The 72,089-nt window shown below is 35.3% G+C and overlaps 1 protein-coding gene and 1 long non-coding RNA gene across 4 annotated transcripts; both read right to left on the reverse strand.

Moving 5' to 3' along the window:
* Positions 1–11,844: 11,844 nt before the first annotated feature.
* On the reverse strand, positions 11,845–14,289 carry LOC121984094. Its single transcript, XR_006112789.1, has 2 exons — positions 14,221–14,289; positions 11,845–12,387 (listed from the first exon to the last, which is right to left on the reverse strand). It is a non-coding gene; the product is annotated as an uncharacterized LOC121984094 (long non-coding RNA).
* A 1,906-nt stretch (positions 14,290–16,195) lies between these two features.
* LOC121984093 (acyltransferase-like protein At3g26840, chloroplastic) lies at positions 16,196–46,037 on the reverse strand. Of its 3 annotated transcripts, none has more exons than XM_042536876.1 (14): positions 45,647–46,034; positions 45,458–45,509; positions 45,291–45,346; positions 43,870–44,028; positions 43,659–43,781; positions 40,753–40,841; positions 40,270–40,391; positions 33,956–34,064; positions 33,395–33,525; positions 32,938–33,307; positions 27,894–28,007; positions 18,143–18,228; positions 16,552–16,661; positions 16,196–16,458 (listed from the first exon to the last, which is right to left on the reverse strand). In XM_042536876.1, the coding sequence occupies exons 1-14, from the start codon at positions 45,933–45,935 to the stop codon at positions 16,268–16,270; spliced, it is 2,001 nt and encodes a 666-aa protein (XP_042392810.1). In that variant the 5' UTR covers positions 45,936–46,034; the 3' UTR covers positions 16,196–16,267. The 3 variants fall into 3 exon arrangements, 2 of the variants coding, with proteins under 2 accessions (XP_042392810.1, XP_042392808.1); XM_042536874.1 differs by having other exon boundaries at positions 40,753–40,847; positions 45,647–46,033; XR_006112788.1 differs by lacking the exon at positions 18,143–18,228 and having other exon boundaries at positions 16,367–16,458; positions 40,753–40,847; positions 45,647–46,037.
* Between the last annotated feature and the right edge of the window lie 26,052 nt (positions 46,038–72,089).

A 72,089-nucleotide genomic window follows, 5' to 3' on the forward strand; every position in this document is an offset into this window, starting at 1 on the left:
AGCGAGCGGATCCGGAGCAGAAGACCTGGACCAAAGGCAAGCTGAACCGAAGCAGAGAGCCCAGACCAAAAAGTCAACCTGAGTTTACTTTCAGGTCCGGGCTCCCGGAAGTTGAAATTTGACTAGATCGCCTTTGACGCGATCTGAACATTGGAGAATAAAGCTTTATCCCTCCCATGGTGCCCGGAACCCTTCGGGGTGCCCCGACCAAGGCTATAAATATAGCCTTGGTCCAGAAGCTTTTAAATGAACTCAAGAATTGTAATTCCAACGCTTGTGTGATTTAGTTTAGAGTTGAGCTTCTGTTTTTGTGCTTAAACGTTGTAAGAGGCTTCTCCGCCTGAAGGAGATATTCTAGTGTGCTTCATCTTCCTTAGATTAACAACCTCCCCGGTTGTAACCAAGTAAATCTCTTTTGTCTCTTACTTTTAGTTTATATATTTAATTTATTTATGCAAGTATTTTGTTGAGAGTTCGAGAAGGGTTAGTTTTTGTTTTTGTGTTTGCAGGCTATCTAACCCCCCCTCTAGCCAACTGCAACGGTCCTACACCTATGTATCAACAATATCTTGTTGGACACCCATCTTCTGACATACACTTGATTCTAAGTATGATTAATCTCAACATTTAGGGGTGGGTCGAAGTATCCTCATTCAAGCAAAAACACCACTTAGGTCCAGTTAGTCGACTATTCGCCTCCTTCAACTAGACTTGAAGTAGAAACTAGTAATACGGGGTGCTAAAAGTAGTTCCCAGACTGACGTGGAAGATAGAGTCGAGGTGAGGTGGCGGTCTAAATTAAGGAGAGGTGGCAATTAAAAGGTCACTCTTAAAAGGGGCCTATCCTCTAGCTTAGTACTTAGGTACCTCAATTCAGGGGCAGTCGATCTAAAGGTCGGTCGAGCATAAGGGGCACAGGCATTATAGCATTTCATGCATCCAACCTCTCACTAATCATGCCCCGGTCAATCTAAAGGATGACCGAGGGAATACTTGGTCGGGCCCTAATCATCCAACCTTCTATTTGGGATACAATCGCGTATACGGTCATACAAATATGTCACGGGCCTTCCTGTCTATTCTCCCACCCTCCTATATATGGTCGATCGGGTTAAAGGGATGATCAATTATAGACCTTAGTAGCCTTAGTCCCACAAAGGAGGTTGGGTAACTTTTAGAAACTCGTCCGTGAGATATTACCTCAGTAATTGGGAACCAGTCTCCAGTCGTAAGGGCACTAAACCAAAAGGTCGGTCGGGCCTCTTGGAGCTCAATTCCTCATACTCCAGAAGCAAGCAACCCAATATACGATCGGACGGTCATAGAATCGTGCTGACCTAAGAGACTTGTTTCTATAGGTTCACTCAGATCTCCAGAGTCACAACATATATTCGAGAGACCCTAAAGACAGGGTAGGATTTCACACAGATCTCTAGAGTCACAATATATATTCGAGCGGCCCTATTTCACTCAGATATCCAAAGTCACAACATATATTTGAGTGACCCTAAAGACAGAGCAGGATTTCACTCAGATCTCCAGTCACAACATATATTCAAGCGACCCCTAAAGATAGGGTAGGATTTCACTCAGATCTCTAGAGTCACAACATATATTCAAGCAGCCCTAAAGACAAGGTAGAATTTCAATCAAAGCACCGGAATCAAGGTTCCATTCATCCTTCACCACAATGGACACTCGAGCAGGTCAACTCCCGGCCGAGATATATCGGGGGAACAACATAGTCAGAGAATCCTAATAGCTTGTTAGAGAATCCTAACAGTCTGTTAGAGAATAACAATCATTTGTTAGAGAATATTTCTTTATGCTTACCCTCAGTAGTCCTATTATGACAACATATTCCTTCAATCACCTCATTGATAACGTCAATAACAAAAAGGGTGCACATGTGTGATGGAAGATTCCTCGGATTAGGGTTATACTCCTTTCAGGATACATATACTCCATTACTCAACAACTTCTGATACCTGACATTTTCTGTCATCTCATGATTACGGAGGTTATAGAGGTGATATATAAATGGGGGTCCTCTCCGATGGCAAGATATGCATACTTCATTTGTTTTACTATCCGAGCATCCTACCATTGACTTACTGACTGTTCTACTTTTCACTCGGGCAACATCTTGACTTAAGCGTCGGAGGGCCTTCGCTAGGGACCTCCTCCCTGGTTTTTGACGATGACGTTCCATTGACTCATTTAAGTTTGTGTAGGGAGCTTAGCACACTAGCCTAGTCTTCAATTCAATTCGAAGGTCTTTGCTTGGTCAACACTTGCAACCACTTGCCCAGTGTGCTATCTTCCGCCTTTAGACAGGATCAAGTTGCCAAAACATATAGAAATCTATATAAATCTGAATATTTATAGAGAGATTGATGTCTTTTATGAATCAATGTGTTTAAAATCAAACAATGCAACCTCTTTATTTAAATAACTATCAAAGTTACTTATAGATGAAATCATCTAGCAAAACACATTGGTTCAAGAACAATTAAAATCAAATAATCCAATCGAGAGACACATTGGTTCAACTCAAACTCTCACATATATTACAATCTCACATAAAAAGATCAAACTAGTTTGAAGTGATAGAGGAAATGAATATCTTTCGAATGAGTTTGATGTCTTCTTTGATGAGCATAATATTATTCATCAAAAGATAACACCGTCTACTCCTCAACAAAATGGTTTGGTCAAAAGAAAAAAAAATATAATTAATTCAATGCTTCTTAATGTTAAATTGGCAAATAATTTGTGGGGAGAAGCTTTACTCATTGCATGTCATGTTCATAATAGAATTACTTCTATAAAAACACATGTTTCTCCTTAAGTATGAAATGGAAGAAAACAAAACTTGATGTATTTAAGGGTATGGAGTTGTTTAGCCTTATATAGACTACATGATCCTAAATCATCAAAGTTAGGTGCAACGAGAATTAAAAGTGTATTTGTTGATTATGCTAAAAATTCCAAGGCATATAGATCGTTGAACTTAGATTCTAAGTAATTGTGGAATCAATAGATGTTGAATTTATTAAAAATAAATTTAGTTTTGATTCTACTAATAGTTTGGAATATAGTAATAATCAATTATGTGAATCTATTCCTAGTGAGTCTATGACATCTTTTGAACCAAAGAGAAGTCAATGAAAAGGAAAATAAAGAGATTAACATCACAATTTATTTCATCTCAAGTTTTAACCTTTTTGATTGAAGGAGATAGAAATGGTGTACTTAATAAATTATCTTTATTTTTTTTAATGAAAAAAATGATAAACCTAGTTAGCCTCATTGACTAGTCCTGGGGTGATCGACCCGGTCTCATGAAAGTTTTCCACTGGCCACCAGAGTAAACCCACTTAATAAATTATCTTTATTGCTTAATATAGAGGAAGATCTAAAAATATTTATCGAAGCGAATTTATTAAAGGATGACTCATTTTGGAAAGAGGTCGTGAATGATGAAATTGATTTAATAATATCTAACCAAACTTGAATTTTAGTTGACCTCCTTTTGGGATCTAAATCAATAAGCGATTAATAAGTGTTTAGAAAAAAGTATAATTGTGATGGGTCTATACAAACTTTCAAGGCTAGATTGGTAGTGAAAGGTTTTAAACAAATGCGTGGTATATATTATTTTGATACATATTCTCTGGTAGCTAGATTAACATCCATAAGAGTGTTATTTGTTATTGCTTCAATTTATAAGTTGTATGTACATCAAATGGATGTAAATATAATCTAAATGGTGATTCAAATGAAGAAATTTATATTGAACAACCTAAAGGGTTTGTATTGCCTAGAAATGAAAAGAAGGTTTGCAAGTTGGTGTTATTTTATCTCATGATTTTAAACATAATGATGTTAATAAATGCATATATTTGAATTTCACAAATGATTTTGGAGTTATTTTATGCTCATATGTTGATGACTTGCTTATTTTTTTGAAATAAATATGTAAGGTATAAATGATACTAAGTATCTAATTTCACAATTTAAGATGAAAAATCTTGGTGAGGTAGATACTATCTTAGGTATAAAAGTAATGAAAAATAGTGGGGGCTATTCGCTGCGTCATCTCATTATATTGAGAAGATGCTTGTTGAATTCAATCACTTGAAATTTAAAGAAGTTAATACACCATATGATACTAGTATTAAATTAATAGAAAATTCTGAATAGTAGAATAACTTGAATATGCTAGTGTGATTGGTAGCTTGTGTATGCAACATACTGCACAAGGCCAGACATAGCATTTGCAGTGTGCAAAATGTCAAAATTCACAAGAGAATACTTGGTTATCTTAAAAGAACCATAATTCTGGGGTTGTCTTATAATAATTTTTCTACTATACTAGAAGGATACTCAGATGCAAGTTGGATAACCAATATCCATGAAAATAAATCCACAACTAGTTGGATTTTTATAATTATACTGGAGGTGTTGTTTCTTGTGCTTTTAAGAAACAAAATTGCATAACTCACTCAACTATGGAAAATGAATTTATAACACTTATTGTTGCAAGCAAAAAAGAATGATTGATAAATTTATTATATTATATTAAATTATGGTCATTATTGATGTTATATATGTTTTTATATTGCGCTACATTGTCTAGAGCTTACAACAAAGAATATAATAGAAAGTCTAGACATATTAGTTTGAGACATGAATATCTGAAAATAACATATGGTGTTGTTAATATGGTCTATGTTAGGATCAAAAAGAACCTAGCAAATCCCTTGACAAAGGATCTTTAGAGAGACTCAGTCAAGGAAACATCTAGTGAAATGAGGATTGAAACCTTTTGAAATAATCACCGGTGATGGTAACCCAACTATGTAGTAGTTAAATTGATATTCTATAGTTAAATAAGTAAGAACAAATCTATGTGATTGGTTTGACATCAAAATATTTTACTAGTCCTTTCTAGGATCTTCGATGTAAATAGGTACGTGGTTAAGGCTGATCACATACTCTTAATGAAGTTCAAGTCTCAAAATAGCTAGAGATATAATTTAAAACTTCACCTATTGAACATGAGAAATGTTTCCTCATGTCATTTCTAACAAAACCATAGTTTAGTCTTGTAAATATTCATGCATCCAAGATGGAGAGCTAGATCATAATAGTGCTAAATAATTTCAACATATTTTGAAATATAAAATAGTTCATATGTGGTGTATTTTTGGTATTTGCTTAGAGATGAAGTTCAATGTCAAGACACACTGTCGTCATGCAAATATTAGGGCTGTAAGGTTACAAACATAGTCCCACATTGAAAATACATAGGAAAAATCATGAGTTTATAAGAGAAAGATATCTCCATTAGTATGAAGTCTTTTAGGTAGAGCCTAAAAAAATCATGAGGGTTTAGGCCTAAAGTGGATAATATCATACTATTGTAGAGATATCTTAATTCTTTTGGTCATAACAATTAGTATAAGAATCCTCCTTGCCAGAAGGTCTAACCACCGACTGTGCATATGAGGACCTCGAACAAAAGAAACAAAGGAAATGGAGGCTCCCATATCTAGATCAAGAGGACTAGACACTAAGTAGAACAAAAGAAGTGGGGTAGGAAATGGAGGCTCTCATCTAACGATTCGATGAATTCAGATCTGGAGCATAAGCTTCATATCCTGATCAATGGTCATGATCTACTTCCCATTGACTTGGATGGAACGGATCTTCAATGGATGGCTCAGATCTACTCTGATCTTGGATGAACGATCCAAATCACTCCAAGCCTTGATCGTCTTGTTTAGCCCTAGATTTGCACCCAAATGTGGTCTGATCTGATCGGGTCCATGACCCTTTTGATGACTACAAAGAATATATCGAATATTAGCATCTAATACCATGATTATAAGCCAATTTGCAATTAAATCCAAGATTAAATGTAATTAATGAAATATGATGTAAATATAAATTCAATCTATGAGAAGATGATTGAAAACATGCATTATGAATCAAAAGTCAAGAAAAAACCTAAAAATCATCTCCACAAAAAATTCCCTAGCAATACCTAGAAAATAGTAAAAGGTAATTTAACTAAGACCATCTAAAAATCACAAGCAATCATGAATACAATCCAAACAATAGTCAGTAGGTATGATGGTTTCAATCCAATTGAAAAATTAAGTAAGATGCAATCTCACAAAGTATTTACATATTCTAACTTTCACACTCAAACATGTGTACAAGTGAAGCTCACTCAATGTCACTCACAACATTTCACTACCATAAGCTTACTTATTTTCTACTTCTCCACCACTATAAAATATATCATACATGAATCAAAAGTATTTTATCGTCAAGAATTGAGATGAAATCAAGAAGAACAATTAAAGTGAATGAAATAGGCAAAAGAAAATAATTCAATGAAGAAAATGAGAAGATGAGAATATTGGAGGAATATACTTGATGAGTTGACTAATTTGATGTGAAAAGAGATGAATACCATTTGTCATTACCAATTCAAAAGATCAAGCTAACCTCTCTTTCAATTTAATAGTCATTCACAATTCTTGATATTCTATCTTCACACTTGATACTCTTTTGATTGCCATTTTTTTATTGTTTTTACACTTCAATTCCAGCACCAACAGCAACACCAAATCAAGATTCTCTGAACACCAACAGCAACCCTCCAAGCAACTCTGATTTTTGGTCTTCTCACTTACAGAAATTTGCAGCTTAAGTATTTAGTTTCCCTTAGAATTTCATTGTTACTTCAGCTCAATTCATTAAAGCTTCAACTTAGAAGAAAGAATCATTAGGCACTGTGATAATAGGACAATGAATTCAAATTAGTACTGATAAGAAGCTAGAATCAACATCTTGGTTCAGACTTGATGAAATTGATACATCACTTGCAAATTCCATTTCTGTAGGTTTCTGGTTTTACTAGACTGGACTGGTTTCTGCATACAGAATTGATTTGGAATTCAGCCAATCTTCACCTTCACTCTTCATCTTCATACTTAGTTTCATTTCTTCAGATGTTGCAGAATTCAATACCTAGAGAATTTAGCTATAATCAGCATAACTCCAACAACTTCAAGCTATAATCAAAATTCTGTTTTCTGATTTCTGCAGATTTTTCCATTCCTCATCTTTGAATTCCAACACTAGAAACTAAAACAATCTTGAATCAACCTTATGAGGAAAAGTTCCCCATTACCAGGGACCTCTGATAACATTTTTTTTATTGAAGATTACAAAATTAACTTTTAAACTTTTATTCCATTTAAAATTCAAATTTATTTTTTATTATTCCCCTAGATACTTTATCATTCACCATCTCTCCGAAAGACGACCATTTATATTTAATTTGTTTGATATTTTCTCAAAAAACTCTATTTAGGTTTCAAAATTTTTAAAAATTATATCATATTTTCAATATGTTTTTTTTCAAATACATTTTTATTAAAAAATATTAAATGATAAATTAAAAATAAAAATCTTCCGCCGTATTGCTTCCGTAGTTGAGTGACCTAGTTGCATGGCAACTAGAGCAGGGCAACCTAGCGATGGCCTTAGCTAAGGTGGTCGTGTGATTTGATTGTTGGACTAGGGTGCTTATACAGTTTGGCCACTCGGCTATGCCCTTTAGCCTCCTTGGCCAAGCGGTCAGGGATGCCACGAGAGATGGCCCTATGGTCATCCTAAGCGGCCACACAATGCATTGAGGTCGAGCGACCAAATCATCAGACTAAGGTCACAACGCGGCCAAGGCCGCCACACGGCTAGGCTAAACGACTAGGTCACCCGATTAGGACCACCCATGGTCGGGTAGCTAGGCTAAGATTGTCGTCACGGAATGATTTTTTTAATAATTTTTTATTTTCTCAATGAAAAAAGTTAATTTAGAATAGAAATGCACTTTTTGATAAATATAAAAGTACAATATGTTGAATTATAGGATTGTAAATAAAGTCTCATATTAAAAATACATTAGAAAGGTCATAAATTTATAAGAGAAAGATATCTTCATTGGTATAATAATTAATTTTAGGTAGAGATCAAAAATAAAATCATAAGGACTTAGACTCAAAGTGTATGATAATATTTAAATTTCTTTTGTTCCTAACTATAGGCTCTTTACAAATTTTAAAAATAATGCTCAGTTTTGGAAAATTACTTATATTATAAATTTATATGTAATAAGTTATTCACGTTTATTCCATAGCAAAATAAAAAATAATAATGATTATATTCATCTTAGTATTTTTTTTCTAATCACTCCCTGATTATACGAATATAGATAAATTAAATTATGGATCAACTTATAATCAACCCCCGCCTTTATTCTATGGTAGATGTGAGGTAGCGACCAAGACTCGAGTTTCTTTTGTCCGGTGAGTTAGATCAGATTAGGCATGGGCAAGTAGACAAATCTGTAGAGGACTAGGAGTTAGAGGGGTTAGTGGAAATGGACAGAGAGCACCGCGAGCATCAACTAAGAGACTAAGCTAGCTTCTGGGTAAAAAAAAATAGACCGACTGAGAAGATGAAAGAAGTGGAGATAAATCAGGGGTTAGATTATAGCTGACGGATAAATTAACTAAGAGATGGGAAAAAAAAATTTTCCAATAACATGCTTCCACAAAAATGAATCACTTATCACATTTTAATAATCTGTCATCTTCAAATGGATATCCCTATATAAAAGATAATAATTTTCATCCAAAAATTGAGAACCGTTTGTTTAGAATAAAAAATAATAAATTTAATTAATCTTACTGACTAGTTTAAGAATAATCTTATAAAAATTTTTTATATTAATTATCGAGGATAAATTAAAAAACGGACAAGACGGACAATGCAACTGTCTGTTTAGAAGGAAGATTAATCACAGCGATTTTACCTTTCTACCCTTTTATTTATTTATTATTATTAAAAAGCGCTATCTGAATACACGTTATCAAAGCACTTTTCAGTATATGGATCTGTAATAGGACGGCCAGTATAGGCTTATTATAGTGAAGACAAGATACGTAACTGAGCGTGAGTGGATAGATCTTTTTGTTTTTTAATTTTTTAATAACTTTCCTTCCAGATTAATTAGACGAAATTTAAACATATAAATTATTATATATATATTTATTTATTTTGAGATTGTAATAATTATAAAGGATGTTTATCAAACATGAAATTAATATTATTTATTTATTTTAGTTGGTATAATATTTAACTTTTACACTGATTAATTCTAAATGTATCTGGTGTAATCTTGCAAAAAATTTTCATTATCATAGATAAATCAAAAGCTCTTCCAATGAATGTCCATTAGCTTAACATTCATAGATTAATTGTTCATTGATTTCGCAGGACGATTTAATGGTTAGTATATGAGATGTTGTCATCATGAGATCTGAGATTCGAATCTCAATAAAGTCGAAGTAAATGTCTCGTTTATATGCTAGTCACTATTTCACATAATAGTAACCGTTCGTGATTTATCTTTTTCGTGTTGACTCTGAGATAGATTAACACGAAGATGAGTATATTCGCCTTTTATCATCGTAGATTAATCGTTCATTTAAAAAAAATTATGTATTGATTCATTTAAATTAAAACTCAATCCTTATATATCCTTAGATAATTAAGAAAGTACTCTCTCCGTAGGCCACTGGTGAGTCACTAAAAATTGAAATAACTTTTCTGAAACTTAAATGTCAGTACTTTAAGTATGCTGATGACTTGCTACAGTCTTGTTTTTTTATAAATATTAGTGGTGCAAGAAATATGAATAAATTAGGTAATGACAAAAAAAAGGCAAAGTCTAAAGCCTCATAAAAGAATAGAAATAGCGTATGCAATGAAGTGGTTCTGCCTGTCAATCAACTCCTCACTAAAGACCCACTATATGTGTTACGTTAGTGGAAGAGGCCGGCTCTTTAGACTTCAGAAGGCCGCCTAAGGTCTCGGTAACCAATCCATGTTTGTGCTCGATTTGCTTTGTTTGTTCTTATCGATTCCACTATGCGTTCGGGTACTTTGTATTTCGTCAAGATCGTCGGTGATGTAATCGTGGTGTGGGGGCAATAGCCATGGGAGGTGGACTTCGAAAATGATCGTTGTGTGTGTGTGTGTGTGGTGTAATGTGGAGGTGGAGCAATAGAATGAGAAGTAGACATGGACAAAGATTGCTGTAGCATGTGGTGTAATGGTCATTTGGAGTAATAGCTATGAGAGGTAGACGTTTGAAATGAGTGTGATTTCTCACATTAAACTTAGCACAGGGAAAGAAGTGTTGAGGCTGGTCCAAACACTTGAAAAAAAAAAGAGAGGATGTTTAGGAGCTACTAGTGCTATAGAATGTTAGTGATAACTAGGAAACAAATCATAAATTTTTGGAATTTAAAATATTTAAATTGTTAAATATTGACAATCAATATATATAGCCATACAATCTTGTAACTACTTGCGTGTATTTGTGAAATGGACTCAGGAGAAAAATTATCATATATACTCGTTGATCAACGAATTCTTAGACACTTAATAAAATTTAGGTAGCGTTTGATTTAGAGATTTGAGAATGAAGGAATAGATTCATTCCCAAACCTTATATTTGGTTGATGGGAATGAAATCAAGATTTTAGAATGAAATAAAAAAATTTAAGTATTGATGAAACTTACCTCTTACCTTGGGTTTTGATAGGAATAAGAATAAAAAATAAGTTTAGGATAAAAATACCCTTAATATATTTGTTTAATTTTTTTTTTTCATTTCACTTTCTCTCTCTTTGTTCTCTCTTATCATACTTTCTTTCTCAGCACATATTTTCTCTCTGTATTCTCTCCAATCACATACATTCTCTTCTCATTTTCTCTCTCTTCATTCTCTTCCATCACATTTTTTTTCTTTCATTACACTTTCTCTCCCATTACACACTCTCTTCTCATTTTTTCATCACACTTTCTTTTTCCTAAATCTTTCTTACCATACTCTCTCTCCTCATTTTCTCTTATCACACTTTCCCTTTCTTCATTCTCTCCCATCATACTCTCTCTCCTCATTTTCTCTTATCACACTTTCTCTTTCTCTATTTTTTCATTACACACTCTCTCAGCTCACTTTCTCTCTCATCATACTTTTTTCTCTTCAATCACTTCTCATTTTTTCTTATCTCACTTTCCCTCTCTTCATACTTTTTCTTTCCTCAATCTCTCCTATCACGCTCTCTCACCACATTTTCCCTCTCTTCATTTTTTTTTCATCATACTTTTTCTCTCATCATTCTCTCATTATATTTTTTTCTCATATTCAACTTTCTCTCACATCTAATTTTTTCTCTTATTTTCCTCTAAGATAAAAAAAACATTTGCGTTCATTCTGATTAAAAATATTCAACTAATAAAAAATTATTTTTAAGAATGATACTGAAACTCATACTCATTCTATAATACTATGATACTTATTCCTATTTTGATTCCTAAGAGTGAATCAAACACTATCTGAGCCTAATCTTTTCTGCTATCAATCTTTTCTGCTATCAATGATTCTCAAGAGGAGGAAATATTAAATTTTAATTTTGGCCTCCTAGATGGGAGAAACCTATTCCCCACACCGTGGGGTCAACGTAATAGCAATACTATGACAGCAACTAGTAGAAGCATACCCCCACGGTTGTATTTATTGGTGTCTTTAATGTTGTAAGATTCCATCTAACTCAAATATAAAAATGACAAGTAAATTAATGAGATCGATTTAAAAGTCGATAGGCGTTTCAATCAAAAACAAAACAAACTTGCGCATTTGAATTTCAGAATGAAAGAATCAATTAAAATGATCATCTCACCTCAAAACTCTTACCAAGTATCAAATTCATAATGCTAACAGTACATTTTACAGGGATAAAGCATTTGGAGAATGATAATAATTTCTGTGATATGAAGTTTCTCGCAACTGATTTTTCATCAAAATTGGGATTGAACTCAACCACAAATAGTAGAGAGTGCACTTACATTATAAGAGCAGCAGAAAAATCAGACTTAAGCCTACACCGGCATTGTATTTGGTGAAAGAAGTAGATGCACTATTAAATCCAATCTCAGCTCCTAGACAAAGTCCCCTGCTGCCAATTGCTGCGGAGAACTCCAGCAGTGGGGTTGGTGTCAAGCCAATGCCAGAATTAAAAGCAACATGGTGATGAAGGTACTGGACATCAAGCTGCAACCAGAGGCATCATAAAAATTGAACTCATGACAAAATTGGTCTGAGGCAAGAACAAGTACATCTCCCAATTGCAGTTACATGAAACTAGCCGTACAATACTTCTGATCAGGTAGCTCGAAGCTTAACTTCGTCTTTGCACCAGCTAACAATTCATCCACAGTAATTGTTGTTGAAACCTAATAACAGATAGCATGCACATAAGGGGTTACAAAATGCAATTGTGGTCCAACAACAAATGATCATCAATAGGAGGATCAAGGTAATATGAGATTGGAATTCAATTGACTTCGTAGATGTACACTATGGAGCCTGAGAGTATGCTAGAATATTGGTATATCACCAAGAAATTATTCATTTACTTTAATGCCAGTGGCTGTAAGGCCCTGATCCACCAAGGAGATGAAACTCATTGAGATGTAAATGACAGAAGGTTAAAAATGAAACTATTGAAGTACACATATACATCAGAATACCCATTTTCATTAGGCTATAGTCTCAGGTACTGAAGTTGGAAAAAAAAACTTCCAAAAAAATTAGTATATTATCATTTTTGAAAGCACTGCTTAGGAAGAATAATGTCAAAATGTAGTAAGTATTGATACACATATAATCAGTAACTAAACTTTCAAACCATTCTTGGAACTTGGAAAATCAATACCTCATGTAGAGGAATTACAGAACATAATCAATCATGACATAAGAAATCTATAAGAAGAGTAAGCCAACATAGACTATACTACTGTAGGCAATATAACATGGAGAAGATTGATTTGGTTAAAGCTAGTAAGCATTTCTAGTTGTTAAGTTCACAGTTTAACTAACATATCATAGATAATTTGAATTAGAACTATACAGATTATGCTATTTGGATTTGATCTAAAAATGTGTGATCCCAATGAGTTAATCATAAATCTGAGGCATTTCATTTTTATATGGATATCATGGTAATCAGCATAAGAAATAATTAATTTAAAGCACAAACATGAATAGAGGAAATGCTGTGAAAGAATATGATATGAAACGCAGGAGAAGCAGCCTCCAATATTATATCTCCATTAGTTCTAATCTATACAGCAGTACTTATCCATGACTAGTTCTGAATGGAGTAAAGTATTGCAACATTTGCTATCCCACATTGTACAAGGGAGGACATCTATAGCAGGCTAGCTGCGTTTGTTGTCCAATGCCTAGATAAAAAAGTTAGGGGAGCAGAAAGTAGGAAATACTCATCATTGCAATACGGTACCAATCATTGTTTCAAAGTTCAATCCATATTTGTCAGCATAGTAAAACTCATTGCTCCATTGCAATATGGTACCAATCATTGTTTCAAAGTTCAATCCATATTTGTCAGGATAGTAAAGCTCACTGCTCCCGCCATGAAGCAAAATTGACACGTATTGCACAAAGCATAACTTGCAATTTCTGGTCGTCCCACCCAATACCAAACATGTATCACCCATATCAAGTGGCACAAACCTTTATTTTGACTCATATCAATGCAATCAATTTACTGATTAGAAAGGGGAAGTGAGAAACAAAGAATTCTTCCTCTTCTTTGCATCATCTTTTGGTTCTTTTGATAGTCCTCTACGAGTTGTTCTTATCTAATATAATTAAAGTCAATTCCAACATATATAATAGTTATATTGGTTAAAACATATCGTTATTTTCGTAATCAACTTTGACATGATTCACAACTTTTGTCTAGATTCACACATCATTTGTCTAAAGTAAAAGAATACAAGTGAGCAAACATGTCAGCTTGACAAATTGGTTCATCATCATCACCTCCATCAAATCATGCTAGACAGATCAAATCAAGCACTAAATGTAATAACCATAAACATCCCTCTTATCTTACTACCCCAAGGGCAAGTTGTAATAGAAATCAAATGAGCTTTGAGCTTTTTGAAGGAATGTACTGACTGAAAGTTGCATTTATATTCAAATTCCAAAGATGCCGTGAGCAATGAAATGTTCATAATAAACAAAGAATTAGTTCTTACCAGACCATAATCATTTGATGAGGAAAAAAACAAATTTATGATGAGTTGTAATCCTTGGTCAAAAGATCTGCAATGGAAATAATGCGCATATGTAAATACTTCAGCGAATGTGAGAAAAAAGAACTAGCATTACTATAACACTAGTTGTAAGTATAACGTCAAAAATATCATAAAACAAACAGATTAAACAGTTTCTAGTTATGAAATCAGGATAGGCATTAGACCAAGAGGATATTCTCAATTCTACTTGCCATGCATGAAGTACATACAAAATGCCCCAAGTATGACAGCATTAATCTGGAGAGAAAGGCTTAGACAAGGTAACATAACAGTTCAAATATTTGTCAAACAAACTCACTAATAATCAACCAGCCAAAATTGAACTATATGGTTTAAATCTAGCTTTAATGCATGGATGTTTGTAAGGGTTAAATAATAAGAACAGAAACACTGTGCAAACGAAGAGATAATAAACAAACCTATGCAAAAATTTGATTTATCCATGGTGCTAGCATAAATTTTTTAGAGGAACAAGATTATTGTAACCTTGTTCAGTTGTTCTGGACTAGATGAGTTCAACAGTCACTCTATTACAAACAACAAAAGTGATCAGTCAATGGACAAGAAAATCTCTAAATATGGTATGTTGTAGTGGAAGCTATCTGCAACAATGACCAAGAATCTGACATATGTTAAATTTCAAGGTGTAGTAACAAGGGATTAAACGATCAAAAAAATTGACGTGAAACAAAACCAAGACGTTTCCTTAAAAAAATGAGGGAAACAACCTCAAATAAAAGAAAAGAACAAAAAATACATTTCCTTTTTCTCAAATCCAATGAATTTGTTGCAACAAACAGCAAGCTATAGTAATAAAAATCGAAAATATACTAAGATAGAAAGATACAACAAATGCAACTATATCTACTTAAGTGTTGACTGCAAAAACTGAGCAGCATGGCAAAGTTTATTGGATATGCCCAGATTACAAAATATTACTCCTGATAAGCCCTACAAGTTAATATCAATGCAATACTTGCCTTTCGCTCTCTTCCCAATCTCAGAGAACAGAGCTGGACCAATTGCCATCTATAGTCAACAAAAAGGCCTGTAAACAAAAAAATCAATGGGTAAAGGAACTTGAGCACATATATCAAAGACACAGTAGAACAAATCAATGAAAATATCAACATGTCAACCAGACCAATTTCATACACAGATTTCACCACTACAATAATCGAGGAGAACCCAGCATCAATATCGTGTTTACAGTCTAAGAATTCTTTGAAACAAATATCCTAGCCTTCAGCGTTTTTGTTCATTTGGTTAAGTGATTGGAGAAATTGCAACTTGCATTCAGATACCAAATATAGCTTGGTACATTGAAAATAAGATCTAAGTGCCAATTACGATGATCCTTCAAGGTTGACCTCGACACATTTCTCGCAAGATGATCGGCACAGATATAGAGTGCGATGCGATGAAGATGAAGGCAACGGAGAGGACAACGGGGCTTACCTCCTGTTGTAACTCGAAAATCATCTGCTGCGCCTCAACAAGGAAAGAAGATAGCGTCGCATGAGGATCGTTGCCGAGGAAAGGGAAGTACTCGTCGCTGGGTGAGGGCGTCAAGGTTCTTGACGCTAGGAGAGGAGGGCTCGTCGAAGAAGTAGAAGCACCGCTCCATCGCCTTCGAAGCACTGCGCGTGTCCGCCTCCGGAGTCAGACAAATCAGATCGGCGCCGTGTAGGTCAGTGATACGTTATATCACAAATTGCACTGTAACCCTTATTATTATTATTTTTTAAAATCACCTTTATAACCTAAATTTTAAAACCTAAAAAAAAATAATACTAAATATCCACAGAGTTCTCACAGATAGATAGGCGTGCAGTAAAATATTTCAGTATACTGTAAATTCGGCTGTGACAGCTTATGTTTCTCTCCTTTATTCTTAAATCAATGATGTTACGAATGATGACAAAACCAATTTTGGCTAAAATGAAGGTGAGTTCGTCACTAATAAATAACAAGGAAAAATAGATGATCAAAGTTTAAATGTGGGAACTTCCGCTTCAAAACCGTGAGTTGTTTGGTAAAGAAGCCTTGGCAAGAAATTCCTGTAAGGGTCTTCCTCTCTTTTCTCCTTTAGATATGCAATGCAATTCTCAACCTCTGACTTCACATGAAGATAAAGCTGTTGGGCGTTAGATCTATCACTTAGTTCCAGTCGCATTCCTTTTAGTCCATGTAAAGGCATGAAAAATCAGTAGCATAGAGAAAAAAAGACAAACATAAAATGGACCTATACAAGCATGAAACGCACTATACCTTTTGTTTCAATGGGCTTTCCGAACAAGAAATATAACCGGCCAGGTATCTTCGGTAACAAAACTGGAGGGTAAAGGTTTTGATTTCCCACCTCTTCATTGGAGTCAGCCCTGCCGAGAATAAATACTTCCAGCGTAACGTATTATCTCACAAATGTTGATTTTATAAATTAAACAGCCATAGCAAAAGCATCAAATAAGCATAGTTTTAAGAGTGCATTTGTAACATTTGGCTAAACTTATTTGGTATTACATGATTGGTGTGCTTGTCATATGCAACAATGTTCATGGTCTCAGTTAAGCTGACCCCACAGGTCATCCGAGTTGGTATGTGGTGGGATGCTTGCCACATGAGGTCGCGGGGTCGAAACTCAAGGTAGTCGGGGCGTAAATCTCCGGTCCCTGTGCAACTCACCCCACCTGTCACATGCTCGCTCAGGATACTGTAATTTACCTCCCTCGTGATGGCCTTGGGTCGGGTGCGGCGGGGGCGCTGGGGGCGAGCGATTTCGCCTTTTGCCACATAGTCTCAGTTAAGCTAAAAAAGGGATACAAGATCAATGAGCTGCACCAAAAGGATAGGGAAGAGAGGAAGGGTTTTCTTTTGGGAACTGCACTTGAAGATCAACTTCACAGCATAGGAAAGGGGGAGCTAGTAATCAGGAGATGAGAACACAAAAAAGCTTTAGGCTTCATGCTTGTGTGAGAGATTTTTTAGTTTGAGTCAGTTCTTTTGGACCAAAGAGAAACCTTAAAGAGAGGGCCAGGGCCGTAAAGAGGGAGACTGGACTTTTGGATGATAATCCATAGGGAGTTAGAGAGAACAATAGAGGAGTTGAGTTTGTGTCTACCCAAAAAGGGGCGTTTTGTTAGTGTTTGGAGTTGGTTGATGATTTGAGTCAAACCTAGCAGAAAGGTGTGTGCCTCTAATGGAGAGTAGTCATTGGATAATCTTAAAGGAATATTTGGGCCAAAAGAAAATAGAGATGAGGATTCAAGTATGAGTATGAGTAATCTCTTTCCAAAATTTCGGAACCGATGAGTTGAATCATAATTTTATCCTATTGTTTCATATCTTTTGAGTTATTTCATAATTTTTTAGTTATTGTTATTTTGACCATTGGTAAGTTTTAATGTTAAAGTGACTGATCATGGAGACCGAGATAGGACAAGGTTGAAATTGGATTAGAAGAATATGATGTGCAGTTAGAAGAGTTCTATGCATGCATTCTGGAGTAACCTCCGGGAGAGGCCAAAATGACCGTTGAGATTGAACTGAGTGTTCTAGAGGGAGTTAATTGGAGAGATTGTATCAAGGTATCGTTTTGAGTCGGAGTTTTATCTAGATGTAATTAGTTAGTGAGCTATTAAGTAACCCTGTGAGTTGTCTGAGTGGATAGTATTGAGTTGGTAACCTATCTGATCAGAGTTGGCTATCCATTTTTCCATGATTTAATCAATAACATAAGTTTTCTATTCTCCTCTCTTTTCTCTAATCACGATCCCTAGTGAGGACCATGACTTGTGTTACGTCATAAACTCCAATTACTTAACTACTTTAAGATAAAAATCAAATGAAAAAAGGACTGTACCTCAACCTAACAGCATCCCCATTTATTTGCTTGCTTAATATATCAAAAAATGGAATTTTAAGAAGATCATCATAGTCAAGCAAGACCTGGAAGAACAATATTGAGAAACTAATTGTTAAACAAAACCAGTATTTGACTAAAAGAGATTCCACAAAAGAATAGTTTTCTATCAGGATACAGAAAAATTCATTTGCAGGTACTTTTCAGTTTTATTGAGTAATACTGAAATGCAAATAACCACTAAAATGGGCAAAAAGCGAAAGGCCTCATTAGTTCTGTTTCCTATAGACCATGTAAGTTGGTGGAAAGTAAACAAAACCCATGTTTGGTTAGCATGTTCCACAATATTTGATAGGATTAATAAATTCCACAAGTTCAACTACAAAACTCTGTAAGAGGTTGTGTTGTAAATTTTGCAAAATGCATCCATTAACCATTACAAAAAAATGTCAAATTTACTCAAGCCTAGTTATCTTCCTTTTCGTTTATTTGTTGCTCCATTATCTTCAGTTCTAGACATTGTTAAAGCTTCTCTGCTTCATTTTTGAGAAAATTTGATTTGGCTATGGCCATAGTATTGTACCGGCATTTGCGGAATTTATCATTCCACTAGCCGACCGACATGACACCATCGCTGTCACACCCCTCCGAGAGGCCCCACACATGCCTTGTGGCCGCATGGAGGCCTAGACCGCAGCGACCACGCGAGGCGGCTGAGTTTTTTTTCTTTCAATTTTTATCTTTTTCTTTAGTTTTTTAACTATTATTTTTTTCAATTTTTTTCCTTTTTTAAAGGTTAATTCTTTATCCCTATGCTCCATATTTTAGTTTCTTTATTTATTCCCTTCATCCTTAAGAGCATCCATAGTGGGAGCTTTGAAAGAGCTCCCGCAATGAACTGGCAAGCCGGAAAACCTCCCTTCCATAGTGGAGGGAGGTTTTCGATTTAATTGAAAAAGTGGCTCTATGGTTACGGAGCCGCTTCTTCAACTTTATTTTTATATTAAAATATTTTTTAATATTTGTTAAAAAAACAAACAACAGCTAATTTTATTAGTCATTGTATGTCCTTGAACAACAGCTAAAAAGTCGTTGTTCAACGGTTAAATTTATTTTTTTTAATTTAAAAAAAATATATATAAATATATGATTGATTTCATTTTTTTCATTCATCTCATTGTTATCTTCGCTTTCTACTTCTTATTCCTCAACTCTCTATTTCTTTCAACCACAAAAATAACTTGATTTATTTTAAATGACTCAAAATCCAGATCGATCTATGCTCCATGAGTTCTGGAGCAATGAATTGGCGAAAGATGCGGAGGATATAGATAAACAAAGAATGCTCCGGCTATATAAGCAGCGACAAATGGTACATCAAAGAGCTCAAAGTTCTTCCAGTAAAACACAGAGGAGAAGGTATTTGAATCGGGATCGTGAAGTTGGACATGCTCGTCTCCTCAATGATTACTTCTATCCTGATGACATATTCCAACGTCGATTCTGAATGCAAAAAGAGTTATTCCTTCGTATAGTTGATGCCACGAAAAATCATTCAGAATATTTTCAATGGAAGGTCGATGCAACGGGGAAAAAAGTTTGTTGCCACTTCAGAAATACACAACGATTATCCGTCAATTGCCATATAGAGTCCCTGCTGATCATTATGATGAGTACCTACGAATTGCTGAAACAACTGTGATCCAATGTTTATTCAACTTCCGTCGATGTGTAATTGAAGTGTTCAAGGCCCAAGAGAAGACCTAATGCTGCTGATATCCAATACTTGCTTGAAATGCATGAGCAGAGACACGACTTTCCTAGCATGTTGGATAGTCTTGATTGTATGCATTGACAATGGAAAAATTACACCGTCACTTGAAAAGGCCAGTTTACTCAGGGAGATCATGGCATCCCAACAATTGTGCTTGAAGTTATCGCATCTTCGAACTTGTGGATATGACACGCCTTTTTTGGGATTGCAGGGTCACGTAATGATATTAACGTGCTTAACGAATCACCTTTATTCAAAAACGCCTTACAAGGAAATACACCCAAGGTTAATTTTACGATTAACAATACACAATATACAAAAGGATACTATCTGGCCGATGGGATTTATCCAAAATGGGCTACTTTCGTTAAGAGCTTTCCGTATCCCAAGATCCCAAGAGAAAAATATTTAAGGAACGACAAGAGGCCGCAAGAAAGGATGTCGAGAGGGCATTTGGGGTGCTTCAATCGCAATGGGGAATGATAAGAGGTCCAGGGCGATTTTTGTACAAGATAATTTGAAGGACATCATGTATACTTGTATTATTTTGCACAACATGATCATTGAGAATGAGGGAGATGCAGTAGTCAATTGGTCGGGCGATGAAGGAGATCCTCCATCACAAATATTTCAAGGCTCCACTCAAGAATTTCAAGAATGCATCTGGAGAAATTGTGAGCTACGTGATAATCAACTACATCATCAACTTCGAGCCGGCTTGGTTGAGTATATCTGGGCACGCTACAATTATAATCAGTGAAAAAATAATTTATTAATTGCGATATATGTACGGTTAATATTTATGTAATTTTTAATTATTAATGTTATTTCATGTTAGTAATTTATGAATTTAAATTTTATAAAAATTTAATTATATAAAATGTAAATATGAAGGAGAGATAATGAAATATATATATAATAAAAAGTGTGAGACCCATGAAGGAGTTGTTAAGAGGTTTTTTTATAGTGGAGAGATGTGTGGGGTTGTATTTATAGATGAATAGGAGAGGGGTTGTATTTATAGATGAATAGGAGAGCTTGCTTCGGAATAAAGGAAGTGTGGTGGGAGCTTGATGTGTTCAATTAGGATGAGTAGGGAATAAAGTAAGTGGAAGGGTAAGGTGTTTCTTCTAAGTGGAGAATAAAGTTAGTGGCATAAAGTAGTTGAAGATGAAGTTTTATCAGAGTGGAGAATAAAACTCATCCACTGAGTACATTTGGTGGAGCAGTAAGTGCTGTCATACGTCATGGCTTACGTTTTTGTTGTAATGACGTCATTGCTTCCACGTTTCATGGTTCCATCATGTTGTCAAGGTTCTATTCTCTAACGGAATCCAAGGACGGGGCTCTAGAGAGGGTGGCTATGGCTTGCGATTAGCTCGGGTTAGTGTCTAAGTGTCCTGTAGAAGAGCTAGATGAGATAGTAAGTTTCTTTCCTGCCCATTTTTCTATCTTCTTTTGGTAATGCTGATAGAGCGTTGGGTGTTGAGTAGTAAAGTTGAAAGGAAAAAAATGCCCATATCTCTAGGCCAATAGATCTTTTCAGTGTAGGTTTTCTCTTGCCAGGAGATAATTGGTAGGATCATCCTGTCAATCCCACAGCCAATTGCTACCTTAGATCGAATGGATCTACTTTATCACTAAGTACTGCCCATTCAAGGTATGGATTAGAGGGATACTCTTCAATGTCTGTCATTCATTTCATGAATGTCTATTTTGATTGAATGTAAGTTGATCCATTCCGGCGGGGAGCTTTCAAATGTACATATCACAAAAGTTTCTTCTTCAAGAGCTTGGGCTATAATATCACCCAACTTCTTTGGAAAGTCTTTGACTAAGTGTAAGTCATGTACCCAAAGTTTGTGTAGAAGTCAATAATCCATAAGTGTAAATGGAGTAATTAGTCTTCCTCAGAAATTATTTAGGACATATTTCTCATAGTCTATGTTTGCTTTTCGGAAGGAGTAGAGCAACTAGCATTGGCAGCCATAATTCATTAAGTTTGCACAAGAGCTTCTGACATTTTAACTTATAGCTGAATTCGGCTTCATATATAATTGCCTTGCCTTCTGGGGACTTGTATGGAGTATTTTAAGCAATTCACATAAGTCCAGAAAAGTTGACTTTTCTACCATACTACGAACGTATGTAGCAATGTCTTTTGGAATAACCAAGAAGTATGTTTTTTTAAGCTATTTGCTCCGGACTAATTGTAGCTTTTGCTTTAAGGTGTCCCTTCTGCAATTTTGCCAAAGTAATTGGGCCTATGAGTGAGGCCTAGAGGCTGTATGTCTGATTTTTGAAGCTGGGGACTTGTTGCTTGTGAATAAGTCTTTGTGGACTGAACTTGTCCATCTCTGGTTTATGTAATGTGCCAATGAAGTTATTAGGGCCTACCTTTGCCATGATAGAAGTAAAGGCGTCTTCTAAAAAGTAAAAACCTTTATATGATGGTTTCTCATATTCTTGAATGGCAATTCTTGCCTCTTCCCATTCGGCATAGCAAGAAAACTGCTTGCTTTTTGGTTTCTGAATTGTGGTCAAGAAGTAGTTGGACAAAGCGTTGATTATAGCAATTTTGTAGTTGAAACTTCCCAGTATAGTAGGGATATTCCAATAGTAGGGATATTCCAAATGTTGTCAAGTAGGCAGTTATATATATTGTCAAGTCTTTCTCGTGAGGCAAAATGAAACTGGTCCTCATGTCTTGTAAACTATTGAAGTTCTTGATTGCCAAATTTCATTGTTTTCATGGCAAAAGTGCGTACTTTCTTTTGTCTATCCATTAAACCTGTAATAGCCCATTAGATTTTAATGTAAAAGTCTATATAAAGTATCTGCTAGGGAATTATTCCCTTAATATGTTCCTGAATTTTTAATTCTTTGTTGATAATTGTATCTGTAAACTTAAGCCATTTTTTGAATTTAAGTTCTTTAGTAATCCGTTTTTGAATTTAAGTTCTTTAGTAATCCGTTTTTGAATTTAAGTTCTTTCGTAATCCTTTTGTTTGTTGACTATATTTCACTATTGCTTCACAATCTGTTCCGATAATAATTTCTTGTTTGTTACATATAAAAGGCATGAATGCGTCAAGACAATAGATTACTACTCAGATTTCATAGTCCAGGGAAATTAAATGATATTTTTCTTGGTATTTTTCAAAAGCATATCTACATATAATGCTTCTGATGTCTTAGGGTCATATTTTGAGGGTTTTTTAAATAAAATCTCTCAATCTTAATTCACACCCATCATTTTCTATAATTATGTAATCCGTATCTAGTGGAAGGGTTAGAAGTGCGATGATTTTTACCATTTCTTTGATTTATTTTACCAACTCGACATCTTGTTGGTTAAAAAAATTGTCTGTATTCGAAGTTTTGTTATATAGTGGCTGCTAATTTTTCCTATGTCTTCAAGATAATGTCGAGCGTAATTAAGAAGCCCAAGAAATGTTCTAAGAGTCTTTGTGTCTTCCATTTTGTCAGGAAAATTAAGAATTTTGGAAGTAATATAGGGTTGAAGTGAAATTTTCCCATGCCCAATTTTTGCTCCAAGAAATTCAATATGTGTGGTGGCTAATTTCATCTTCTTTCGAAATATTATAAGGTCATGTTTCTCGAATAAGTTGAAAATCATATGTAGGTGTGCATAGTATTCATCCTTAGTCTTTGAGAAAACAAAGATATCATCATGTAAAAAGGGAGACGTTCCGAAAAATATCATCCATCTTTCTTTGGAAAATCTGACATATCACCTTAAGTTCAAATGGCATGACTAGCCATTCACAAGAGAAGGATGTCCATTCTATTGAATCAAGGTGCATCTTAACTTGTCAAAACCCTGATTTCATATCAAACTTAGAGTGTCATTTTAAATTTTGTATTTTGTTAAGTAGTTGGTCTTTGTCAGTTATTTTATATCCATCTTCCTTACAATTATAATTTAACCTTTAATAATTAAAAATCATTCTAGATTGTCCACATTTTTGTTCAACCCCTTTGTTAACTATGAAAGTTAGACTTCTATATCTGGATGTGGATCTTTGAATAGCTCTAAGGTCAAGTAGTTGGTTGATATGCATTTTACATTTTTCCGCTTCCCAATTGTATATCTTAAGTCTTGAGCTTTTATGGTAAGATCTAGGTTGATTATTGCTAACTGGCAATAGATCTTATCTCTTTCCCAATATTTTGTGGGATTTTCTCTTATGATTTTATTTTTTCTAATCGAGAGATCAAAGAGTCGAGATCTGATTGTTTACTTATTAGTGGAGTAAATACGTAGAACAAAATAGATCTACTAGAATGTCTAAACCTGAGTTACTAAGGTTTTCTTCTATCCAGATGTCTTCCAAATACAGGCTTGTACAACCAAGTATTCCTAGTTTTCCTGTAATTCTTAGATGGCTAATGAACAGGAGAGTTCTCATTTAGTAAACAAGAACCTTTACAGGAGGTTTTGCCAGTGCACTGACACTTGTTATTGTCATTAGAGGTAGAAGGTGTATTTCATTTTGTAATAGTCAAAATGGAAACTGCAGTAGGAGAGGTAGCAGCAACATGGGTGTCACCATGCTTACGCACTATAGAAAGGTAATCAGAGATGATAGAGGAGACAACGAGGGTGGAGAGAAAGATAGCATAATCTTTAGTAAGTAATAAAGCTCTATGTTGAGCAATAAGAAAGCTAAGTCCTCAACTTAAGTGAATATTAAGATGTAACAAAGGCTTGATCCGTAGTTTGGGAAGGGAGAAAGGAGAGCCAAAAGTGTCACAATTATTATAGAAACGAAGATGAGTATTTGTGACAAATTTTGTATATGAGAGTTTTTGTCCATTGAATTGGGTATTAACCAAAGGACGAGTAGATGTTCCAATGAGTTCGGTAGGAAGATAGATACTATTGTGGTTTCATAGTGGCAAAAGGCGATTCACTCGCCCCCAGCACCTCCGCCACCCCATCCCTAGACTAACATGAAAGAGGTAAATCACGGATGGCTACTAGCCTTAGGCAAGTGAATAACACATGGGAGAGGGTAGTCACCCGGCTACTAGCCGGGATTTGACCCCCAGACCTCATGGTGGCAACGCCACCATGCACTAGCCAACTGCCAACTCGAGGGGATAGTATTCAGGCTGCTAGGTTTTCTAAAGAGAAATCCCTTGGTTTAAGGAAGTAAATTCTTCTTGAAGTAAGGGCTTCGACAATGTGGTTGATTTGTATCTACTATTATTAATTTGGGTCATGGTTTTTCCTAGAAAAAATTATATCAATTTGTATATTTTGTGTTTGGAAATCTCCATATCCTTTGGCCTGGACCAAAATCTTAATATGTTTGACGAAGTCTTGAATAGCCATATTAGAGTTTGGGCAAAAGTATGTAATGTCTATATTATTATTCATGTCTACTTCTGTAAGTCTGCCTTCTCTTTGTCAGATAATCTAGAGTCATATATAAGACTAATAACACTTTGGCTCTTATACTTTTTCTAGTGAACCCTCTAAGGCCAAATATAATTAGTCCTAAATGAATGTAATTATGTCTCCTTTGTAAAAATGTTCTTGCAGAATCTTCAGTGACAAGGTTTTAATCTTTCTTCTCATCCATCAGGAAGGTGAAGTGGTTGAGTCCTATGACGGTGAAAAAGTGAAGTATTGGAGGAAAGGATTCCCTAATTGTATAGTCATCTAGGGTTAAGTGAATTTAATTGTTCATTCGAGAATATTGTCACGTCGTTCTATATCTACTAAGTCTTCTAATCTATGAGTAGAAGTGCTATTATGTCTTGTGGTGAGGATATTATGTATCCAAGAGTTTGTATTTGTTTTGGTTCTTCCTCCTATGGTTTGAGAAGGGCCTGTAAAAGTCTCAGTTTGATTTCGTGTTAGACTCATTTTGTGGAGTAGAGATTAAGAAAGAATAAGTCTTAGATTGTCTCCTAGGAACTACCTTTTCTGTAGATAACTTAAGTCTTTAGTTAAATTGTCTATACTTTTTTTCCACTCAGTAGCGTGGGTTGCTTTCTAGACTTTGAGTTTCAACTCGTAATACTTTATTTTCTATTAACGTAAGTCTGTGATGTAGAGATGTTAGTAGTGCAATGATAGTTCTCAATTATCTAAATAGAGTACAGTATGCCAATCTTCAAAGGAAAGCTACTGAATGCACATCAAGATGATATTTTTACGTAACTGTCATTGCATCAACATTTGCTCAAGAAATAGGTAGTATACCCATTTGCATGACTAGTGGTGGCTATTATAAATAGCTTGTTTCACACTATGAGTAAAAAAGTACCAACGATAGAGATTTCTATCCTCATTGAGCTTCCTGAGTTGGGATGTGAATTTGAACTGCATGGTTTATAGCAGGAAATTGCTCTACCATTTGATCTCGTATGGAAAAAAGATCAGGCACATCTGCTGACTCCACAGTCGATGGTTATCCATCCTCAGGTTTCAGAATGGATGGTTTCCTTCTGCCCTCGGGCAGTGTTTCCTTGTGGAGAACAAGTAAAGCAGAGAAAGAGAAGTTAGGGAAAAGAGTAGATAAAGAGATTTCCCTGGTTTTCTTGGCAAGAAAAGGATGGAGGGGGAGAAAAAAAATTCTCATATTCCCTAGTTTGTCTTCCATCCAAATCAGACAGAAAGCCAGTGCATGCAACAGATGTTCTATAAAAAAAATTCATAAAAAGTATTAAAATTTGTTTTAGCAATTATCATTCATTTTAATGTTTTTATAAATAAAATTACAAAGTTTGCTGCTTTCTCTCTTTCTTTTCGTACAAGGTAATAAATGGAGAGAAAGCTGTATATGATTTTCACTCCTCCCAAGAAACAACACGAGAGAATCATTCTATCACTCCACCCATTTTCTTTCCTCATCTTTACTTTCTTTTGCACCTTTATCATAAATTGGCATCAGCAAATAGAGAATACATTCTACCCTCGAACATAATACAGAGTGTTTAATTCCTAAGTACATAATTCCAACTTGCCCTGGTGTAAACCCAAGTCAAATTAAGCCGGTTTCTCCTTTTGTATATAATAGGTAATCTAAAGACACCGCTAGCAGTGCCTGTTAGTTTTTCTCTTCTCCCCCCAAAAAAAGGAGGATATCAAGGTGACGGAATAGTATAGTTAGATTGAACAAGATCCAAATTTGGATATGTTTCTTGTTGTAATTCATGATATGCAATGCCATATAATCTATTTACTATTTTAGTTTATCTAGACATAGAAATAGTTTTTTGGGGACGGATCTTCTGGTCCGCAAATTGCGGACCAGGGGGATGGTCCATTAATTTTGGACCCTTAATTTGGATGGACCCCACCTATTTACAGGTGGAGTCCATCTAAATCAAGGGTCCTCATGTAATGGACCATCCCCTAATCCGTAATTTGCGGACCAAAAGATCCGCGGTGTAGTTTTTTCTGATATTTACAAGGCGGTTAAGGGTTTTTGAAATGAAATTGGAGGGAGTTATTACAAGGTAACTGCCCACCTGACTGTACGTCATTGCGTGGGAATGGTTGTGAAAGAAAAAAACTGATAATATTATCAGATGTGTAGGCCTTAATAGAACATATTATAACATGAAAGGTACATACATTACCTTCATTCCATGAGTATGGAAAATGAAAAAATAAGCTACATAGAAAATATTAAAGTTGGGGAAGGTGTTAATCACACAACCAAAATATATACAAGCATTCTATCTCAACGTTCATTGTTTAATGTGTCACATTGACTCTTTAGTTCATCACTTAACCTTTTAGCTAGCAGAACTTAGATGCTACCAAATTACAAGCCACATATTCTTTATGATAAAAATCAAGGTGGAAGTAATAAGATACTGGAACAGAATAACATGGCTCTACTTTGAGGAGAAACATGAAAAATAATCAGGAAAAAATTTTAAAAATATAAAAGCAATGAAGGAATTTCAATATGGTAATCAGTATATACTCACATTACATATGTCATCTTCTCCAATAACCCCAAATGGAATGATTGTGGCACCAAACCTTGATGCCATTCTGACAAACTCTGGCTTTTCTGGCCAAAATAACTTGTATTCTTCACCCTAGAGAATATGAAAATAACTCAAGTGTAGAAGGAACGAAAATGGTAATAAATAAGTTTTTGTCCAATTAGAAGTTTAATTAGACCATCAGTTAAGACACCATAAAAACAAAAATAGTACAGAAAATACAGAGTAGTTTAATTAGTGAGCATCATGTACAATTCATGTTAATCACAGTTATCATTGTACATGTTTGTTCTATAAGTTGTACAACAAACATTACTTGCAATTTACTTTTTCTTATTGTTCGTTAATTTGTTTTATAGCTAGTGGGAATCATCGCCTCTCTCTATATGAGACTTTATCCAACAAATACCAACTATTTTCTCTTTTATAATACCAACCTTGCCCATTAAGGATTGAAAGCCGAACAAATACCAACCTTGTCCATTTTTATATCCAATCCTTTAATCTTAAGAAGAAGCATAAACCACTTTAATTTTATGATTTTACGATGATCATTCTAAACAAGTTCATTTTTTATTTCTTTGCAGTACTTAGTTCCAAAATATTGATCAAATTCTTAAAATAACAAAACCTGGAACCTCTCTCCTGTAATTCAATGGTCCAGTGTTGGCAAAATCCAGGTTTATGTTACAAACTTTCAGTTACACTATGGTTGCTCTTGTGATCAGCATGGTTTTTTATCAATAAATTCTTCTCTTGAACTTAAATTTATCATTTCACTTTCAATGAGTTCAACTTCAGGATCTATTTGCACTAGAAGGTGTAGTTAACTCAAATATTTGGAATCAGGATTTCCATTTTTTTTGAACAAGTTAAATTTTATAGAAATCCGCCCATGACAAACCAGTTATGGCCGGTCCCAAACCCGAATAAAGGAGGAGGGTTGCGTTAGATTGTCAGCCAACATTAAAATTATGATAAATATTCAATGAATAAATTCATTAAACTATTGTGCTAATGTTAGGTTGTTCCCCGAAGTAACGCGTTGCAAGGTCCGACTGTAACGGCTCGGCAAGGATCGTTACATCTCCAAAACTCTAGTGTAGTGTTAAATATACAAGAGTTCGCATAGCAGGGTTCGACTGTGACGTATTGACAAGGACCGTTACATCTCCATGAGAACTTGAGTGTAGTATTAAATAGGCAAGAGTTCTTACACCATAGGTTGGATAAAAATAAATATGATAAGAAAACTAATAATCTAAGATTTGGAACATGGAACATAGGAACCCTCACTGGTAAATCAATGGAAGTAGTAGATACAATGATCATAAGAAGAATTAGTATTTTGTGTATACAAGAGATAAAATGGGTAGACAAGAAGGCAAAGGTGATAGAGAACTCGGATTTAAGTTATGATACACAAGAAAGAGTAAAGCAAGAAATAGAGTGAATATTGTTGTAGATAGTTCGTTAAAGGATGAAGTTGCAGGAGTAGTTAGAAAAGATAATACAATTATAGCCCTTATGATAATAGTGGTGAAATAAACTATGAACATAATTAGCGTATATGCACCGCAAGTACAATTAGATGAAGTTATCAAATCAAGGTTTTGAGATGATGAAATATTATAAAATATTCTGCCAAATGAAATGATTTTAATAAGAGGTGATCTAAATGGTCATGTCGGAGTGAAAAATGAGGAATATGAGAGGGTACATGAGGGTTATGGGTTTGGAACGAGAAATGAGAAAGGGAAAACTATATTAGATTTTGTGATAGCATATGACCTTATATTAACTAATGTGTTTTTTAAGAAAAGAGAAGAACATTTAGTCACGTTCAAAAGTGGGAAAAATAAATCACAAATTGTCTTCCTTATAAATAGGAAGAAGTATAGAAAGATTGCAAAGTTTTCCATGAAGAAAGCTTAATTACCCAACATAAGTTAGTAGTGTTGGATATACGCCTCAAACATAGTATCAATAGAAAGAAAATATATACGACTCCTAAAATTAAGTGGTGGAAGTTAAAGGATGGGAAGTAAAATATATTTAAGGAGAAGATAGGAGTACAAGCATTAAGTGACTCTAATATGACATGAGATAAGATGGTATCAAAGTTGAAAATAGTAGCTAAGAGTGTACTCGGTGAGTCAAAGAGACATGTACCATTAAATAAGGAATCTTGGTGGTGGAATGAGAAAGTACAAGAGAAAGTGCAAGAAAGACGAAAAGTTTATAAGGAATTATATATTTGTAAGAACAAGGAAAAATTAAAAAAAAAAATGTAATAGCCAAGAAAGAAGCTAAGAGACTAGTGAATGAAGCAAAGAATGAAACATTTGAACAATTATATCAAAAATTGGATACAAAAGAAGGGGAAAGAGACATTTATAGAATAGCTAAAGTAAGAAAAAAGAAGACAAAAGATCTTATCCAAATAAAATATATTAAAGATGAATGTAATAGGATACTAGTAAATGATGGAGAAATAAAAGAGCGATGGAAAAGGTATTTTCATCAACTTTTAATGAAACTTTAGGTGACCAACTTAACTTAGGTAATTTAAATAGATTAAATGAGCATAGAAATTTAAATTTTTATCGTAAAATTTAAAATTCAGAAATAGAACAAATTTTAAATGGGATGTACAATGGGAAAGTCGTTGGACCAGATGATATTTCGATAGAGGTATGGAAGTGTCAAGGGAAACAAAGTATTAAATGACTTACAAAATTATTTAACATGATATTGAAAACAAAAAAATGTCTAATCAATGAAGGATAAATACTCTAATTCTCTTATATAAGAGCAAGGGAGACGTATAAAATTGTATAAACTATAGGGGTATTAAACTAATGAGTCATACCATGAAACTTTGGAAAAATGTAATAGAAAAAGATTAAGGAGACCACTGTGACCGAAAATCAATTTGAGTTCATGCTTGGAAGGTCGACAATAGAAGCTATACAATTTAGACAATTAGTTGAAAAATATCGGGAGCAAAAATAAGATCTACACATGGTATTCATTGACTTAAAAAAAACTTATGACAATCCCAAGAGAAATTATATGGAGAATTTTAGAAAAAAAATGTGTTAGTGTAACTGAAGCATTTCTAATAAAGATAGGGTTACATCAAGGATCAATTTTAAGTCTCTATCTTTTTACACTAATTATGGACGAACTTACTATACACATTCAAGACACAGTACCGTGGTGCATGTTGTTTACAGATGATTTTGTTTTGGTAGATGAAACACGTGAAGGAGTAAATGCTAAACTAGAATCTTGGCTGGAAACACTAGGAGAGAAAAATTTTAGGCTTAGTAGAATAAAGAGAAAATATATGGAATTTAAGTTTAGTAATATTAGACGTAATGAGACAATTGTTAAGATAGGAGATGACGAATTAATCAGAACTAAGAGCTTTAGATATTTAGGATCATTTTTGTAAAACGATGGAGGGATTGAGAGAGATGTCTTACATAGAATACAAGCAGGATGGTTGAAATGGAGGAGAGCGTCAGGTATTTTATGTAATCGTAAAGTACCTCTAAAACTTAAAGGAAAGTTCTACAAATCACAGTTAGACCTGCTATGTTATATAGAGCTGAATGTTGGACTATGACTCGAGTACATGAGCAGAAGATGAGAATTACAGAAATGAGGATGTTAAGGTGGATGTGTGGACATATGAGGATGGACAGAATAAGAAATGAAAGCATTAGAGAGGAAAGTCGGAGTTGCATCTATTAAGGAAAAACTCTGAGAGATGCGTTTAAGATGGTACGGGCATGTACTAAGATGACCAATAAATGCTCCAGTTAGGCGATATGAAACTATGACAAACACGCATATCAAACGAGGAAGAGGAAGACCCAAAAAAAACTTGGTTAGTAACAATAAAACAACATAAAATTTATTTAAGTATAGATGATGGTATAGTAGGAGATAGAGCTCAATGGCGTAAAAGGATCCATATAGCCGACCCCACCTAGAGGGATAAGGCTTGGTTGTTGTTATAAGTAAAATTTTATACCACAAATCAGAGTAAAAAAATGGTCTTTAGGAGTTCCTCATATCTGACAAAGTATCCAAATTGTTAATATTGTTGCATTTTGCACATTCATGCAAATGCTTATTTATTTAACTTATTCACTCACAAAGACAATAGTTTTGATATTTTGAAGATTTAATTCAAGATTGTTAATATTGTTGCATTTTGCACATTCATGCAAATGCTTATTTATTTAACTTATTCACTCACAAAGACAATAGTTTTGATATTTTGAAGATTTAATTCAAGTTAACTTTATAAGTCACTACTACTAAACAACTGTTGAAGAATGAATGCCTTCCAACAAACAAAAACAATTAAGGAATGGGTTTCATAATTAAGATTGGCAGAGAATCAAAACAATGCTCTTCTTTATTCATATCATCAAAAGGGCGCTCCTCTTTTAAATTTTATCAAAAGAGCATCTCGCCTATATTTTTCTACCTAAAATACCACATCTGCCCTCTATCTTGGAGTTGTTTATGTAAAGCAGCCCCAAGAGGTATTTTATCTGTTTTTTATTAAAGTTTTCTGTTTTATATTTTCCTTTCCTTTCTCTTTTTCCTTTTCCTTCATTTATTTTTTATTAAAAAATACATTACAATAGGTTTTTTTATTTTTTTATTCGCATTTTCTGTTCTATTTTTCCTTTTTCCCTTTTATTTTTGTTTCCTTTCCTTCTTTTTCTTTTTTCTATTAAAAAATAGAAACCCATAAAAACCATAAAACCTAAAAACAAAAACCAAAAAACAAAAATCATCTTGGAGCTGCTTTGGTCAAAGCAGCTCTGAGTGATGCTGTTTTATACAGCACAGCTCCAAGGTGTAGTGCAGAGGAAATTTTAGGGAGAAAAATAGTTGGGGCATTGTTTTGATAATTTTTAAAAGAAGGGTACCCTTTTGATGATATAGATAAAGAAGGATGCTCTTTTGATTTTCTGCCATTAAGATTTAAGGTTACCTTTCTATGAAGTGCTTCTCGTGCACCTCCAGGGTACAATAAGACAGAAGCTTTGGCAGATAGAAGCTTATAGAAATTGGGGGCTGAGACAGGAACAGCACCCACGACACGATATGAATCGAATGATGATGAATCAGGCATTAGCTGCTCAGTATCCCTATTAAACAGGAATGGATGAGCAATTCCTCGTAGATGGATCTTTTTCTCAGTAAGGAATCTGGTGAACAAGGGACCCAGCTCTAAACCCATTAACATGTGGTACCCCACAAACACAGCAGGTCCTTCTGATGGAATTCCACTTAGGCCATTCACTATTTTACCATTTTGCAAAGTTGACAGCATCACAGGGTTAGCAGCAAGATCAACCCATCTGAAAAATATATATAATAATTACTCAAGGATTTGATGCTGCAGCAAAAAAATCTTTTACGCTGAAAAGCAAATTCTTATATCTCACCTGTATTGGTCTGCTACCTTCTGGAACTCATCTGGAGTCATCGATAAATAATCTGATACATAATCAAGTTGTCTTGAACGACGATAAAAGCCTGCCCCCTTTACTATGGATACCAAATCAATGCTACTTTCCTGTGTCAATATATGATGCAATTTTCCATTATTATAAGATAAATGATCAATTGCCTAATCTTACAAAATAGTGTCATCTTGTAGCATTGACAAAAGTAATGTATCTATAATGTTTAAGTAACCAACATGTGATTCTCTGTTGCATTAATAACAATCATGAGAGACATAACCCATAGAAGTTATATTTCTTGTTAGATGCGATGCACACTGAACATTTGAAATGCAACTTGTTGATACAAAATACTTCATTGACAATATGAGATATTTCTAGGAAACACTAAACAAAAATTATCATAATGGGCAAAAAATGATTGTACCAAAAGAATTGTATTATATAGCAAAGTTGATAAGCAATAAGCCAAAGGTCCTTTCAAATAATTTAACCCAATTACCCCCATATACTTGTGAATAAAGATAGTAGAAATCTTACTAAGAAAATGGCGTGACCACTTTCTTGGAAATGGCGGATCCTTGAATTTGGCAGTAAATTCCTAAGCCTGTCAGCTTCTTCACGGCTTGGCAATAATAGGTCCCTCCCACTATAATAAGGCTAATGTCAAACTTCATCAATATGTAAGGAAATTGTAACTTAAAAATAGATAAGACATGATGAATAAGTTACATGAAAAAGATATCATGTGGAATGTCCTTCACATGCACAGATGGGGATACATAATTAATTTACCATAAAAGTGTTTGTTCATTATTAAGCAACAAATAGAAGTATTAATGATGGCACTGATGCAACATCAGAGAACTCCGAATGGAAAGAAACTCACAATGTGGCCAAAAGTTCATTAAAATGAAAGATACACCCTTTAAACAACCCTATAATAAAATAGCTACCAACCTATTCTCCTAAAATCAGGGACTAAGTTCACCAGGTTCATTATGACTAATTGTGCATAGTTGTAGAATAGTCAAGGGGCATTTTTGGAGAAGTTGACTCTGGCACTTGTGGGCTCTTAAAGAACATGGTGCTATTTGATGAAAAACTTTTGATAAATAAATTAGATGCACATTATGCTAACAAGAAGATAATGTGATCATGAAACCTCATTCCTACTTCACAGCCTACAACATATCCATTGTATACAACAACAACAATTAAGTCTTATCCTACTAGGTGGGGTCAATTATATGAATCCTTCTACACCATTGAGCTCTATCCCCTATTATATCATCATCTATACTTAAATACAATTTATCGTATTTTATTATTGCTAACCAAGTCTTTTTTTGTCTTCCTCGTTTGATGTGTGTATTTGGCATAATTTCATATCGCTTAATTAGAGCATTTATTGGTCGTCTAAGTACATGTTTGTACCATCTTAAACTGTCTCTCGGAGTTTTCCCTCAATAGATGTAACTTCGACTTTCTCTCTAATGTAATCATTTTTTATTCTATCCATCCTCGTATATCCACACATCCACCTTAACATCCTCATCTTTGCAACTCTTATCTTCTGCTTATGTGCTTGAATCAGTCCAACATTCAGCATCATATAACATACCAGGTCTAACTGTCATTTTGTAGAACTTCCCTTTAAGTTTTAGAGGTACTTTATAATCACATAAAACACCTGACGCACTTCTCCATTTCAACCATCTTGCTTGTATTCTATATAAGATATCTCTCTTAATCCTTCTATCGTTTTGCAAAAATGATCCTAAATACTTAAAGCTCTCAGTTTCAAACAACTCGTCATCTCTTATCTTAATAATTGTCTCATTACATCTAATATTGTTAAATTTAAATTTTATATATTCTGTCTTTACTCAACTAAGCTTAAAACCTTTCACTTCTAGTGTTTCCCGTCAAGATTCTAGTTTAGCATTTACTTCTTCACATATCTCATCTACCAAAACAACAGCATGCACTAATGTGCCCAATGAGTTTATCCATGATTAGTGTAAAAAAGATAAAGATTTAGTGATGATCCTTGATGTAACCTTATCTTTATTGGAAATTCTTCAATTAATCCGCTTGAAGTCTTTACTCTGGTCGTTACATCCTCATACATATCCTTAATTAGTTTAATATATGTTACGCTAATACCTCTCTTTTTTAGAATTTTCCATATAATTTCTTTTGGAATTTTAATAAGCTTTTTCTAAGTCAATAAATATCATGTGTAGATCTTGCTTTTACTCTCAATACTTTTCAATTAGTTGATTGAGAAGATGTATAACTTATATTGTCGACCTTTAAGGTATGAACCCAAATTGATTTTCGGTTGTCGTGGTCTCCTTTCTTAATATTTTTTCTATTACTCTTTCCCAAAGTTTCATGGTATAACTCATTAGTTTAATATCCTTATAATTTGTACAATTTTATACATCTCCGTTCTTATATAAGGGAACTAAGTGCTTACCCTCTCTTGATCATACAGTTTTTTTCGTTTTCAATATCATGTTAAATAATTTTGTAAGTCATTCAATACCTTGTTTCTCTAGGAACTTCCATACATATATCAGAATATCATCTAGCCCAATGACTTTTCCATTTTACATCCCATTTAAAGCTTATTCTAGCGATTGAAATATCGTTACGTGCCGCCCGACATGGACGGTTTTTACCGTTCCGCAGGCGAACCGAAACCGGCATGTCAAGCGCGCGCGTCTCGAGCAATAGGGAGGCGTTGCCGGATGCTTCCGGTGTCGTTGGAGGCGTCCATCAAGCGTCAGCATCGTGGGCGATGGCGTCTGCGGGGCGTCGCGATGTGATGGCGGAGCGCAGGACGCTTTCGGTGTCACCAGATGTTTCCGGTGCCACCGGAGGCGTCGTCGGCCGCCTCCCACGCCGTCGCAAGCGCATGGGTGTCGGGGGTTCGTCGGCGTCAAGGGCGTCGGGGCGCGTCGGCGTCAAGGAGGGATTACCGTGCAAAACTAATATTCCTTTAATAAATCAAACAATTCTCATTCTCATTCCAAGTGTGATATTTTAAAGAGGCTTTCATAAATCCTAATTAAATTATCCTATTAAAATATAAAAAATATATTTAAAATTTAATAAATTTTATTAAATAATATTCTGAAATTGTTTTTAATGTTTTGAATTTTATTTAAAAATTCTATTTTAAAAAAAAATTCTAAAAAAATTATAAAAATTCTAATAAATCAAATTTATATTCTGATATTTTTTTAATTATTATTTTTTTTTACTATTTTAATGTTTAATTGATATTCTAATTTTTTTACTATTTTAAATATATATCATTTAAATTTTTAAATAAATAAATAGTTAATTTATATAATTATTATATATAAAATAATATTTTATATTAATTTATATAATTATGATTATTTAGTCTGGACATTGGAGAACTTATGTATAAATTTTAATTCGAGTTATTGATAGATCAATTTTCTTTAAAGAAAACTATATTTAATTATTTTTTTAACAATATTAAATTGTTTAATAATAAAGAACTTATATAAAATCAATATACAATTTATTTTTAAATTATATACAATAAATATATTTATCTAATAATCACTATATATAAATAAAAAAAATACCGAAACCGTATTGACACAACACAATACGATACCGAAATCGTATCGTTCCGGTCTAGAACCGAAAGCTCAGCACGAGTCGAGATTTTAAACCTTGGCTTATTCTACTTCTGAAGTTTGAATTCTACGATAAAAAATTAAATTTCTATACTCATTTAACCTACTTAAATTACCTAAGTTAAGTTGGTCATCTAAACCTTCATTAAAAAGTTGATGAAAATACCTCTCCTACCGCTCTTTATTTCTCCATCATTTACTAGTACCATATTGCATTCATCTTTAATACATCTTATTTGAATAAGATATTTTGTCTTCCTTTCTCTCACTTTAGCTATTCTATAATGTCTCATTCCCTTCTTTTGTATCTAATTTTCGATATAACCGTTAAAAAGTTTCATTCTTTGCCTCATTCGCTGCTTTCTTAGCCTTTTTCTTGGCTATTGTATACTTTTTTAGTTTTCCTCATTCTTACAAATATATATTTATAAGCTGTTCATTTTTTCTTCACTTTCACTTTCTCATTCCACTACAAAGATTCCTTATTTGGTAGTGTATGCCGCTTTAACTCACCGAGTATACTCTTGGCTATTATTTTCAACTTTGATATCATCTTATCCTATGTCATATTAAAGTAACTGTATTTTTACCTAATGCTTGTACTTATACCTTCTATGTCTTGTTTTCCATCCTTTAAATTCTACCACTTAATTCTACGAGTCATGTGTATTTTTCTTCTATTGATACTATTCTTGAGGCGTATATCCAACAATACTAACTTATGTTGGTAGTTAAGCTTTCTCTAGAGATGACCTGCAATATTTAAAAAATCTTTCTATCCCTCTTTCTAACCATAAGAAAGTCAATTTGCAATTTATTATTTCCACTTTTGAATGTAATCAAGTGTTCTTCTCTTTTCTTAAAAAACGTATTAGCTAATATAAGGTCATATGCTATCGCAAAATTCAATATACTTTTCTCTTCTTCATTTCTTGTTCCAAACACATAACCCCCATGCACTCTCTTGTATTTCTTATTTTTCACTTCGACATGCCTATTTAGATTGACTCCTATTAAAATTATTTCATTTAGTGGAATGTTTTGTAATACTTCATTTAGGTCGTCCTAAAATCTTAATTTGGTATCTTCATCTAATCCTACTTGAGATGTATATGTGTTAATTACGTTCATAGTTTCTTTCGTCACTACTATCTTAAGAACTATAATTCTATACTTCTTTCTAACTACTCTTACAACTTCATCCTTTAACGAATTATCTATAACAATGCCCACTCCATTTCTTGTTTTACTATTTCCTATTTACTATAACTTAAAACCCGAGTTCTCTATCATTTTTCCCTTCACGCCTATCCATTTTGTCCCTTGTACACACAAAATACTAATTTTTCTCCTAATCATCATATCTACTACTTTCATTGTTTTACCCGTGAGGAATCCTATGTTCCATGTTTCAAATCTTAGACTATTAATTTTTGAATAATATTTGTTCTTATCTAACCTATGATGTAGAACTCTTGCCTATTTAACATTACACCCAAGTTCTCATGGAAATGTAGCGGACCCTGCAACGCGAACTCTTACATTTTTAGGCACTACACCCGAGTTCTGGAGAAGTTGCAGTTTTTGTTGAATCGTTACAGTCGGACCCTACAACGCGTTCCTTGTGGGGAACAATCTAGCATTAGTACAACAGTTTAATGAATCCATTCATTAAACATTTGTCTTAGTTTAACGTTGGCTGACATTATATCACCTTGAAAAATCCACTAATCCACACAATTAAATGAGAAAATGAGGTAGTCTCTAGAAGACTATTACCTCAAAGAGCTTCAAATTTGAGACAATGAGGTAGTCTTAGAGTAGTCTCTAATCCCCTCGTGCACCACTATCACCAAGCCTAGGGAAAGATTAAATCATTGATTGCTTTCCCTCCCTTTTTATTGTTTCATACGCCTCATAATGTCATTGTTGGCCCTTATGTCCTTGGGAGAGCCACACCCATCTTTTGTTGCCTAGCATTTAGGACATCACTGTGACTTAACCTCGCACATTAATTTTGGGTGGGTTGAAAGTAAGAATTTTGTGTTTAATGTGTTTTCCTTTTGTTGCCTTGCATCTAGGGCATAGTGGTGACCTAACCTCGACCTTGCATGCCAATTTCAAGCAGGTTGAAAGTAACAATTTAGTGTGTTTGGCTTGTTATTTGGGTTCCATTAGCTCAGGTGTTTCGTATAATTAAAATACCTACTCTAGTTCATTGACCAAGGAAAATTGTGGAATAGACATTTGATTTGATTAAATTTATGTTTCAAGGTTGTTCTTGTATTCTTGTATTTACGTTATGGTATTTGGATTAAGATAAACAAATAATATTTGGGTGTTAGTAGTGGATGATGAGTTTGGATTATATTGAGGTAGTTGGATCATCATTAGAACTATCAACCTTGAATTTTTAATTCTTAGATTTTATATTATTATCATATTTAATTCATCTCGAACTTATTTTTAAATTGTTTATATTCTAGTATTCGTAGATGCTCATTCGAGGGAAGAACATTGCCTTGTAGATCCTTAATTTGTTTGACACTAGGTTTGATTTTACTTGATGGACTTCTCATTTTGTTCATTTGTCATTTTGTTATTTTATATCTTCATTGTATTCTCATTTAACAAAAGAAATGAATATACGTAGATATTTTTTTCAGCACTTCTTGTTCATCTTGAATTATTTATTGCTGTTTACTTTTATTAAACTTTGATACCTCCAAGCAAGTGGAATGACACCCTAGGCCATGACAAATGATGCTAATTTTCATTGATAAATTCGACAAGCATTATAGATTAAGTCAAGCTATAGTTACTTTTAAGTGAAGGGGAGCCTTGGCGCAACGGTAAAGTTGTTGCTTTGTGACCAAAAAATCACGGGTTCGAATCTTGGAAATAGCCTCTTGCAAAAAGCAGGGTAAGGCTGCGTACAATGGATCCTTCCCCGGGATGCGGGAGCTTCGTGTACCGGGCTGCCCTTTGTATAGTTACTTTTAAGTCAAGCTATAGTTGCATACACATTAAGAAATGTGAGCTATTTTTTTAGCATTGAACTTAGTATATAGAGGAAATGATTGAAGATGTAATCTCTCTACTATACAAAATGCTTTCCTCTTTTTTTTCACCAAGACAATAACACTGACTAATATTGAAGATAGGTACCTGGCTACAATCAATGTCTGATTTTTTACAACATGAAGACGAGAATTCACAAAGAGAGAAGCTGATTTTAGCAAGTCTAATTTCCAGAAAAGTGATTCCATTGGCAAAATATCAACCAGAAACTGCCAAACAAAGTAGAATTATATGTCAGTTAGTTGTGTACTACACCAGATTTCTGATAGTAGAATTGTAACACTGAACAGAAACAATAAACACCTGTAACAACAGATATTAAGTCATTTTGCATAATGTTACTAAACAGTGTGCTACTAGTGCAGTTTTAATTTGTTATTTACTTTGTTCACAATTTTTTCCTCCATATTACTTGTCATGCATTTTAGGATTGTATATGCTTTCCTTTAGTTAAAAGTGTTCTAAATGACTCGGTAATGATATTACTAGTGCAACGTTACATAGTACTCAAGGGAAAAAAAAATGTATAAGACAGGTTTCACTGCATTTGAAATTATAGTAAGCACTCACAGAAAGGCCATCAAAAATTTTGTTGAGGTTCTCTGGTAACCCCCCAAAAATTTGATGAATAGCATTTTCTTTCACATGAGCATCCATACCTGAACCTAGAACATACGAAATTTTAAGTATGATACACATGGAAGAAAACTTCAAGGTTAAGCATCATTATTTATTTTAGACCACTAATTTGATGGCAGTGATGAAGCATATTATTGCAAGCTTATTCAGGCTAATGTCCTAATAGCAATAGATTCTTGTATAATCAAATAAGAAATTATTCAAAAATTAGAATGAATTGTATTCATTTTTGGCTGAAAGAAAGAATAATTTTAGTTTTTACATTCCAATATTTCACCAGACAATACTTTGATTGAAGATGCCTTATTGAGGTATTTTACTAGCAAAAAATAATGATGGGCATCATGTTCATAAGATTATCTTGTTTATGGAATGACTTTACATGTGTATAATAGACAATCTTATCACTATCAAAAGTTGAGTTGATAAAAGTAGACAATAAATAAACTTTGAAGTGGATCAAACCAAGGATTGAAATCACGTGCCGAGCCGGTCGAAACTGGTGAAATATTTCGTTCCGCCGGCCAACCAGCACCTGTATGACTCGACACCAAGCCTAGTGGTCGCAAAAGAGGCGTCACATAACCCCCACGACCATAGTCGCACACGCCAGAGGGGTTGCACGACCCCTACGACCGCGTCGAGGTCGCGCTGTCGAGTTTTTAATTAAAACTGAGAGTTTTTCTTAATTAAACTGAACTAAGTTTAATTATCTCAATCAATTCCTAGCTACGATAGGGATAATCTAACAAGACTTAATTACACCTTAATAAAATTATCTAATTAATTATATATTTTATTTATTTTAATTCTAAAAATATATAATAAAATTTTTATTTATTTATCTCCTAGCTATGTTATTATTATTTTTTAATGGATTCAATCAATCCCTAACTTAAATAAATTGCCAAACATATTTCTTAAAATCCTAATCGAATTATCCATTAAAATATATAAAAAAATATTTAAAATTCTAAAAAATTCTAATAGCATTTTATATAATCCTAAAATCCTCCGCGGGGGCTACGGTGCTGTGATGGCCTTCGGTAATCGCAGTAGTGATTTTTTTGGGGGGTTTAGTTAATATATATGTATTTTTTATATATAAACTATTATTAATAATAGTTATAAGATATTAAAAATTATTTCAAATTTTTAAATAATTCTAAATTTTAATAAATATTTTTTCAATAATTTAAATTTTTAAAATAATTGTAAAATTAAATATAAATTTAAATGATCTAAAATTCTAATAAAATATAATTCTTAAACATTTCAAATAAATTTTTTAAAATAAATTTAAGACCAAAAAAGTTCTTGTCGAAGGTAGGCACACACAATTAGAAAAGGAGGTCATAGTGGCTATGACTACAAGAATGAATATGTAGTCATTGGAAAATGGAGTTTTGACTAGCTGCAATTACGGATTTATTTACAACATCTATTGATGTAGTGAATACACCCCATAAAATAAATACTCACAGCTAATAATCATGTAACATGTAGATTATTATTGTCTTTACATGATTAAACTCATTTATTTTAATGCTCCAGTTAAGCTGGAGCATAAATATTTTTCTTTCCTAACTTGTCAACCAAAGATCAAACTAGTAAATTGAATAAACGTGGTATATTCTTCGGAAAAAATGTATATCATGTTGATCTTCTTAGGCATAATAACATTAAACTAGCAGTAAACTTTAATATATTTAATGACTTATAATATATTGGATTCCTTTGGCCTGATATGGGGAAAATTATTAGGATTTCCTCACCATTTGATAGTTCAACTATTTACAACTAAGCACTCTACACCACCCCACTTGGGCTGCTTGAAATTTTGTGAATCCTAACTTGTTATAATTATATTTAATTATTGAATCTCTCCAGAACTTAGCCAATAAGTCAGACAGATAATCATTGGAGCTGCTAAACAAGGTGATAATCTCCTTGGATTGCACCTTTTCCTTTACTAAGTGTCAACCAATTTCTCTCTCTCTCTCTCTCTCTATATATATATATATATATATTCCTTCCATGAAATATTAGATTGAAAGTAATTATCACAATATAAATTCATTGGCTCAATGGAGGCATTGCCTAACTCAATCATCAATTTATTATTCCAAAATAAGCTACACATAGCTAGGCACTTAGCTTTGCATTATGTCTCGGCACTTGATTTAACCACTGGATATTGCTTCTTGATCTTCCAAATTATGAGATTGTTCTTGTTCCAAAAGAATGCAATAGTCCAACATGGACTGTCTATCTATAGAAGATCTACTCAATTCGCACCTACGATAGTGGTCATGATTATTATAAGGTCTTCCCCAGAAGGATTATTATGAATTGCAACATTCTTACAATTTCCTTCCACTTATCATGACATGAACTAATGTAAAGCAGAGTTAGGTTGTTATGATCTAACAATCCTTGCTTCTTGTATAGTTTAGCATTAAAATATAGACAATAGAGCATAAACGTGGATCTATGTCAATATGGATTTTTTTTTCTGTTGTCGATGTCACCCTACAATGATACCTACCAATCTTACAACTTTGTCTTTAATTTCCATAATGTCCATTCCCAATATGTTTTCATATATTACATCATTAATCTCCAGTGTACAAGTACTTCTTTCTTTTAACTTTTTATGCCTACCCATTAACAATCAAATTTATCTTCCAATTTTTCAACCCATTTCTCTCTATGCCCCTTTCTCTATTTCTTCTTTCTTTCTGTTTTTCCTCTTCTTGCACTCAATCCTAACACAGTTCTAGCAATGAGCATTTTCTCAAAGGGCACAGTTCCAATTGAGTGATTTGGCCGCAAACCTGTAATCAAACGAAAGGAATTGGAGATAGTAGCATGGAGAGGTTCTGGCAGTACTCTCAAGAAAGTTGTGAATGAATGAAGCTGAGACAATGATTGAAGCTGAGACTTGGAGAAGGATGTAGCTGCAGGATGGACAGATCAGAAAGAAATGCAAGAGCTTCATTGTTCAGCAGAACTATTGATTAGCTAAGTTGTAAAGAGCTGCAGAACCTGGATTGGCTAAAATCAATATCAAATCAACATTTTGGTTGCGTGCAGCAACAGCAAGAGCAACACATGCACCAATAGATTCGCCAACAAGATAAATTGGTTTCCCCTTTATGTAAGACTCTTCAGATTTGATTGTTCTTTCCACTAATTCAACAAGACCTGCACAGAGAGAAAGCTAATGGGAAAAGAATAAATAGATAATAAGCTATTTCAGCATACACAAGATATAAGTGTTTAAATATCCACCACTGCAATCTTAAGTAGCTCTAATACACAATGCTCAGAGAAAAATAATTGAATATGTTAAACATATCTATGAACATTTCTAAATGAAGAGAAACACCTAATATTTGTAGTTATATTGTGACACTATACCAGCTGATATATTGCAGGCATATCTAGGGTAGCAAATGGGAATAAAGTGCAACATATGATCCCTTTAACATTCTAATTAATCGTTGTTTCTGTCCAGTTTTCAATATTTAAGCAAATTGGTTGTATTGATTGGCAAAAACCTGATAACTTGGCACTATATATTCCTTTTCTCATAAAATAATGAAGCACTTGAACTTAGTTTAGCATTTCGATCATGATAGAAAACTGATGTCACACATCATATTCAAGCAGAACAATTAAAAATCAAATGAATCATTTAAAGAATGCAAAAGGCCAATATATAGAGGAACAGAAACACAGAGAGATGAAGATGCATCTGAAAAGAAAAGGGTGGAATAATATCTCATTACTATATAAGATCACGCTAAAATAAATTTATGTACTGTAAATTAACAGAATAAAAATATTCCGAAACAAACTACTTCCACCTTTTTAATTGTGTTTGTTATATGGAAAACATCTCAAATAAATGAGCCAGATGTGCCCATGAATACTTATGCATTTAAAACTAAGTGTTTTCAAATTTTGGCATAATATACCATCAAACCACTGCAAGAGCATACGCCATGCTAACTACATATTGAAACTTCGCTCAACCCAATATTATAACAAAGAGTTTCAGAAAGTGAGGAAAGACCCACAGGAACCAAGGCCAGCAGTAACCAAATTTGTGAGCATAGAAAAAAGCATGCTTTCCAAGCCCTAAGGTTTAGCCCAACATAGCAACTAGCATAGTCAGGATCAAAAATAGAACTGATCCCCCTTTTGTTGAGATAACGATTCATCAAGTATGCTTTCCGAATTTAGTTGCTTGCCTTGAGTAGACATGAAACTGAAAAATCAAAGTCCGAAACATTTGTGATAGACAAAGGACTTGGGAACGATCCACTTCAATATATATAGAGTGATTCATAAAACAATGATAAGTTGAAAATGGATACAGTTTATCTCTAACACTTTTTGCGGTTGTAAAATGTCTAAAGTTTGAAGATCAAGAAATAAAGGAGATTTTTGACAGGGAGGACCTGCAAAAGTTGTTCTGTCCATGACGGGAATATGCAAACACCAAATGTCGAATATCCTATAGGTAAAAGAATAAAATCGTTTGTCAGAATTATACACCAATTGCAAACAGGATAACTTTAGCCGTGAGCAAAAAACGTGGAAGTTCAAAACCTAAGGCAATGCTTACTTTCCCAGTCTCTCGTGATGCCGTATTAATCCTAGGCCAGTTCCATCAATACCTGGATTTTGTGTGTATCAGCAAGGACAAGGTAATAGGCTTTCAACCAATAACTCGAAGCACTGGTAAATTCTACAGATATTTAACGATGAAAAGATTAAAAAAAAAAACAAGATCTGAATCAATCGCATAGCAAACCAGGCAAGTAAAGGAGCAAAGGCGAGTCCTTCCCGCGAGCTCCACACTCGATCGGCGAAAACCAGCGGGGTGGGCCTCCATCCGGCCGGATAATCTCCCTGGACTGCTCGATGTAGTCTCTAAGATCGCGCGGCTTGATAGCGGAGTCGTCTAGGACCTTGCTGGCCACTGCGCCGCCGGATGTACGAAAAGTAACCTCCGCCCGTGAGGTACTGAGGAATCTTCGGCGCTGTGGCGGTGATAAGCGAAGTGGGAGCGGGACGGAAAGCGCCGCGGCAGCTGTCGCCATTGGAATCGGTTTCACGGCCTTCCCAGCTTCCCGTGCGAATTACTCTTGTTTTTTCTCTCTTTTTGGACGTTCGGCGGGACGAAGCTAGAGAGAAGCGTGTGACTGACAGCACCAACTAGCTGTTAGACTGGATATGCACGTGAGTATTCAGCAATGGTCAAGAATTACTCGACAATAATTAATTAATTAAAAAGGCCTCCGTGTTTAATCTTTATTAAAAGAACATGCCAAATTTAAAATTTTTATATTATATATTTTATTATCATTAAATTATCTTATATTTTAGAATGTCTCGTATTTAAAAATATACTTATCTAAAGCTAAAAAACGGTTTTAATTAAATAATTTTAATCACTCTAAATATTTTTAATTTTTACATTATAATAATTTTAATTAAAATTGACTCCGTTATAATAAAAATATTAGCAAATTTTATTTAAATTAAATCAATTTTAATTAAATTTAAATAGCTTTAACCAATAATAAAACAATTTTAATTATAATTACTTAATAATTTTAAGTGTGCAACTCCACACCAACTCTAACACTAGAACAAGCATACTTTTAAAATATAAAATACCCCTTTGTGCAACTATTTATTTTGTTGCCTATAAAGTTCATGTAAATTTAAATTTATACTTTTGTGCCTATAATATTTTTATTTTATAAAATTATAACTTTAATCTAAATAAGTTATTATTTATATATTTATAATATATTTTTTGATTCTGAATTAAAAAAAAACAACTGAGGATAAATATTGAGAACTGGAGATTCTTTAATTTTGTGCACAAACAAGGTGCTTTCACTTCTGATATTGCATTCGATGAAATCAATCAAATCATTGAACGCTGTAGGATTCGCCTTATATACAGGTAGATAACACTGTAGAAAATTGCGAGCATTGCATGTGTCGACTTCAGAGTTTTGTTCCTTTCTTCCTGGTGCCATCTAGAGTACAAGTGAAGTCTGTTAGCTAATAAACAAACAATGTCAAGTCTATCTTAAGATAAAATAAACAATTAGAAGTCCTATTATGTTTCGAACAGACGGTTGTGCATAAAACTCTGCATTGAGCTATCAACTTTTGAACATATGGTCTTCCATAAAACTTGGCAAAGGTTGATTCTGCGTGAAGCTATGCTATAAAACATGTCATTTTTTAGTATTTTCTTAGATGAAAGATAAAGATTTACATGTGATATCTTCCTTAGTTTCAGTAAGAAAACCCGATACCTGGTGTATAAAAAAATTAAAAAACCTAACACTACAAGAAATAAGTTAAAAACAACGATTTTGTATGTGTTGCCTATGTGTTAAAAAAAACATGGTTAAAAGTACTGTTATTAAAAGTTCGCTAAAAGACAACAAATAAAAAGCGTTATTTTATTTAGTAAAGACAATATTTTTACCACACTTAAAACCGTTGTCTTTTTTTACAAAGATAATATTTTTACAACTCATAGAAAGTATTATTTTTTTTAAAGATAATGTCTTTACAACCACGAATTGTAGAACTATCAAATGGGCCAACCCGTGACGAGGCGGGTCGGCCTGTGGTGGGTCGATCATTTGGCAGGGCGGGGCAGGCCAACCCGTCGACTTGACGGGTTGGAAATTTCCAACCCAATCCAATCCAAGGCGGGTCTCGGGTTTGACGGGCCAACCTCCGGACCCATCAATTTAAAAAAAATAATAAAAAATATAATTCATATCTTCGATGTTTTACTTCGAAAATATTTCATCAATCAAACGTATTCATAAACATATATTTTAAATATAAATGGATACAAATAAATACTTATGTTGGATGAAAAGTATTATTTTTATTTTAAAATTATAACAAAAAAAGATAATAAATTGACATAAAACTTAACTTACATGTGTTTCTCAACCCGCGAGCCAACCCAAACCGTCGCGGGCCTAGGCGGGTTAGCCCGCGACAGATTTGGGTTGATAAAATTTCAACCCAACCTGCTTAAATTATTTGGCGAGACGGACCAACCCGACGGGTCCAACCCAAATTGACGGCTCTAACGAATTGTCATATTTACACCACCAATTGTTTAATTAAACCCTTATAAATAACATCCATTAAAATATCATGAAAGTACACTGATCAATCTTCTTACTATTGAACCAAAAATGTGTAATACAATTCAATAGAAAATATATAAATATAATCCACAAACTTTGGATCCATATTAAGTGTATATAAAAGTAAAAACCCTGTACATACTAGATATGCATATTAATTTCAATCTATCTAGCTTCTTGGATTGAATCTTTATGGTAATATTGCATGTTCTCAAAAAAATATATGAGTTTCTTTCTTGGTAAAACAAAAACCCCACTTTTAATTTCTTTCCACATTCATCGACGAGGAAAAAAATTATTATATTATAATTAAGATAAAGTAACTCACATAATCAACATTTGACTCAATGAATAGATTTCACAAAGACAATAAGCTAACAACAAGTGTAGCATCTATATATTAAACTCAAGACAATAAACAAGCTCACATAATAAATACATTAAACTCAATAAACAAATTCTACACTTTTCAACATAATCAATACATTAAGCGCACATGATAGCTAGTCTATCCATTGACATCCATTCTTTGTCAATTCTTATTACAACTAATCAACCAACAATGAGTCAACACCTTCAAAAACACTTGTAAATCATAAAACACATTAACACAAATACAAATTCGAAATAATAACAAAACAATCAAATAATTAATTACCAGCTTCATTGTTCATTAATTAACAGGTAAGATAACAAAGGACACAGTCACACCGCCAATGAAAGCCAATGTTTCATTGGCAGTTTCTCTCAACTAGACCATCACCCCAACTCTAAATATTCAAATCATTGCTACAATCACAAACAATCATAAGTGCAAAATAATAACAAAACAACCATAATCAATTTAATTAGCAGCTTTCTTGTAGTGAATAATTGTAGTACCATATATCCCTGATTTTCTTAATTAACATGCAAGAAAACAAAGTAACACTTGACATAAACCCGCTGGGCAAAAAAAAAAACAAAAAAAAAGTTTGGGACAGATTTTTGGACATAAAGGAGTGGAGAAAAAAAATTCTGGACATAAAAAGATGCTGAAATTTGTATCTGTAAAAGAAAAATAAACAACAGAAATTGAACTTGCACATTTAATAAGTTCGGTACAAATGAAAATTCAATTAACATACCTCGCGTAAAGTTCCTACAGCTCTGATAAACTTCAAAATGCTGCCCTTTCTGCTAAGTTAAGAACCTGAAATGCACATGACATGTTAACATATTGATGGCAAAGTGATTTTGGTAGAAAAGTTGTGTGGCCTTTAGAAACTTGAATATAATGAGAAAACAAGAATATCATATTCAAGAAGATGGTTGTTTCATTGGAATTTTCTCTCAATCGGGGCATCACTCAACCGGGAAAGAACGTAACAGTTACATAAATTCATAAATAAGAAATTTCCAGTCAAGTATAGAATGTTTTCTACTTAAATCTGGTTACATCAACTCAACATTTTCCTTCAACAGCGAATTGGTGCACCCTCATTTTTCCCAACTGTTCTTAGTTTCAAATATTTCCTTCAAAGTTTTGCCATGATCTAAAAAGTTAATATCACAATTGTGGCATGTAAAGGTACAATTATAAACATTGAAATGACAATTAAACATGAAACAATGTACATGGGCATTTCCTATCAGCTGCACCTCTAAAAGAAATATCAAAGTGCTAAACACATTTAAGACTTAGTTCTTTAATTTACAAAATTCTATTTTGTACTATGCTATATTTTTAACTCATAACTCATCACACATTCCATACTAATAAATTGCTCATATCATATAAGGTTGGAAACCTAACTCAATTTCCCACATTTCAACAAAGACACTGAAGTGAAATTTCTGCACCCATTGAAGCTAATTTACACCACAAAAGAATCAAAAAAAGCAAGGCCACAACATAATTCCAGATTCGTCAGTCAATAGTATAAAAATCATATGTAATTCATCTTTGATTCAAAAAAAAAAAAGTTTTATAAATTGGAAATAAGAGCTAACTAAAATTTTCTACATTTCATCTTCTCAAATATTTGTCAAATAAGATAATTTAATACGTCTTGATGTGGTGGTAAAGGGGGACCACCGATCAGGTCAAGGGTGGTGACGACCACCAACATGGAGGTTAAAGTCAAGGAGAGCAACTTGGAGTCAATGAGCCCGTCCACGATGGCCGACCGGGTTAGTGATAGGCCGATCCATGAAGCTCGATCAGAGCGAAACTACGTATGGCTAATCGGAGCGAAGCCCGGCCATGTCCGAACCGTAACCTGTGGTATCGTATGGCAACAACGCCGGACGAGTAGGGATGGCGGGATGCCAAGTAGGCCTGAGGGCCTATCCGGCCTGGAATGTTGAGCCCTTGCATCTTTCCCCAAGTCCGGAAGAACAACTAACACTAACGGAGCATATCAACATCTGGCCGAGTGGCTTCCCCGCTCGGCCGAGTAACAAATGCTAACAGAGCAGAGCATCTTGCTCAGTGGCTTCCCCGCTCGGCCGAGCAGTGGATCACTCCAACATCCTTTTAGGAGTTAACGCCGCTAATACCCAGCAAGGTCAACAGACGGATCATACGGTGGAAGCTTCCACCGTCTCATCAGAGATATGCACATCCTGTTAAGGTATAGTGTCAGAAACACTTGACTACCAAGTCTTTTCATAGAAAACTTGGGAATACGTGCTTTTCTTGGAAGCGAGCATGTGAACTATAGAAGCTCTATATAAAGGGGGTCCAAGCACCAGCGGAGGTACGCATTATCTATTATTCACATTTGTGTTTACTGTTGCTTTGCTCCTCTTCATTTCCGATGACTGACTTGAGCATCGGAGAGCCATCGCCGGGGACCCCTTCCCTGGTTCGGCACTGACGTTTGTTGTGTTACAGAGCGGAGTGCGACCCACATATAGTCAACCCAGCAGCCATATCCCCGACAAACCATCCTCATGATTTTCAGATAGGATCATATTAGCGCCGTTTGTGGGAATGTAGCCTGCATCCGAGACGCAAAGATGGAGGGCGTCAGACAACTCAACACAGTGACTTTGACACAGGAGGAGTTGGATAAGCTAATACAGGCCAAAGCACCGAAAATGTTGGAGTAGCAACAGTAGCAGGTCATAGCCGAGCGCCAAGCGCAGGAGTCCGTGGCGTCAGCGGCGGGGCAACAAGCTGCATTTAAGGAGCAAGCGGAGTACACATCCGTCCGGGGGCAAAATAGAAGGTCGACCGACACATATAGAGAAGCGCCCAACGCGCTAATCCCTTTTCACCGAGCGTTGTTCCAAACTCCGTCGGAGGAGCAACGGTGAGCAGAAAGGGAGCAGGGATCCTCGTTAGATGACACACCCATTCGTGACACATGCAAGGGGAAGGCACCAAAAAAAGATGATTCGCCAGAACGAATCAACGAGCAGTTTTCTCATGGGATCTTGGATGATCCTCTGCCTCGCCATTATACCCCACTGACAATTGGGGAATACAATGGAGCGACCAATCCGGACAACCATCTAGCCAAGTTCGACAACACGGCCATACTCCATCAATACACCGACGGAGTGAAGTGCAGGGTCTTCATTACGACCCTTTCTGGATCAGCACAACGTTGGTTCAGACAACTGCCGGTCGGATTTATCCGCAGCTTCAAGAACTTCCAAGCGACATTCTTACACCACTTTGCTAGCAGCAGCAGCCGCCAAAAAATAAGCGTCAGTCTGTTCGCATTAAAGCAAGGGCCCAAGAAGGTACCGAGAGCTTTCATCAAGCAGTTCAACCAAGTGGCTATAGATATTCCATCGATCTCCCTAGAGATACTGGCGAATGCCTTCACTCAGGGGCTCGTTGAAGGAGAGTTTTTCCGCTCTTTCATCCGTAGACGGCCGAGGGACTTCGACCACCTGCTCAGAAGGGCTACGGAATACATAAACGTGGAGGAAGCCTAGGCGGCCAAGAGAAAGGAAGTGTCTGTCGAGCCTATAGCTGCACTCGAGCGGAGACCACTGAATAATCATTTGCCACCTAAGGGGCCCTGGTCGGCTAGAAGGCAGCAATATCAAGAGCCAAGAGCGCATGCGGTGCAGCATGTAGAAGTCGATCGCCCGAAAGCTGTTAGAGTAAAGAAGAGTGGATGCCAATGTTTTACTCATTCCACTAATCAGCAACACATAACACATGTAATTGCTACGACCTGACGCCGATTACTAGCCGATCGACATCTCGAGGATATCATCGTCGGTCATCGACACCCGAACGACATCAAGGACGTCGATCGGGAGGAAGGCGAGCGGATAGCAGAGAGGTGCCCGAGCGGCGAGAGCGTCAGCCGCAACGGAGGAACCACACAAGTCCAGTCTGACCTTCGGTTGAACAGAGCTGACCCTCAGCCCGTGAAGAGGGAAATAGGAACAGCACCGCTCAAGGAGAAATTGGAATGATCGTCGGAGGGCCGACCGATAATGATTCTAATCAAGTGAGGAAGTCATACACCTGACGACTAGAGATACACACTGTTGGATGCAACAAGGAGAAGGCCGAAGAATCCTAGATAAGGTTCGACCCCCAAGATCTGGAGGGAGTTGAGATCCCGCATGATGATGCCCTAATCATCCGGGTGGTGATAGCCAATTACACCATTCATCGAACTTTTGTCGACACAGGTAGTTCAGTGAATATTATATTCAAGAAGGCGTTCGACCAGTTGTAGATGAGTCAGAGTGAGCTGCAGCCAATGACAACCCCTCTCTACGGATTCACAGGCAACAAAGTGTTGCTGATCAACCATGCGTGATTAGCCATATCACTCGAAGAAGAGCCGCTTAAAAGAACAAGGACCACAAAGTTCATTGTGGTGGACGTGTCATCCACATACAATGTTATATTGGGCTGACCAATGAGTTCTAAGTTGTGATATCCACCTTTTGCCAGAAGATCTAATTTTTTATGGGCAATCAAGTGGGTAAGGTGAAGGGAGATCAGCTAGCCGCTCGACGATGTTACGTGGAAATGGTTAAGTCGGAGGTAAGGCTCGCGTGGAAAGCCCCGTGCATAGAAGTAAACACCATCATGGAGGAGCCCCCCACACTGGTCTATGAAGAAAAGTGTTGGTTGCTACTCGGAAAACCTATAGGTTCCACTGCACAAAAATTTTGTACAAATGTCTGAACCTTTTCCTAGCTACCATGTGTTCTTTTAAATTAAATTTTGGATCGCCTGCGGAACTTAACACGTTTGATCCAAAACTTAATCTATTTGTTCTTTTAGGTTTTGACTTGGATCTCTTGCGGAACTTAACACGTTCGACCCAAGTCACCTTAAGTTATTAATTCCATTAAATATTAATTTCCATAATTGGTTCCCAGTACTGACGTGGCGAGGCACATGACCTTCTTGGATATGGGAGCAACCACCACCGACTAGACAAAACCTTTTATGGAAAGCTAATATTTAATTTCCTAAAATAACTTTAGGTTAACCAAAAAGAAAAATCAAATCACAAAGAAAAAAAAAACAAAAGAACACTATATCGAAAACAAATTCGAAACACTAGAATCGTATGCCTCTTGTATTTAGTATTATTTCCAAAAATAACTAGTATGATGCGGAAAGAAAAATTACTAGTTATACCTTTTAGAAAAACCTCTTGATCTTCTATCGTATTCCTCTTTTAACCTCGGACGTTGTGTGGGCAACGATCTTCCGAGATGAGAAACCACCAAAGCACCTTCTTCTCCTTTCTTCAAATTTCGGCCAAACACAAAGCTTCCAAAAGATGAAGATCTTTTCCACCAACCAAGCTCCAAGGGATGTAAGCTTTCTCTCCTTCTTCCTCAAGCTAGATCCGGCCACCAATTAAAACTCCATGAGCATGAAGAGGTTCGGCCACAAAGAGAAGAAGAAGAGAAGAAGGAAGGGCCGGCCACACCACAAGGAAGAAAAAAAGGAGAAAAATAGAATAGAGTTCTAAGCCTTGAAGCCTCCTCTACCCCCTCTTTTATAATCCTTGGTCTTGGCAAATAAGGAAAGTTTAATAAAAATTTCCTTAATTCTTTTTCCATTGAAAAGGAAAAATTATTTAATTAAAAAAAAAATTCTTTTTCAAATAGAATGGCCGGCCACCTCAAGCCCCAAATCAAGGAAAGTTTTAATTAAAACAAGAATTAAAACTTCCTAATTTGTTTCCGGAAATTTATAAAATTTCTCCAATAATTTAATCCCTTCATGATTGGTTTATAAAAAGGAAATTTAATAAATTAAAATCTTTCTTTTAAACATGTGGATAAAAAGAAAGTTATCTCTAAAAATTAAAATCTCTTTTAATCTACAAATAAGGAAAGATATCAAATCTTTTCTTAATCTCTTGTAGAAACTTATAAAAGAGAATATTTAATTTTTTAAACTTTCTTTTAAATCATGAACATGATTAAAAAGGAAAGTTTTCTTAAAATTTAAAATCCTCCTTTAATCAACAAATAAGGAAAGATTTCAAATTTTAAACTCTCTTTTAAACATGTAGATGATTTACAAATAAGGAAAGTTTTTACCAAAAATTAAAACCATCCTTTTAAACTACAAATAAGGAAAGAGATTAATCTCTTCTCTTAATCTTTTATAGAAAGTTATAAAAGGAAATTTTTAATTTTTAAACTCTCTTCATGATATCCACATAAGAAATAATTTTAATAAAAATCCTTTTTAATATTCTAGTGGCCGACCACCTAAGCTTGGGACCCAAGCTTTGGCCGGCCACCTACATGACTCATCCACTTGGTCTTGGTCGGCCCTAGCTTGGGTTCTAAGCTAGCTTGGCCGGCCCCATTGGATGGGTAAGAAGGTGAGTATGCGGTGGGTATAAATCTCTATATACTAGAGGCTACGATAGGGACCGAGAGGAGGAATTGGTTTTGGTCTCCCGATAAAATTAAGCATCCCGTGTTCGCCCCGAACACACAACTTAATTTCATCAATAATAATTCATTCCACTAAAGAACTATTATTGAACTACCGCACCAATCCCAAATTACATTTTGGGCTCCTTCTTATTATGAGTGTGTTAGTCTCCCTGTGTTTAAGATAACAAATGTCCACTAATTAAGTAAGTTACTGACAACTCACTTAATTAATATCTAGCTCCAAGAGTAGTACCACTCAACTTCATCGTCATGTCGGACTAAGTCCACCTGCAGGGTTTAACATGTCAATCCTTATGAGCTCCTCTTGGGGACTTTCTCAACCTAGATCACTAGGATACAGTTTCCTTCTATAATCAACAACACACACTATAAGTGATATCATTTCCCAACTTATCGGGCTTATTGATTCATCGAACTAAATCTCACCCATTGATAAATTAAAGAAATAAATATCAAATATATGTGCTTGTTATTATATTAGGATTAAGAGCACACACTTCCATAATAACTGAGGTCTTTGTTCCTTCATTAAGTCAGTATAAAAGGAACGACCTCAAATGGTCCTACTCAATACACTCTAAGTGTACTAGTGTAATTATATAGTTAAGATAAACTAATACCTAATTACACTACAACCTTCCAATGGTTTGTTCCTTTCCATCTTGGCCGTGAGCTACTATTTATAATTTATAAGGAACCGATAACACGATCTTCTGTGTGTGACACCACACACCATGTTATCTACAATATAAATTAATTGAGCAACTACATTTATCATAAATGTAGACATTTAACCAATGTGATTCTTATTTCTTGATAAATGTTTATATCAAAAGCTAGGCTTTTTGTATACATCCTAACAATCTCCCACTTATACTAAAAGACTAAGCTGCTATATCTGCTGCCATACATCTGATTCCCAAGTCTTCAACATGCTCATCAAAAGCTCTTGCCTTAAAGGCCTTAGTGAAAAGATCTATAAGTCATCATCTAATGTAATCTAGGCAGCAACAACTTCTCCTCGTTTATACGATTTCTCGTATTGGGTGGTACTTGTGCTCTATTGTGTTTTCCTGCCTTATAGACTTATGGTTTCTTCGAGTTTGTTACTGCACCAATATCATTACAATAAATTGTAATAATCTTTGGACAAACCAGAAATCATATCTAAGTCTATCTTGAGGTTATTGAGTCATTCAGCTTTTATGGCTGCCTCAGAGGCTTGCCATATACTAAACTTCTATGGTAGAGTCCAGAAAAACACCTATGCTTATCACTCTTCCATAGTTATGACTTTACCTCCTAAAGTAAACACAAAACCCCGAGGTTGACTTACTATTGTCCCTTTCTGATTGGATGTTAAAATCCATGCAACCCACAGGGACCAAATTATCTGCATTATAAGCTAGCATATAATCTCTAGTGCCTCTAAGGTACTTCAATATATGCTTTACCGCAGATCAATGTCCTTGTCCAGAGTTGCTTTGATATCTACTAACTATGCCCACGACAAAATAGATATCCAGTCTCGTACACAGCATTACATACATTAGGCTTTCCACAGCCGAAGTATAAGGAACTGCCTTCATGTCCTTTATCTCCTTTGATGTCTACGGAGACATCTCTTTAGATAAAGTTACTCCATGCTAAAAAAGTAAGAAACCTTTCTTGGAGTTTTGCATGCTTAAAATGAGCAAGGATTTTTTCGATATATGAAACTTGAGATAAATAAAATATTCTTTTCTTGCGATCCCTTTTTACTTTGATCTCAAGAATATATACATTCTTCCAAGTCCTTCATATCGAATTGTTTGGACAACCATACCCATACATCTGACAACATTTTGATATTGTTTCCAACTACCAAAAATGTTATCTACGTATAGTACAAGAAATACCACCACGTTTCCATCACACTTTTTGTATACACAAGACTTATCCGGTTACTAAATAAATCCACAATTCTGGATTACTTTGATAAACCGGATGTTCCAAGACCTTGAAGCTTTACCTCAGTCCATAGACTGATTGAGCTTGCACACAAAATGCTCTTTGCCCTTTGTAATGAACCATTCTGGTTGCTTTGTATGGATGTTTTCTTCAAGACTTTCATTAAGGAAAGCTGTCTTGACATCTACTTGCTAAAAAGAAACTGGATAGACTTTAGCATGACTACTGATAAAAGGTTTCCCTTTTTTAATAAGTCTTGCTTTGAAAGTATACACTTTCCTGTCTGTCCTTCCTTTTCTATTGTAGACCTATTTAACACCAATGGCTTTTACACCATCTGGTGGTTCTACAAGCTTCCAGATTTTATTAGAATATATATATTCTAATTCTATTATTCATTACTCTTTGCAAAGATACTGTATCTTTATCTTGGAGTGCTTCATCATATGCCCGGGATCAGGCTCATGTTCATTTGGGATCAAGTCCAAAGACTCTCCCAAAACATGAATCTCTTAGGTTGCTTGACAACCCTCCCACTACGATGAGGCACTATCTGTAATTGTGTATCATTTATGATACGTGTTGCAGTTTCTTGTGATATTTCATCTTGTACAGTTAGTACTAGATTAGACATGCCCTTTATTATTTCCTTAAGAACAAATTTACTTATGGGCATATGGTTTATTACATAGTCCTATTCTAAAAATTGGTCATTGATAATGACCTTCTGATTTTTAAGACTATAAACCTACTTTTGTTTCTCTAGGATAACTCACAAACAAGTGAACTCCTGCCCAACTTATCAGTGTCTCTTATGTGCTAGACCACCCAAATCCGAATATACTTCAGACTAGGCTTACGCCCATTCTGCAATTCTTTGGGAGTAGAGAGTTCTGACTTTAGAAGGTATTATGTTCACTTCTGTTTCTAGTGTATATCCTTAAAACAAATTTGGTAATAACTCATCATCGATCTAATTATTCCATAAGAGCCTTATACCTTCTTTCTACTACACCATTCTGTTGGGGTGTACCAGGTGTAGTTAGTTAGGATTGAGTCCCGACTTCTGATAAGTGACTCCCAAATTATCCCAAGAGGTACTTGCCACTACGATCTTACCATAGTGACTTAATACTTTTACTTTAACATTTCTCCGCATCAGCCTTGTACTCTTTGAACTAATCAAAGTACTTAGTCTTGCGGTACATTAAGTAAATGTATTTGTATCTTGAATAGTTATCTATAAAATAGATGAAATATTCGATACTACCTCTTGCCTGGATAGTCAAAGGATCACATAAATCAGAATTAACCAATTCCAACATATCTTTGGCTCCATACCCCTTAGACTTAAAAGCTTCTTGGTTATTTTTCCTTCCAAATAAGACTCGCAGGTTGGAAAGATTTCCACTACTAATGAAGCCAAAAGTTCATCAGCTACCAATGAATCCTACTCAAGTTAATATAACCTAGCCTTAGATGCCAAAGATATATTGGTTCATTTCCGAAGGTTGCTTCCTCTTAAAGTTAGAAGATGTGTTATAATTTCCATTTATTACATCGTGGGAGTTATTGGATTATAAATTGTCAACCAACATACCAGAATCGATAACTTCTCTATTTTTCTTGATAACAGCTTTGTTATCAAAATAGACACAATATCTATTCTATAATAGTTTAGAAACTGAAATCAGGTTCTTTCTAAACTTAGTACGTAAAGACAATTTCTAATAATCCAAATTTTATTCCTATTAGAGAATAAACCTCTCCCACTGCAATAGCTGCTACTTTTGTAGTAGTGCCCATGTGGACGGTGTTTTTTATTTTCATTTAGTTGTCGGGTTTCCTGGAACCCTGCAATGAATTGCAGACATGATCAGTGGCTCCCATATCTACACACCAGGTACCGATAGATAACTCCACTAAACATGTTTCAACTAATGAATAAAATTCACCTATATTGTTCTTAGTTCTAAGAGGACAGTCTACCTTAATGTCCAAATCCTATTTCCAATCAATTATAATTGGGACCACTAAGTCTATCCTAAAGTATATCAGCTAGGGATTGACCATCATCCTAAGAATCACAAAAATATTTGGTTAAGACCAACTCCTTAAAAATCCCCATGAATTTTGTATGCCACGTTAGTGTGGACGTATACAAATTCAAAGAGGAAATTTTATCATTTAATTTTATTATCTCGTCATCCTTACTTTATGACGAATAAAATTAATAGTTGGTCTATCTTTAATCAAATATTTGGTCAAGACTCTAAATTTAAAATAATATTGATTCCTCTAACAATACTATTTAAATTTACCAACACCTCAAAACACCGTGAATTTTGCATGCCACGTTAGTGTGGACTTATACAAAATCAACATTTGTAAGAGGAGGGTTTTTACCCATAAACTATCTTGTCAACGTAACTTTATGACAAATAAAATTATCTCAAAAACCGTTAATTTTGTATGTCACGTTAGTGTGGACGTATACAAAATCAATCATTTGTAAGAGGGGTTTTAACCCTTTAATTTTATTATCTTGTCAACCTAGTTTTATGACAAATTAATAGTTGGTTTCATTTGGTCACACAAATAATAGCAGTGACTCCGATGGGGAGGATACTATTAGATGTGTCTAAGTGTATACCATTACTTGACACTAAGTCCATTAATAAGATTATGCCCCTTCCGTTGGGGAAGATCACACGCTCTTAATTAACTTCCTATAGTCATCCAAAAATGGAAGTCTGTTCTAGTGATCTGCAAACTAGCTCATCCGTTATGGAGGAAGGCACTCAGAGCCAACGCGCAAGCTTGTTTGCATCACTTACAAACCAGTAATGGAGACCATGGGATTTACTTAAAAATCCCTCTCCCACTTAGTTATTTATTAATGAGGAATTTTAACTATGCTAGCCTACTAAACTTGTAAACTAACATGCACACACAGCACAATATAAAAGCAATAAATAGAAAATCTAATTTTCAACTATTATGGCTTTTATCTTTAGTTGTCCTCCGTGTGTTGTCATCCCAAGCTGCTGCCATATTTGGCCACTGCCACCGGGTCTAGCTGTCGCATCCATCTTGCTCCTAGTTCCGTTGCGCCTCTGGTCCAAAGAAGGTTCCACGCTTTGCAAGATTCGATCCGCGACATAAATAGAATTTTACATTTTTGATCCTATATTCCATAAAAGGAACGTACATGTATCTAGATCAAAAATAAAATCATAATAAAACTAAATACAGCTCCTGCTGTATTTTAATACAATCATGCACACACATATAAATGCCCTTGACATGTCCAAGGGTCCAATCACACACATAATAATTAAAAGCCATAATAGTTGGATCCTACATCCATAAAGTTAGCACATCCTACTATTAACCTGCCTAAATTATGTATGACATGTGCATAATTAACCTAATACCAAATACACAGAGGCAAAACCCTAGCTCTGATACCAATTGTTGGTTGCTACTCGGAAAACCTATAGGTTCTACTGTACAAAAATTTTGTACAAAGGTCTGAACCTTTTCCTAGCTACCATGTGTTCTTTTAAATTAAATTTTGGATCGCCTGCGGAACTTAACACGTTTGATCCAAAACTTAATCTATTTGTTCTTTTAGGTTTTGACTTGGATCTCCTGCGGAACTTAACACGTTCGACCCAAGTCACCTTAAGTTATTAATTCCATTAAATATTAATTTCCATAATTGGTTCCCAATATCGCGTGGCGAGGCACATGGCCTTCTTGGATATGGGAGCAACCACCACCGACTAGACAAAACCTTTTATGGAAAGCTAATATTTAATTTCCTAAAATAACTTTAGGTTAACCGAAAAGAAAAATCAAATCACAAAGAAAAGAAAAACAAAAGAACACTATATCGAAAACAAATTCGAAACACTAGAATCGTATGCCTCTTGTATTTAGTATTATTTCCAAAAATAACTAGTATGATGCGGAAAGAAAAATTACTAGTTATACCTTTTAGAAAAACCTCTTAATCTTCTACCGTATTCCTCTTTTAACCTCGGACGTTGTGTGGGCAACGATCTTCCGAGATGAGAAACCACCAAAGCACCTTCTTCTCCTTTCTTCAAATTTCGGCCAAACACAAAGCTTCCAAAAGATGAAGATCTTTTCCACCAACCAAGCTCCAAGGGATGTAAGCTTTCTCTCCTTCTTCCTCAAGCTAGATCCGACCACCAATTAAAACTCCATGAGCATGAAGAGGTTCGGCCACAAAGAGAAGAAGAAGAGAAGAAGGAAGGGCCGGCCACACCACAAGGAAGAAAAAAAGGAGAAAAATAGAATAGAGTTCTAAACCTTGAAGCCTCCTCTACCCACTCTTTTATAATCCTTGGTCTTGGCAAATAAGGAAAGTTTAATAAAAATTTCCTTTATTCTTTTTCCATTGAAAAGGAAAAATTATTTAATTAAAAAAAAATTTCCTTTTTCAAATAGAATGGCCGGCCACCTCAAGCCCCAAATCAAGGAAAGTTTTAATTAAAACAAGAATTAAAACTTCCTAATTCGTTTCCAGAAATTTATAAAATTTCTCCAATAATTTAATCCCTTCATGATTGGTTTATAAAAAGGAAATTTAATAAATTAAAATCTTTCTTTTAAACATGTGGATAAAAAGAAAGTTATCTCTAAAAATTAAAATCTCTTTTAATCTACAAATAAGGAAAGATATCAAATCTTTTCTTAATCTCTTGTAGAAACTTATAAAAGAGAATATTTAATTTTTTAAACTTTCTTTTAAATCATGAACATGATTAAAAAGGAAAGTTTTCTTAAAATTTAAAATCCTCCTTTAATCAACAAATAAGGAAAGATTTCAAATTTTAAACTCTCTTTTAAACATGTAGATGATTTACAAATAAGGAAAGTTTTTACCAAAAATTAAAACCATCCTTTTAAACTACAAATAAGGAAAGAGATTAATCTCTTCTCTTAATCTTTTGTAGAAAGTTATAAAAGGAAATTTTTAATTTTTAAACTCTCTTCATGATATCCACATAAGAAATAATTTTAATAAAAATCCTTTTTAATATTCTAGTGGCCAGCCACCTAAGCTTGGGACCCAAGCTTTGGCCGACCACCTACATGACTCATCCACTTGGTCTTGGCCGGCCCTAGCTTGGGTTCCAAGCTAGCTTGGCCGGCCCCATTGGATGGGTAAGAAGGTGGGTATGCGGTGGGTATAAATCTCTATATACTAGAGGCTACGATAGGGACCGAGAGGAGGAATTGGTTTTGGTCTCCCGATAAAATTAAGCATCCCGTGTTCGCCCCGAACACACAACTTAATTTCATCAATAATAATTCATTCCACTAAAGAACTATTATTGAACTACCGCACCAATCCCAAATTACATTTTGGGCTCCTTCTTATTATGAGTGTGTTAGTCTCCCTGTGTTTAAGATAACAAATGTCCACTAATTAAGTAAGTTACTGACAACTCACTTAATTAATATCTAGCTCCAAGAGTAGTACCACTCAACTTCATCGTCATGTCGGACTAAGTCCACCTGCAGGGTTTAACATGACAATCCTTATGAGCTCCTCTTGGGACTTTCTCAACCTAGATCACTAGGACACAGTTTCCTTCTATAATCAACAACACACACTATAAGTGATATCATTTCCCAACTTATCGGGCTTATTGATTCATCGAACTAAATCTCACCCATTGATAAATTAAAGAAATAAATATCAAATATATGTGCTTGTTATTATATTAGGATTAAGAGCACACACTTCCATAATAACTGAGGTCTTTGTTCCTTCATTAAGTCAGTATAAAAGGAACGACCTCAAATGGTCCTACTCAATACACTCTAAGTGTACTAGTGTAATTATATAGTTAAGATAAACTAATACCTAATTACACTACAACCTTCCAATGGTTTGTTCCTTTCCATCTTGGTCGTGAGCTACTATTTATAATTTATAAGGAACTGATAACACGATCTTCTGTGTGTGACACCACACACCATGTTATCTACAATATAAATTAATTGAGCAACTACATTTATTATAAATGTAGACATTTGACCAATGTGATTCTTATTTCTTGATAAATGTTTATACCAAAAGCTAGGCTTTTAGTATACATCCTAACAAAAAGGAGGAGGTTCCGTACACCCAATCGACCGAGAGCCACTACGTTCGTCATTGCCAATCTAGCTGAGGAATAGAAGAAAGAGTTGGTCGCCTGCCTTAGGCGAAACCATGATGTTTTTGCCTGGTAGACACACGAACTACCTGACATCTCGCCAAGCGTGGCTTAGCATGAGCTTCATGTCTAACCAGACGCTCGGCCAGTGAAGCAGTGTAAGAGGGACTTCAGCGTCAAATAGAATGTGATCATCCGAACGAAGATAGAGAAATTGCTGAAGGCCGACCATATCCACGAAGTGCAGTTCCCCAGTTGATTGACCAACGTTGTGCTAGTCTCCAAGTTGGATAACAAGTGGCAGGTCTGCATCGACTTCCGTGATTTAAACAAAGCTTGCCCGAAAGACTTCTATCCATTACCCCAAATAGACCAACTGGTGGACACCACGATGGGTTGCGAGCTGATTTATATGCTTAACACGTATCAGGGTTACCACCAAGTGCCTCTCACCCCCGAAGATTAAGAAAAAGTTAGCTTCATCATGGCTGACAGGACGTATTGCTATAACGTAATGCCGTTCAGATTGAAGAACACTGACTCTACCTATCAACGATTGATAAACAAAGTATTTCGGCGACAGATCGTCCATAACATGGAGGTATATGTTGATGATATCTTGATAAAATCACTCTGAGCTATTGACCTTTGCGCAGATATTAATGGAACATGCTGCACCTTGAGGACGTACGGGATAAAATTGAATCCAAATAAATGCCTATTCGGAGCCAAGAGTGGTCGATTCCTAGGCTATATTGTCACCGAGTGGGGAATCAAGGCAAACCCAAGCAAGGTAAAGACACTGCAAAATATGTCACTGTGTCGCAACTTAAAGGAGGCCCAGTGGCTGACCGAACGTATTACGACACTATCAAGGTTCATCTCCAAATCATCCGAGCGGAGTCAACCGTCTTTAAGGTGCTGCGCCGAACAACGAAATTTCAATGGGACGCCGAGTGTGACAAGGCATTGGAAGTAGGGATGGCAACGGGGCGGGGCAGGGGCAGGTTTGCCATTCCCATCCCCGCCCCATTTTCATTTTTTCGGGTTCGGGGAATCCCCGAACCCGAACCCACGGGTTCGGGGATTCCCCATCCCCATCCCATTTCTAAATTTAATTATTATTATTATTATTTAATAATAATTATTAATGATAATATTAATATTAATATCAAGTGTACAAGTCACAACTAGATGGAAAAAAATGAAAGAAAGAAAGAAAGTGTACAAGTCACAACTGCATCAAAAAACAGGGTCATTGCTTGGTTACTCCAAAAGTATGTTTTCTCTCTTTCAGTGTGTAATAGCAAAAGGACTCGCCATGATGGAGTAAAGCAAACAGAATCTGAACTATGATGAACCAGGCGCCAAGTTAGTTCACAGGAGCATAAGAACATCGGTTGTCCCTACCATATCCGCTTAACCGTCGTGCAAAATTACCTAGCATATTCTGCAAGGAAGATAAGCAGTCATTGTAACTGCATCAATTGTAATTTAAATAAAAAATGACGAGCAGAAAATCTCAAATTTTAGGATTAAACTTGATGCGAGCTTGGTATAGTATATAATTTTCATCAAGATAAATAACTGTATACACTTAATAATAATAATATTCGGGGCGGGTTCGGGGATGGGGATAGTATTCTCATACCCGCCCCAAACCCGTCCCATCCCCGAAAAATCGGGGATCCCCATCCCCATTTCGGGTTTTTCCCGCGGGGCCCCAAACCCGTGGGGAAAATTGCCATCCCTAATTGGAAGAGCTCAAGGAGTACTTAACCTCCCTACCTATATTAGCTAAACCCAATGCCAACGAGTCACTCTGGATTTACTTGTCCTCAACAGAGTACACGGTCGACTCAACATTGGTGAAGTAGAGCGGCTCTAAGTAATAACCTGTATATTTTCTAAGCTATATATTAAAAGACGTAGAGTCCCGCTACACCAGTCTCGAAAAATTAGCTTATACGCTAGTATTGGCCGCGCAGAGACTTCAACCATACTTTCTATCACATCTGATCATGGCGATGACCAACAACGCACTGGGAAAGGTCCTCCTTAACCTCGAAGCCTCTGGACAGCTGATCAAATGGATCACCAAGTTGAGTGAGTTTGACATACAGTATCAAACTCGAACGACAATCAAGGCCCAAGCCTTAGGGGATTTTGTCACTGAAGTTCAGAACGTCGAGCCTGATGTAAGTTGGAAGATATATGTAGATGGTCCATCCACTCGGCAAGGAAGTGGTATCGACATTCTCTTAATCTCACCACGAGAAGATAGGATGCATTTGTCCATACGGCTGGAATATTGTGTTACAAATAATGAGGTAAAATATGAGGCTTTGATAGCCAGCTTACAGGTAGCCCGACATGTGGGAGCCATGAAAGTACTCATCCACTCAGATTCTCAGTTGACAGCTCAACAACTGTTGGGAACTTTCGAGATAAGCAATGCCTGACTCAGGCGATATACAAAGGCTTTTGAGAAGTCCTTTTATTAAATACTTTGAATTTTCCTTTAACTTTAATTACCTACTCTCCCCCTTTGCCATATATCAAAAATAAACCAGTTTGAAAGTAGATAGGGAAAATTTTCAAAAATAAACCAGTTTAGATAAGTTTTCTTCTTAGCAAAACTACTTAGCTTTTTGAATTTTGGATTTTGCCAAATTTGAAAATAGTTAGCTATATGATTTGTATTGTGAAAGTATTTTTCCAAATAGCTAAGTTTAGAGTAAAATCTAACTAAGTCTAGTAAACATATTCTTAAAATTAACTAAGTTTGAAAATATGAGTATTTGAATTTTCCATAAAATATTTTCAATAAAAAGTTTTGCTTAGAAGTTATAAAATTTGAGGTCACTTACTGGATTTGAAAAATAGTTGAATATTCAATTACATGGTCAAGTTTTTGAAAAAAAAACTGTAAATGAGTTTTGAATACTCATTTTAAAGAAAATTAACAAAATATTTAGTTTTAGGACAGGGGGAGTAGCAGGAGTTTGTTTTCTGGTCCAAGCATGAGTTATTAAGGGGGAGTCTAATATTACAAAGTTAAAAGTTTCCAGCTTAACTGTTATTGCATTTGAAGTTTATTTACTTAAGCTTGGTTAACTTTATGCAGTTATTACATATCTTATTTTTCTTAACTTTGAATTACGTGTTGCCATAATAAAAAAGGGGGAGATTGTTGGTGCGGGAAGCATCCGACGATCGAACCTAAGTTTTGATAATGGCAAAGGATTCAAAGTTAAGGTGCTTTGTTATCTGACAGCTTTTGCTGAGTGTTTCAGGAAAGTCCTAACTGCGGTTAGGCAAGGTAAAACCCTAGGGGGTGGTAACCCTAGGTCATAGGGGGTGGTAACCCTATGCGGAAAGTCTTGGCAGGTCGATGGCTTCAGGCAAAAGTCCTAGGGGGTGGTAACCCTAGGTGGAAAGTCTGGTGTCGCGAACTGGTGAAAGATGGCCGATGAAGCGGATGTTCAGCGGAAAGTCCGGAAGCATCGAGTGCCGAGCAAAGTCCGGCCGGAGGATCGGACTGGCAACAAGTAAATCTCCGAGTGGAGTAGGTGAGGACGCGTTCCCGTAGAGGGAACAGTCGGGCCGACCTAGGGTTTCCGGTAGGAAATCCAAAGTCGGACGGAGACTGTCATAACTTCATATTCATACTATTATTTTGTGTTAACTTTGTGTTGCAGGTATTTTTTGGATTAACATACTTGCAGGTACCAAAAACACAAAGAAGAACTCGGATGAACAGTGTCCGAGGCGCCTCCATGGGGTTTGGAGGCGCCTCGGGTGCGAGCCAGGAAAAGGCCAGCGCAGCAGACTGGAGGCACCTTGGATGGAGTTCAAGGCGCCTTGAACCGGAGGTTGAAGGCGCCTTGGATAGGCTGAAGGCGCCTTAGACCAGATAGAGTTCGACCAGGTCCGTGCTGATCCACGCGGGTGACTCGGCTCGTTCAAGGCGCCTTGATGAACAGTGTAAGGCGCCTTGAACCCTCTTTATAAGGGGTCTCGACCAGCAGCTTCGAAGAACAACTAACAAGCGATCCTTGTGCTGCGTGCTGCTCAATCAACGACCCTGAAGTGCTGTTACGAGTCCACGACGACCAGGAGCTTCAAGATTACGATTCTGTCGTCGGTAAACTTGTTTTTAATTACTGTACTGATTGTAAATCTTGTACTCTTTTTCGTACTTATAAGTGTTGCCCACCGAAAGCGATCAAGGATCGCGGGCCTTCGAGTAGGAGTCGACCTAGGCTCCGAACGAAGTAAAACTATCTGTGTCCTTCTGTGTTTGCATTCGTTACTTCCGCTGCGTATATTTACTTTGATAGTTTTACGATTCCGATACGATAAAAATAGCCGCGAGCGCTATTCACCCCCCCTCTAGCGCGATCTCGATCCAACATTCTTCACCTGAAACATGGGCTGGAGGAGATTTTTTGACTACAACATTTTTTAAAAAGAATTTCTTATTTTGCCTAAAAGAGTGATCAATTGGTAAAAAGTTACGGTGATTATCAAACCAAGATACTTTCCCACTGTAAGGTAATGAAAATGCATCAGAATCTATCATACAGTGTGGACAAGATAATTTACCAGCCGTGCTCCATCCCGACAACATTGAGAATGCTGGCAAATCACTGATTGTCCATAATAATGCAGCATGCAATCTAAAATTATTTTTACTTGCAACATCGTAAGTCACTGACTTTACATTCCATAATTCATTCAACTCGACAATTAGAGGTTGCAAGAAAACATCTATCTTCTCTTTTGGATTTGTTGGACCAGGAATAAGTACTATAAGGAACATAAATTCATCCTTCATACACATCCATGGCGGTAAATTGTACGGTGTTAATATAACTGGCCAAGATGAATATTGTTGCCCTGACTGACCAAATGGCTGAAATCCATCGGCGGAAAGTCTCAATCTCACATTACGTGGTTCAATTGCAAACGAGGGAAATAAAGCATCAAGATGTTTCAATGCAGGGGAATCACAAGGATGACACATCAGCGCTCCATCGTGCTCATGTTCATGATGCCACATCATGTGGCAAGCTGTAGCAGTATATGCATACAAAGGTTGAAGTCTAGCGGTTAACGGAAAATAATACATCACTTTCCAAGTAATTTTTTTTCTTCTTCTGCCCTGGTATACGAGTACCATGCTTATAACGAGGGTGTGTATAGATTTTGCATTCACGTAGATCATTGTCTTCATTACAAAATATCATGTAGTTGTTTATACAACAATCAATTTTCTCCACAGGCAAGCTTAAACCTCTGACCAATTTCTTTGTATTGTAAAAACTATCAGTCATTATGTTATCAGCAGGAAGCAATTCTGACATCAATTGACATATGTCATCATAGCATCTTTCTGAAAAATGATGTTCTGCTTTCATATTCAATAACCTAGCAGTAGCTGATAACTGAGAATGACCAGAGGGAATGCCTTCCCACACTTCTCTTTCACTAGACTTTAACATTTCATATAGTTGGTGATATTCATGTGTTGGTGTTTCATCTATATTGGAATAATCAACTGCAACATTCATCGCATCATGAACCATTGACTGCATTGCAATATCATTAGTTGAGATATCAGGAGCAGTATAAGTTGTGGTAGATGACGTCTCACCAGAAGGTCCAATTGATTCATACACATAAGGCTCCCCGTGACAATACCAATTATAGTAATTTGGTACAAAACCATTTCTGCATATGTGAACCTTCACGGTATCCTCATCACGAAAAGCTCCATTCCTACATTTCTTAAGATTACACGGACACCGTAACTCATCACCATTCATACATTCTGGATGACTCTTAGCAAAGTTCACAAATTCTTCAACTTCAGCAATAAAATCATCTCTAATAAACCCATTTTCCAAATAATTGTACATCCAAGATTTGTTCATAGACATTTTAACCTTAAACTAATAAATTGAAAATTAGCAAATATTAACGTACAAACACATTACAACTGAAATAACTATATTATGTTACAGATTAATATACGAATATAACATATATCTAAATTAAACCCTGCTAAATAATATAAAGTACAATTCACTAAAATATACCTGAAGATGTGTAGGTCAACCGGAGAAGAGCAGCAAATGCTATCAGTTTACAAAATAAAAACAATTTAGTACAAAATTTTACTAAAAATTAACAAGTACAAAGCATAAACTATTGCTACCGACCAACACAGCAGTGTCCAACGCAGCAACATTCACCAAGGCAACGTCTGGAACAACTGGCTCACCTGGCGGCCGACCCAGCGGCCAGCGACCCGCTGGCAACCGCCACAACGGCCAGCGACACAGCGGCCACAGCGGCCAACGACCCGCTGGTGGCTAGCACATCGGCCCGCTGGCGGCCGCCACAGTGGCCAGCAGCCACCACAGAGGCCATCGGCCCGCTAGCGGCCGCCACAGCGGCCCGCTGCCAGCCGCCATAGTGGCTAGCGTCTCGCTGGCGGCTGCCACAGCGGCCAGCGACCCACTGGTGGCCGCCACAGCGGCCAGCGGCCGCTGCCGGCCGGCAAACCCGCCACCGAGGGAAGGGGAACGAGAAAAACTGAAAGAAACAGTGAGATTCGACTTACCGGCCGATCGGAGGAAAACCTAGCTCGCCGTCGTCTCGTCCGCGCGCGTGGAAAGAAAGGCGTGTTTACCGACGGAAAGTTTTTTCCGTCGGTAACCCTTAATTTTACCGATGGAATACTTTATTCCATCGGTAAACTTAGGACTTTACCGACGGAATCAAGTATTCCATCGGTAAAATTAAGGGTTACCGACGAAAAGCTTTTTCCGTCGGTAATTCCGTCGGTAAAATTGTATTCTTTTGTAGTGACAAAATCGGTAATTATTTAATTTAAGATTATCAACTAAAATGTGAAAATAGAAGAAAGATAATTGAGGAATCCCATAATTCAAAGAGATGTTCTAGACCTTCAGTTTCATTATAATGGTGAATGTTATGCTATGAATTTACCCAATCCTAGTTCTCCACTTCAATGTTTGTAGGGTGGTCTAAATTACTACCGAATACCACCTCGTGACGGTGTATCAGAGTGCTTTCCCTGCTTCTAACCAAGTATGTCATAAAGTGAAGAAGTAACTTAGAGAGTTCGACTTTTCAGTAGAGTACCCCCTGTCACAAGGCCTCCTCCGGGTTTACATCTCTAGATTATGTAGGTCACTTGCATAGCAGCATATGATTAGGGAAAGCCTATTAGGTCAAGTGATAAACTCATCCATATGTTTCATATAGAAGCAGAGCCGGTCTTGGTTGTCTAAAGGCCCTGGGCGAAACTACTAATAATGCCCCAATTCTATTCTTCCATCAACCTAAATAATAATTGTTTTAATCTATAAAATCTTATTTCCTAAAATGTGATAAGAAAACTTTTAATTGTAACACGATCTTTTATAATAAGATGATTGTTCCCTTTTTATTTACATATAAATTTCTACCATTCTAACACTTTTTCATCCAACAATAAAAATTCTATTTGTAATTAATTTTATTCATAATACAAGAGGTATTTACAAAAAAACAATCACTTGAATTCTTAGAAAATTCTTAGTAAAAGAACACTGATAGAAAAAAAAATTTATAATTAATTTTTATCAGTCTTAGTTCAAATCATTTACTTTTTTTCTTCAGTCAGAGAAGAAAAAACAAGGATGGTCTAACATATTTGTGTCACCAATTCCTTCGTAACAGTGGTTTCAAGTTCCAACTTCAACTAATCAATTAAAATAGCTCATGGATTTAAATGTAAACAAATAAGGATATGATGTAAATGAAACGCGAAAGTATGAAAGCTACTTAAAACTTTTTTAACTCAAAAGAATTTTATTATTCCATCCCAATATTAATGCATATACTTGCCATATATGATATCTTACAAAAGGATAAGTGCCACCAAATGGTACTCATTTACCATAAAATCAAATTTGAGTTGCACAATCTCAATATGGTATTGAAATAAGTGAATAAACTAATCTTATATCTTCTACTTATATAGATTAAAGACTTGTGATCTAACACGATCAAGCAGAATATTTGGTTTTAAAATTAACAAAACCACTACACAAGATGATATTAACAACATCACAAAGGTCTAACGAATATAAGAGTAAAGAATTGCAGTATTGATCCAAAATTAATGATGTTTAGATGAGGCAACAACCCGTAATAAGTAAATAAAATTGTTTCCATAGCAAATTAATTCCCCGTCAGAAGTGAGCAAGATAGTATTCTGTTGACATGGAGTTCTGTTCTGAAAATTAGCAAAATCGAACAATTCACACCTGAAACAATAAATATCAAACACAAACAAGGTCAAAAGGCTTGCATGATACATATGTGACAACTCCACATTGTGACCTTCATCAAATATTTAATAGCTTACAGGTGAGAATAGTTGGAGTTGGTTGAAAATTATGAGATGAATCTATATACCACAACTTTTGAATTACGTTCCACATCCCATCTCTCTCTCTTTTTTTATATATTTATCTAAATGAACTACTGCGCACTTTCTGAACAATATGGTTCTAAAAAAATACTAAACCTAGAGTGAAATTACCAATTTCTTTCAAATTACAGACATTAACTAAGTAGCAATAACACTAGAAATCACGGGATCTGAAGTGTTATAAAGTTCATAGCACGCAAACAAAGGCCTCAAACAATCTAAAATTTGAAAATACTCAGATGTCAAATCCCATATCAAAATAAGCAAGTGGAAAGGAACACTGCAACCAAATCCCTAATCTAGAGCAACAATAAGAGAAACGGTGGAAAAAGAATAGTAAAATTGATGCAATAACTGGATTAGTATGGTGAAAATCGATTGTTTAAAGTGATAGTGACCAATCGAAAGGAAAGGGCCGATTAAGACCTAAAAAGGAATGGAGCAGAAATTGTCAATTTGTGGAGAAACGAAACATGATTAACAAAAAATAAAAAA

The sequence above is a fragment of the Zingiber officinale genome, chromosome 5B (assembly GCF_018446385.1).
Source record: "Zingiber officinale cultivar Zhangliang chromosome 5B, Zo_v1.1, whole genome shotgun sequence".
NCBI lineage: Eukaryota > Viridiplantae > Streptophyta > Magnoliopsida > Zingiberales > Zingiberaceae > Zingiber > Zingiber officinale.

Excerpts from the sequence above, each read along its gene's own strand:
- LOC121984093 (XM_042536874.1), bottom strand. The coding sequence starts at position 45,935 with ATGGCGACAGCTGCCGCGGCGCTTTCCGTCCCGCTCCCACTTCGCTTA. Across the intron at positions 33,308-33,394 it reads AAGGTAGCAGACCAATACAG|ATGGGTTGATCTTGCTGCTA; the intron begins GTGAGATATAAG and ends TATATTTTTCAG. Across the intron at positions 18,229-27,893 it reads GAGAAGATGACATATGTAAT|GTCTTGCTTGACTATGATGA; the intron begins GTGAGTATATAC and ends TTGTTCTTCCAG.